At 43.7% G+C, this 72089-nt stretch overlaps 1 protein-coding gene across 1 annotated transcript; it reads left to right on the forward strand.

Annotated features, from left to right (window-relative positions):
- Window positions 1-25216: 25216 nt before the first annotated feature.
- Window positions 25217-52956, forward strand: LOC140198381 (very-long-chain 3-oxoacyl-CoA reductase-B-like). The gene is made up of 11 exons (XM_072259477.1): window positions 25217-25385; window positions 30468-30514; window positions 33459-33561; window positions 36244-36354; window positions 36710-36777; window positions 38223-38267; window positions 42282-42316; window positions 44558-44570; window positions 45081-45146; window positions 48567-48716; window positions 52666-52956. The coding sequence occupies exons 1-11, from the start codon at window positions 25217-25219 to the stop codon at window positions 52795-52797; spliced, it is 939 nt and encodes a 312-aa protein (XP_072115578.1). The 3' UTR covers window positions 52798-52956.
- The last annotated feature ends 19133 nt before the right edge of the window (window positions 52957-72089 follow it).

Here is a 72089-nt window from a genome sequence, read left to right on the forward strand (position 1 = left end):
TTCCATCTCTCTGTTAAATACTGGATTATCAGTGCAAGGATGACCAATGCCCTATCAATAATGACATGTAAAGATCATAAGACTTAGGCCATTCAGACTATCCTGTTTGCTCCACCATTTCATCGTGGCTGATTTATTACTCCTTTTCTGAACTTCATTCTCCTGCCTTCATGCAACTTTTGACACCCTTACTAATGAAGAAACTATCAAGCTCCTCTTTAAATATATGCAATGACTCGGCCTCCACAACCATCAGAAGGAACGACTGCTTCAGATTCAGCACTCTCTGGCTAAAGAAATTCATTCTCGTCTCTGTTGTAAATGGATGTTCATTTATTCCGACTTTGCGCCTACTGGTCCTAGATTCACCCATTATTGGACACACCCTCTCCACGTCCACTCCATGCTGGTTTTTCAATATTTGGTATGTTTCAGTGACACCCCCTCCCTTCATCATTCTAAGCTCCAGTTAGTACAGGCCAAGAGCCATCAACGCTCATACATTAATCCTCTAGTTCCTGGGAGCATTCTCATAAACCCTCCTCCGGACTTTCTCTAGAACCAGTACATCTTTACTAGATATGACTTTAAAACTGCTCACAATACTCCATATGTGGTCTAACCAACACTTTACAAAGCCTCAGCATTACATCCTTACTGTTATATTCGAGTCTTTTTGAAATGAATGCTAACAATGCATTTGCCTTCCTTGCTACCAACTCAATCTACAAACTAAGCTTCAGGGCATTCCGTACTAGGAATCTCAAGTCTCTATTGTACCTCTGACTTCTGAATTCTCTCCCCATTTAAAAAAAATGATGCCTTTATTTCTTCGACCAAAGAGACCATACACGTCCCTACGCTGTACTCCATCTGCCATTTTGTCCATTCTCCAACCTGTCTATATTCTTATGTGGAGTTCCTCCTTCCTCAACACTGCCTGCTCCTCCTCCTACCTTTGTATCATCAGCAAACATGGCCACAAAGCCATCAATTTGGATATCAATATCATTAATATATAACATGTCAAGTAGTGACCCAACATTGATCTCTGTAAAATGCCACTAGTCACCTATGTGCAAACTAGAACAGGCTTCCTTCATTCCCACTGTGCTTCTCTCAGTCAGCCACTATTCCATCCATGCTAGTTCCCTTACCTATGGGCTGGCGAGTGGATGGTCCTGAGTTTGAATCTGGCCAGGTCCCAACTTGGGCAGCAGCAGTATCTGTGTGGAAGAGGGGCCTGGCAATCTACTTCTGTATCTTGCCATGAAAATCCTATGGACAATTAGATTATATATATGGTTGCCATGAGTCGACGACCACTCAATGGCACAACAACAACAACAACAACAACCTGTAACACCATAGGCTCCTTTCTTGTTTAACAGCCTCATGTGCAGCAGCTTCTGAAAAATTTTCAAAGTCCTGTTTACAGCTTCTCAAAGAATTTCTACAGATTTATCAGGCAAGATTTCACTCTGAGGAAACCATGCTGACCTCGGCCTATTTTATTACTAGCTTCCAAGGATCCCGAAACCCCATTCTTAATAATGGACTAAAAAAATCTTCCCCACCACTGAAGTCAGGTTAATCAGCCTATAATTTCCTATCTTTTATCTTCCTCCCTTTCTAAAGAGTGGAGTGACATTTGAAATTTTCCAGTCCTTTGGGACCGTTCCTAACTAGTGATACTTAAAAGATCACTACTAATACAATCACTCACAATCTCTTCAGCCACCTCTTTCAGAACTCTGAGGTGTAGCCTACCTGGTCCATGTGACTCATCCACCTTCAGACCTTTCAGTTTCCCAAGCACCTTCTCCTTAGGTATAGTGGCTACACTCACTTTTGAATTTCTGGCATACTGCAGGTGTCTTCAACAGTGAAGACTAATGTAGAATACGTATTCGGTTCATCCATCATTTCCTTGTTCCCCATTACTACCTCTCCAGTGTTATTTCAAAGCTTCCCAATGCCCACTCTTGCCTCTCTTTTAATCTTTAAATATCTGAAAAACCTTGTGGTATTCTCTTCAATATCATTAATTAACTTGCCTTTCTATTTCATATTTTCTTTCCTTATTGCTTTTTTTTTAACTTATTTTCTGTTGGTTTTTAAAAGCTTTCTCATTCTCTACCTTCCCAATAGTTTTTGCAATATTTTATATCCTCTCTCTTGCTTTTATGTGGTCTCTGACTTCTCTTGTTAGCTACAGTTGTTCAACCCCCTTTAGAATGATTCTTCTTCTTTGGGATTAAATGAAATTCCATCTTCCAAAACACCTGTTATTGCTACTCTACCATTATTTCTGCTAGTATCCCCTTCCAATCAACTTTGGCCAGTTCCTCTCTCATGCCTCTGGAGTTACTTTTACTCAAATTTAATCTGATGCATCCAATTTTAGCTTCTTCCTCTCAAACTGCAGGGTGAATTCTATCATATTATGATCACTCTCTTCAGCTCCCAATCAAATCTTGATCATTGCACAATACCAATTCGAGAATTGCCTTTTCCCAAGTGGGTTTGATCACAAGCTGCTCTAAATAGCCATCTTGTTGGCATTCCACAAATTTCTTCTCTTGGAATCCAATACCAACCTGATCTTCCCAGTCTACCTGATACAGTAATGACCACTAGAACAATGCCTCTCTTGCATGCCTTTTCTATCTCCTGCTATAATTTGTACCCCACATCCTGACTGCTACCTAGACACCTGTATATAACTTCCATTGGGATCTTTTTAACCCTTGCAGTTTCTTAACTCTACCCTCGAGAGCTCGTCACCTTCCAATCCTATATCACATCTTACCAACTGAACCACTCTATCCCTTCCGCCTGTCTGCCTGACTTTTCAATATGCATCCTTGGATGTTTTGGGCTCAGCTGTGATCTTCTTTCAGGTACTTTTCATAAAAGACCAACTTTTATTGCAAAAGTTGAAATAATACACAGATGAAGTTTTCTCCAAGGTTAGTTGTGCCATATGAAAAAGTTAATACTGTAAACAGCTAAAAACTGTTGTTCTTTTAATGTTCATGTTCATGTAATTCTTGTCACAATAAACAACTGTAACATTTCTCCCAGATGATGGTCTTTCGCTCAGATCTTCAGTGAGGTTTTCTTTTTTAAGTCTTGTCCAAAGCAACTCTGATCTTGCCTACAGCACATGCCCCAGAGCACAGCGGCTTGGGACCAGATGCTGAATGTGGCATACCATGTAATGATAAGTAGAAGGAAGTGGGAAGAAAGGACTCCAGCAGGCCCAGGTCTCTTAATGTGCCTCTCTTGCTTACTCTGTGGATGGAGATTGCACACAGCATTTGTAGCTACTTTTAGCCAGAAGATGAGAGAAAGAAAAAAGCACCAGCGAGAAAAGAAAGTAGAACAAGACAAATTCTTGACTTTGGTGATTTGTCAATGGAATTCCAAAGAAACAAGAGATCGTCAGCCTCTGACAACCATGTCTGGCAATAATGGCTCTTGAGCTTTGAGGATCTTTAGTCCTGTGGCTATTGTTATCCCATCCAAGACTGAAGATTTGCACTCATTATTTGATACTTGGCAAGAGCTATTTTAAATGTTTGCATATGTGATGCTGGCAAAGGTAGGTGGGGGTTCAAAGGAGATATATGAAAATGATTGCAAGATTGAAAAGCTTATTTTCAAGGGCAGACTATTATTTAGATGGAGAGAGAATTCAAAATGCAGAGATGCAAAGGCTCTTGTGGAGGGTATATGTGCAGGATACCCTAAAGGTCAACCTCCAGGTTGAGTTGGTGATGAAGAAAGGAAATGGAATGCTGGCATTCATTTCTAGAGGTATAGAATATATTTCTAGTTTACACGGAGAAACATACCCTTGGGGACCTCCGAGAGAGAGGGAGAATGATGGACCCAATCAGACGAATACAGTTAATTACAGGGAATGACTACAACCAAGAAGCTCTGAGTGTCCAGTGTGTTGGTGTGGGAGAGCATTTTCCAGCATTAAAGGTTTACGAGTCCACCAAGCAAAGTTGAAGTGCTATTCCATCCCAGTGGATAAAGATGAAATTACTTCCCCAAGCACAGATGATGTGGTCTTTTCAACCACTGATTCACAAGCCACAGCGATTCGCTCTGAAGAGAGTCATTATACTCCAGGTCGGACGAGAGATAACCCAGGTCAGGTTTCAGACCACAGTACCCAGGTAGATCCTTCGCATGTTGGCGGTGGTGAGGAGGTAGAGAAGAAGAGGAAGGTCAAGTGGCCAGCAATGGCAGATGAGAAGGCTTGGCGTGTGTTTGATGAGGATATCAGTATGATGTTGGAGAACACTCTCATGAGAATATCAAAGAGAAAGTTGGAAGTGATGGGTGATATGATTTATGATGTTGGAAAGTACAGGTTTGGTTTGGTTGAGCTGAAGAAAGAAAAGTCTACACAGACACCAAGCAGGCACCAGAAGGAGATTAGTAGGTTGAGGAGGGAGCTTAGATCGTTGAGACAGAAGTGGAAGGTAGCAAGTGAGGGTGACAAACCAGGGCTTGCTGACCTCTGAGAGCATTTTCAATTAAAGTTAGCATCACTCCGACATGCAGAGTCACAACGTAAAAAGAGAAATAAGAGAGATGTCATGTATGACGCCAAGCAGAGCTACCGGACGGATGATGCTAATGAGAGAGATAACAGAAGACAATGGAGAAACAGTCAAAATGCTAATAAGAGAGAAGAGAGAGATTAATGAGAAAGAAACACAATTCAGATATTGACAGACCACTTGCTTTGAACCTGAACTGTTTGAAGTTTGATGGACAGGTGAGACCCCAGCAGGGGGATAAAAAGAGCAGGTTTGCTAAGGCATGACACGCCACGAGACCCTGGAAAGAGCAGTGTGCCCCCACAAGTTTTTGCGAGTTTGGAGGACCGGTTCACGGGAATTGGTCAGAGACTCACAGGGTGTAAAGGTACAATCAGTGGGAACCTGGGGTGTGTGCCCACCATTGCCTGGGTGCTGCGTTCACCACGGAAGAATGATCGTATCCGGAAAGGAGGGGTCACAGTCAGTGACCACAGCGGGATCAGAAGACATCAAAAGGTCTGCCTGAAACCAACTGCATCCATCTCTCTCTCTCTCCCTCTCCCTCTCCCTCTCCCTCTCCCTCTCCCTCTCCCTCCCTCCTTCCCTCCCTCTCTCCCTCTCTCCCTCAATCTCCCCCCTCCAAGAGTATAACAGCAGCGACTACTTCGAACTGCACTAAACTGAACTGAACTCTGCTTCACTTAAGACTGATCATTTTACCTCTAGACTGCGATAGAGCTTGGTTGATTCCTATTACCCTATTTCTGTGTATATGTGTGTATTATCATTGCTAACCTGTTACATTTATATCCTTGCGATTAGTGTACTGTATTACTTATTTCTTTAATAAAACTTTATTAGTTCCTAGCGATCACAGACTCCAACGAGCGTTCCATTTCCGCTGGTTTGGCAACCCAGTTATGGGGTACGTAACAGAGAGAAGACAAGGAAGTCATTCTTTGAGAACCCTCACCAGTTCACAAAGAAATTGTTTGAACAAAGTAAGAGCAGGCAGCTCAACATCTCTCAACAAGAACTTGCGGATCACCTGGCAAGCACTTACTCTAACGAACAGCAGGAGGCTCCCTTGGTTGACATTTCAGGGCTTGTGAGGCCTACCGAGCCAGGAGTGAAGTTCAATCTGTCAGAACCCAAATTGGCAGAAGTCGAATGGTTCATCAGAAAGGCAAGGTCAGGTTCACTGCCAGGACTTAATGGAGTGCCGTATAAGGTGTTCAAGAAATGCGAAGAGTTGAAGAAATACTTGTGGAGATTGTTAAAGGTGGTGTGGAGATAAGGTGTTGTTCCTTTGTCATGGAGTGAGGCTGAAGGATTATACATCCTAATAGACGAGAATTCTACTACATTGAATCAGTTCCGACCAATTTCACTCCTGAATGTAGAGGGGAAGATTATGTTTGGCATTCTAGCAAAAAGAATATCTTCATTTGTGATAGAGAATGGATTAGTAAGTACATCTGTGCAGAAGGCTTCCCGGGATGCCTTGAACATACTAGTAGGATATGGCATACTGTCCAGGAGTCGAAAAAGTTGAGAAGAAATCTGGCTGTAGTTTGGCTTGATCTGGCAAATGCGTATGGTTCTGACTGAGATTGCAATGGAATTCCTATGGATTTCTGCTAAGGTGAGGGACTTTGTTATGCAGTACTACAATGATTTCCAGATGAGGTTTTCCACTCAGCAGTTTACAACCAGGTGACAGAGCTTGGATGCTGGAATCCCAATGGGATGTGTGATATCCCCCATCCTTGTTGTGTTAGCCATGGAAATCATTGTGAGGGCTGCAGAATCAGTGGGACCAGGTATCACACTTGATGGCAGAGGGGAATTACCACCAATACAAGCGTTCATGGACGATCTCACCCTTTTGGGTCCTAGCACGGAGGCAGTGGAAAGTGTACTATCTAGACTCGATCAGCTAATGGATTGGGGAAGAATGAAGTTCAAGACCGAGAAGTCAAGGAGCCTTGTTCTTAGGAGAGGAAAGCTGGTTGACTTTCATTGGCCTGCTGCGTTCCTCAGCAACTTTGATGTGTGTTGCTTGAATTTCCAGCATCTGCAGAATTCCTGTTGTTTGACTTTCATTTCACCCTTTGTGGAGAGGAGATTCCATCCATTGAGGACCAACCAGTTAAGAGCCTCGGGCGATGGCACACAGAGGAGCTGAGAGACACCAAGAGGGTTCAAGAGACAGGAGAACAGATCAGCAGAGGCCTGATGTCTGTCGACAAGTGTGGCTTGCCTGGCAAGTTGAAGTTGTGGTGCTTGAAGTACGGACTGATGCCGTGGATAATGTGGCCACTAACTGTCCATGAAGTGGCAATGTCCCATGTTGAGGCACTGGAACGAAAGATCAACAAGTATGTGAAGAAGTGGCTTGGAGTACCGAGCAGCCTGACCAATGTTGCAATCCACAGTAGCCAGACAAAGCTTACCATCCCAGTGCAATCCCTTGTTGAAGACGTCAAGGTAGCCAAAGTAAGATCATTCTTGATGCTTCGAGACTCAAAAGACCCTGTCATCAAGAACAACCAGCCGGATGTCAGATCAGGCAGGAAGTGGTCAGCCAATGTAACAGTTGATGAGGCAGAGTCTAGATTGAAGGAGGTTGGGCAAGAAGGTTGGGGCTACCCAGCTCTGCTGCCAGTGACTTGGATGGACAACCCACAAGTGGTGGTCATCTTGTACGGGTAAGGAGCGCCGTGAGCTTGTAGTGCAAAAAATACGAGAGGTAGAAGAGGAGAAGAGGTTAGCTAAAACAGGTGGCCTAGCCAAACAATGGGCTTGGACCTGATGAGAAAGTGTTGAACAAGGACATCTATCTTGGAATGTTCTGCGGCAGATGGAACTGCTCCGCATTTCTTTTCTATGAAGAGCAGCGTACGACCTGCTCCCAACACTTGCCAACCTCAGCACCTGGTCGGAAGATAAGACAGACAGGTGTGCTGCTTGTGGCGAGAAGGGAACACTTCAAAATATTTTGAGTGCATGCAGAGTCAATCTTTCCAGCGGCATGTACACTTGGAGACATAACAACGTTCTCAAAGTTGTAACAGAAGCGGTTGAGCAGAGAGTACTGCAGCACAACTTATCTCATGCCCCATGCTGCACAGAACATCGCATATCATTTGTGAAAGAAGGCTCCAAGTCAAGGGTGTACAGCGCAAGCCCACGATCAATCATACTTTCTTCAGCCAATGATTGGTGTGTCAAGGCCGACCTGGATGGGAAAGGCAGCTTCCCGGAGCAAATAGCTTTGACCACATTGTGTCCAGATATAATAGTATGGTCTGACACCAGTAGAGAAGTGGTTATTGGTGAACTCATAGTCCCCTGGGAAGACAATATCGATGAAGCCCATGAACACAAGTTAACCAAGTATGCAGAATTAAGATCAGAGTGCAGAGACAGAGCGTGGAAGATCTCATCCTGTCCTTTCGAAGTAGGCTGCCATGGGTTTATTGCGTTCACTTTTCAGAAGTGGCTGCATGACCTTGGCTTCACTAGAAGAGAGATCAAGTCAAGGGCTGCAGCTGAGGCAGCAGAGACAGGTTCGTCACGGGTGAGGACCAAGTACGTCCAGAGGGGCAGATAGTTGGACAGTGTATCCATCATTTGCAAACCCTTCCGTAGTTGCATAGACACCTGAAGAGTAGACTATCTGTTGGATGGAAGTGACCAACAACTCTGATAGAGGCAGATGCCAAGTTTTTAAGCTCACCAGTGGGAGGTGGTGCTTTAGCACTGCTGGCCCACCACCTCGAGGGAGTCTTGATCATAAGCGGGCCCAAACTCCTGAAGACAGGTGGCAGATCAACTGATGATCCTCTGGTGATAGCGCAGGATAGTTAACATCTTAGTCCACGTGTAGTTTCAATTCTTAAGAGCAGGAATGTGATGTTGAAGCTTATAAGGCACTCATGAGACGACACTTGGAGTATTGTGTGCAGTTTTGGGCTCCATATTTTAGAAAGGATATACTGACGTTGGAGAGGGTTCAGAGAAGCTTCATGAGAATGATTCCAGGAATGAAAGGGTTACTGTATGAGGAACATCTGGCAGCTCTTGGGCTGTATTCCCTGGAGTTCAGGAGAATGAAGGGGTATCTCATAGAAACATTCCAAATGTTAAAAGGCCTGAACAGATTATATATGGCAAACTTACTTCTCATGGTACGGGAGTATAGAACAAGAGGGCATGACTTCAGGATCGAAGGATGTCCATTTACACAGAGATGCGGAGAAATTACTTTAGTCAGAGGGTGGTAAATTTGTGGAATTTGTTGCTACAAGCAGCTGTGGAGACCAAATCATTGGGTGCATTTAAGGCAGAGATGGATAGGTTATTGATTAACCAGGGCATCAAAGGGTATGGGGAGAAGGCAGGGGAATTGGGATGACTGGAAGAATTGGATCAGCCATGATTGAATGATGGAGCAGACTTGATGGGCCAAATGGCCTATTTCCGCTCCTATATCTTAAGGTCTTATGGTCTTATATAAGGAGAGTTTGATAGCTCTGGGCCTGTACTCACTGGAACTCAGAAGAATGAAGTCCATCGAATGTTGAAAGGCCTCAGTAGAGTGGATGTTTCCTATGGTAGGGGAGTCTAAGACCAGAGGGCACAGCCTCAGAATAGAGGGTCGTCGATTTAGAATGGAGATGTGGAGAAATTTCTCCATCAAGATAGTGGTGAATCTGTGGAATTTGTAGCTGCAAGTGGCTGTGGAGGCTAAGTCATTGGGTATATTTACAGGGATTGATAGATTGTTAATTAGTCAAGACATGAAGGGTTACGGGAAGAAGCCAGGAGATTGGGGCTGAGAGGGAAATGGATCAGCCGTGACGAAATCGCAAAACAGACTCGATGGGCCAAATGGCCTAATTCTGCTCCTACATCTTATGGTCTAAATCAAAAACCAAACTCTTGCTTGACTGGATTCTGTTACATTTGCAATGGGAGTGGGGCAGATCCATCAAAGTAAACTTGGAAAGTTACCTCCCTGGAACTTGGGTGAGAACATGTCACAGCAGCCAGAGGTTGGGAAAGTGTATATTCAGTTTGGCCAGGATGTTGTTGTTGTTGCAAACTGCAATGCCCCACGTGGTATCTATATTGTAATCAGATACTTCAAGGGAAGTGGTTTATGAACCATATCTGATATAAGGGTCAGGAGATTAATTGTAGCTGGAAAGAGCTGATTATCAAGCAAAGGAGGAAGAAGCTGGAGGTCCATGAGCCAGGCCTCATTAGATGAATGGATTTGGAGGAGATCAGTACTTTTAAACTTTTTGTGTGAACATGTCAGAGTATTTGCATGTTGGTGTCATAAAGAAGGCATAACAGTGCCTGTACTTAGAAGTTTGATAATAAATTTACTTTGAACTTTGAAATAACATCTTGGTATGGCAACTGGCCATGACCAGAGGAAACTGTAGGGAAATGTGGCACAACTCAGCACATCACAGAAACCAGCCTGTACTCCACGAACGTAATCAGAGATCTCAGACCCCTTACAACAAACACCTGATAGCATGTACCACCAGGATCAAGGACAGCTTCGCTTGCTGGTATAAGACTTTCGAACAGTCCTCTAGTATAATAAGCTGCACTCTTGACCTCACAGTTTACCTTGTATGGCCTTGCACATTACCTACCTGAACTGCACTGACTCTAACTGTAACTCTTTATTCTACATTCTGTTAATGATTTTACTTTGTACTACTCAATGCAATGTTGTATTGAATTGATCTGTATGGACAGTATGGAAGACAAGTTCTTCACTGTACCTTGGTACATGATACAATAATAGTAATAACCCCAGTACAGGGCCCCTGTGGCTGGTAAGCAAGACAAGTTTTTTACTGCACATTGGAAGGATTTCAAGGTGCAGTAGTCCTATTGCTGGTGAGGTTCACTTCATAGGAGGGAGAGCAAGACTGAGAAGGTCTTTAAGGACCAAGTCTCGATGATTAGCTAATTGGCTAATTTGGCAGCAGCTACCAATGAGAAGAAAGTAAGCTCAAGTGGAACGGCCAGTGTAGGAATGGCTCAGTTAAGAGTGGGTTCTTGAGGCTTTGGAGAGAAGGCGGCAGAGGAAATGAGAGGAAGGTGAAGCTCTGGTAATTATAGCTCTAATTGCACAGTTAGTACAGTGGATTTGCAGTTATTCCTCCAGCAGGATGTGGGAAGTTAGAGAGTCCACCAATGGCCCTGACGACTAGACCTATGAGAAGTACACCTGACTGTAGTTGCTCAGAGACCGCATTAGGGAACTGGAGCGGGAACTGAATGACCTAGGAGACTGAGGGGTCGATAGATAGGTGAGAACACCTAAGTTGCAGGATGGAAGTAGACCATAAGACATGGGAACAGAATATAGTCCATTCAGTCCATTGAGACGGCTCCATCATTGCATCATGGTTGATTTATTACACTACAGTCCATTACCCTGCCTTCTTCTCTGCTTATGAACTTCTGATGGAAGTTGTATGTGTGAAGATCTGAAGAGAGATGCTAGATAGTGAATTGATCTGTGGATGCTCGCACATTCGTCCTGAGAGAAATCTGAAGAACTGTGACTCCTTACACTGCTTAAACTATTTTTCAATGTTATGAACTAATTGATTTGTACGGATATAGGGTAAAGAGTCTTGATACGCGATTTAGTTGAATGTATTGACTTATATATTTTTTCCTGTACTCTGTATTCTTATATATTATGCTTTATGACATTATGCTTTACTTTGTATGATAAGCTATGTCGTATGTTAGAATTCATCTGCTGCTCTACATATTTATTTGTCAAGGTTATAGTGCATAATTCTGATCTTAATATGGTGATGACAATTCAGTTTTGCATATGTTCATACCTCTGTCCTGCTCCTCCTATGTTGCACACTGTTCAGCTACTGAATAAAAGTACCACTAACATGCCATTCACTGTTTTTTCAGAAAAGCCCCATGCCTTAAAGAATCATGATTTGATTTAGCTGTGTTCTTGCTGTGGATGTTGGGTCACGTATGTCAACAGGGTTGACTGATAAAGGCTTGAAGTATTCCTGGCTAAGTTTCAACAATTGTGGCAAAGGTGTTTGATTATTGGTGATAATGTTAAAAGTCAGGCGAAAGGGTACTTCAAATGAAACATTTTTTGTTGTTCATCCAGATAGTGTTTATAATGTGCATTTAATATATGGAGCATATTATTCACTTTTAATATTTGTGAATGTGCTTGAAAATATCCTTGGTTAAAGTGTCACATTCTAGTTAAAAGAGTCTGTTAAAAAGCTTATTTTCCTTCTACAATAGTTTTTAAAAAGTGGTACAGAATAATTGGCTATTATGTTTTATACTTGAAATAACCTTGAGGCTTAATCACTTACAGTTAGTAAAAAAAAGTAAATTGTCAACAGCCTGGTGTGTTTTCTTTTGTCTTGCTCCTGTTAGGGTATGTGGCTCTGAATATTGTCAAATTTTCAGATTTCCTTTCATTCAAGAATATCTCCATTGCAGTTAATAATGTGCAGGGTGGGATACAGAATTCTTTCAATGACGAAATGAAGAGAGTTTATTGTTTCAGAGTACTGTTTTCTGTATTCTCAAAAATATTGGACAATGTGTTGTTGTAATCTGTCAAGTACTAACATTGAGTTTAAAAAATATGTATCCCGATGCAAATAAAGCTGGCATGGTCTTGAGAGGAAATGCTTAAGGAATGTTAACAATCCTTTGTTTTGAATTCAAACAGATGAAAGATTATCTTTCTGTGGTTGTGTCTTCACAGCCTAAATGCGCTCTAGCCTCTGTAGAGAGAATGGCAATATTCTCAGATACATTGCTCCATTATAATCATGCAGAGTACTTGTGAATGTGAATATATGCCAATGTTGCTGTAATGCCATATTAATAGAAAATGAGTTGTTAAAACTTCAGTATTATGTTCCCTATGGTGGGAGAGTCTAAGATCAGAGGACACAGCCTCAGAATAGAGGGGCGTCCTTTTAGTATGGAGATGAGGAGGAATTTCTTTAGCCAGTGAGCAGTGCATCTGTGGAATTCTTTGCCACGGGTGGCTGTGGAGGCCAAGTCTTCATGCATGTTTAAGGCAGAGGTTGATATATTCTTGATTGGTCAGGGCATGAAGGGATATGGGGAGAAGGCAGGAGACTGGGGCTGTGAGGAAAATTGGATCAGCCATGATGAAATGGCAGAGCAGACTCGATGGGCCATATGGCCTAATTCTGCTCCGATATCTAATGGTCTTATATAAATTAATAAAAATATTGGGAAAAAAATTCAATAAGGCTCTATTTAGGCACATGGATGAAAGAAAAAATGGGCATCTATGTGGGAGGGAAGGGTTAGATTGATCTTGGTGTAGGTTAAAAGGTCTGAACAACATCATGGACTGAAGGGCCTGTACTGTGCTGCAATGCTCGAAGTTCTATTTTCTAAATTAATTTTTTAGCATTTCAGACAGTTACTGATATCATGCTCTGCAATGCCCTTTCTGTGCCAATGGTGAGTATTCACATACTGAAGAACACTGTATTTGATTAGAGAGGTTGTTAACATGTTCTTAAATCACAAGACACAGGAGAAGATTTAGGCCATTCAGCCAATCAAGTCTGCTGTGTCTTTCCAACATAGCTGATATACTTTTCCCTCTCAACCCATGTATTGTAGGTAAGGCAGATGAACTTAGAGCATTGATCAGCAGGTGGGTTATGATGTTGTAGTCACCAATGAGATTTGGTTGCAGGAGGGACAGGGTTCCAGGTTTCCGCAGTTTTAGATGTGATAGTGTGGGGAGTTTTAAAGAGGGAGGGTAGTACTTCTAGTCAAAGAAAATGTTATGACAGTGCTCAGGATACAATGGAGGGCTCAACTACTGAGGCAATAAAGGTGGAATTGAGGAATAAAAAAGTGATGACCATAATAATCAGACTATTTTATAGAACTCCTAATAGTCAGTGGGATTTGGAGGAAGACATTTTTAGAATAAGCATACTGTTGCAAGAAATATAAGGTTGTGATAGCAGGTGATTTTAATTTTCCACGTAATGACAGTGTTCCATAATTTAAAGGGATTGGAAAATGTGTTCAGGAAGGTTTTCTTAATCACTACGTAGAGGTCCCAACTAGAGAAAGTATTATACTGGATTTCCTCTTAAAGAATGAAACATGGCAAGTGACAAAGTTTATGTGTAGGAGAACGCTTCGGATCTGTTGATCATCATTGCATTAGTTTCAAGATAACTACAGAGAAAGCTGGAAATGGTCCTTGGATCAAGATTCAAATTTGGAGTAAGGCCAGTTTTGATGGAATCAGAAGGGATGGGGGACTTCTGCCTGCGGCTCGATGGAGTAATGCTTAAATTTTGCGGCTGCCTTTAATTCCTTCTTTTCCCCCAGTTTAAACCTTGAATTTTTAACTTTTATTTTTCGGATATTAGAAGGAAATAGTTGTCACTATGTCATATCCTTTAAGAAGTGGAAAGCACCCTTCTGAATCCAGCAATGGAAAGGGAAAAACTTTGAAAGAAAAATCGGAAGATATGCCTGGCTGGGCTGAGCGTTTGGAACGTGCGTTGATGGTTCTCGACAGCAAAATAGATAATAACACTTCTGAGTTGAAGTTGTTCTGACAGAGTTTTCAGACTATTGAGGAAAATATTATTTCCTTGAATACTGAGATTAAAGAATCGAAACGTCAGATGGTGGATATTTCAACTCGCTTGGAACAGGCTCAACGTAAAATTGTCGACTTTGACGTGAAGTTTCGTCGGAATAATATCCGAGTCATCGCTCTGAAGGAAGGCACTGAGAGTGGAAATTTATTGGACTATTTTGCCAACTTGTTCCAATCTTTGTTTCCGGATATTCTACCTCAGCCTCCCGATATTGAAAGAGCTCACAGAATCTCCATTTTGAATTCTCAGATTTCAGGTAAATCTCGACCAATTTTGGTCAATCTTCTTCATTTTAAAGTTAAAGACCAAATTATAAAATGTGCAAAAAACAGAGAGTTTCTAAATTTAACGGCTCCAAGATCCGTTTTTACGAAGACTATCCACAGGAAATTATGGAACAGCGAATCAAATTTGTCCCAGTGATGAAAATCGCGCATACAAAGACACTTTTTCCATCGGTCCGCTACCCCGCTAAGTTAAGAATTATTTCCTAAAGATTCTACACCTCGCGTGTTTTCGGATCCCCAAGCGGCATTGGACTTTGTTAGTTCTATTGTGGAGTCGGCTGACGCATGAAGGATATTTGGGTTGCTGAATAACTTTCATAGACAATAGACAATAGGTGCAGGAGTAGGCCATTCAGCCCTTTGAGCCAGCACAGCCATTCACTGTGATCATGGTTGATCATCCACAGTCAGTACCCTTTTCCTGCCTTCTCCCCATATCCCTTCACTCCACTATCTTTAAGAGCTCTAACTCTTTTTTGAAAGAATCCAGAGAATTAGCCTCCACTGCCTTCTGAGGCAGAGCATTCCACAGAACTACAACCCTCTGTGTGAAAAAGTGTTTCCTCAACTCCGTTCAAAACTGTCTACCCCTTATTCTTAAACTGTGGCCTCTTGTTCTCGACTCCCCCAACATCGCGAACATGTTTCCTGCCTCTAGCGTGTCCAATCCCTTAATAATCTTACATGTTTCAATCAGATCCCCTCTCATCCTTCTAAATTCCAGTGTATACAACCCCAGTCACTCCAATCTTTCAATATATGACAGTCCCGCCATCTGGGGAATCAACCTCGTGAACCTACGCTGCACTCCCTCAATAGGTAGAATAGCTTTCCTCAAATTTGGAGACCAAAACTGCCATTCTGAAAAGGAACCATTAATCTCTACTCTTTGTTTCTTGTCTGCCAACCAATTTTCCATCCATGTCAGTACCCTACCCCCAATACCATTTGCTCTAATTTTGCACACTAGCCTCCTATGTGGTATCTTATCAAAGGCTTTCTGAAAGTCCAGGTACACTACATCCACTGGCTTTCCCATGTCCATATTCATAGTCACATTCTCAGAAAATTCCAGATTAGTCAAGCATGATTTCCCCTTCGTAAATCCATGCTGACTCGGACATATCCTGCCACTGCTATCCAAATATGCCGCTATTACATCTTTTATAATTGATTCCAGCATCTTCCCAACCACTGATGTCAGACTAACTGGTCTATAATTGCCTGTTTTCTCTCTCCTTCCTTTCTTAAAAAGTGGGATAACATTCGCTACCCTCCAATCCGCAGGAACTGATCCTGAATCTATAGAACATTGGAAAATGATTACCAATGCATCCACGATTTCTAGAGCCACCTCCTTAAGTACCCTGGGATGCAGACCATCAGGTCATGGGAATTTAGCAACTTTCAGTCCCATCAGTTTACCCAACACCAAATGCGAATTTCCTTCAGTTCCTCTGTTACCTTAGGTCCTCTGGCCACTATTACATCTGGGAGATTGTTTGTGTGAAGACAGATCCAAAGTACCTGTTCAGCTCGTCTGCCATTTCCTTGTTCCCCATAATAATTTCACCTGTTTCTGTCTTGAATGGCCCAACTTTGGTCTTAACTAATTTTTTCCTCTTCACATACCTAAAGAATCTTTTACTCTCCTCCTTTATATTCTTGGCTAGCTTACCTTCGTACCTCATCTTTTGTCCCCGTATTGCCTTTTTAGTTATCTTCTGTTGCTCCTTAAAAGTCTTCCAATCCTTTGGCTTCCCCCTCATCCTTGCTATGTTATACTTCCTCTCTTTTATTTTTATACTGTCCTTGACTTCCCTTGTCATCCACGGTCGCCCCTTACTTCCCTTAGAACCTTTTTCCTCTTTGGAATGATCTGATCCTGCACCTTCTGTATTATTCCCAGAAATACCTGCCATTGTTGTTCCACTGTCATCCCTGCTAGGGTATCTTTCCAGTCAACTTTTGCCAGCTCCTCCCTCATGTGTCCATAGTACCCTTTGTTCAACTGTAATACTGACACTTCCGATCTACCCTGAAAGAAAACAAGATTTGAAGATCTTGGATATGCTGAAGATTTCCTTTGATTGATAAACTATTTAAAGAAGAGGTGAACTTCTTGGTTTGACTAATGAATGACTTTTTTGAGGTCTGTTTGGTATATGGAGTAAAGTAACACAGTGGACAGATTATTAACTGGTTTGATTATTTGCTTTTTTATACTTGTATTAATTAAGTGATAGATTTTACAGTTCATATAGACGCATTCTTATACAGTGAAGAGTCCTTTGAACAGATAATTAGCTCTAGTTTCTTCTATTAAAGATGGGTATTAAGCTAAAGGTATAATGGTGTCTTTTCCCTTGTTACAGATTGCACGGTTTAGGTTTAGTAGCATTGTTTTGACGCTTCTGGAGACTGTTTTTGCATTCTCTAGTTTACTTTTAGTGATAGAAACATAGAAAATAGGTGCAGGAATAGGCCATTCAGCCCTTCGAGCCTGCACCGCCATTCAGTATGATCATGGCTGATCATCCAACTCAGAACTCTGTACCTGCCTTCCCTCCATACCCCCTGATCCCTTTAGCCCCAAGGGCCATATCTAACTCGCTCTTAAATATAGCCAATGAACTGGCCTCAACTGTTTCCTGTGGCAGAGAATTCCACAGATTCACCACTCTCTGTGTGACGAAGTTTTTCCTAATCTCAGTCCTAAAAGGATTCCCCTTTATCCTCAAACTGTGACCCCTCGTTCTGGACTTCCCCAACATCAGGAGCAATCTTCCTGCATCTAGCCTGTCCAATCCCTTTAGGATTTTATATGTTTCAATAAGATTCCCCCCTCAATCTTCTAAATTCCAATGAGCATAATCCTAGTCGATCTAGTCTTTCATCATATGAAAGTCCTGCCATCCCAGGAAAGAAAAGAGGGAGGGGGGAAAACCCAGAGGATTGGCAAGGGGTATAGTGAGAGGGACAGAGGGAGAAAAAGGAGAGAGAGTGAAAGAATGTGTGTATATAAATAAATAACGGATGGGGTACGGGGGGGGCGAGGTGGGGCATTAGTGGAAGTGTGAGAAGTCAATGTTTATGCCATGTTCATAGGGATCATTTCGCTATCATAAATCTTTTGTTAATTTACAGTATACGTTATATCCCTAAATGCAAATATAGCAATAAGAAACCGTTTATATTTTTTTACATTAGACTTCAAACTATACAATGACACTCTGAAAACTTCCCATAACCGGAAAGCTGTAAAGACTGTATAAATTTGTCAACGTTTCAGGTTATTTCTATATGTGTTTTTGTTTTGTGACTCCTTTTAGGTATAGTTCCTTCAGTGGAGCAGTATATGGAGTGGATTTTCTTTTTTGTTTGTATATTTAAAGTTAATAGTTATAGGAAATGGGGAACTTCTTTACTCAGAGAGAGGTAGCTGTGTGGAACGAGCTTCCAGCAGAAGTGGTTGAGGCAGGTTCGATGTTGTTTAAAGTTAAGTTGGATAGATATATGGACAGGAAAGGAATGGAGGGTTCTGGGCTGAGTGCAGGTCGGTGGGACTAGGTGAGAGTAAGAGTTCGGCATGGACATGACCTGTTTCCGTGCTGTACTTGTTATATGGTTTATATTAGGGGTCGCCAACCGGTCGATCTTTCAGACTTTCCCAGTAGATCCTGAAGAAAAACAAAAATAAATACACAAATACTGTTGTAATGTGAGCATTATAGAAGTAAGTAATACTTACTAATTAGGATAACGGTAGTATAGCAATATTTTCGCTAAAAAGTTGTTTGTAAAGAGAGATTGTTTCCGGGTTGCGGGGGTTTAGTTCCGTTCTATCTGCCCAGTGCGCATGTGTATAGCTCCCCCGCCATGCACCTCATTTTCAGCGTAGCCTGTGCTGCATCAAAATGACCAATCAGATTAGGGATAAGCGTACTGACTGGCGCAAACATCAATATACGGCAGTGGTCCCCAACCTCCGGGCTGCGAAGCAGGCAGTGGTGCAGCGGTAGTCAGGATGCACACAGCACATCTTTAAGAAAAAAAGCCGAAGTAAACAAGCTGATTCATTAGGTGCTGCCCAGCACGTAAATGTCGGCTGAGATCAGAGGCGACGCAATCGGCAATCGCTCGTGATATTCTGATAGCGTAGTGGAGGCTCCACGAAAGAAGGCGAAAACATACAAATTCCATCCAGAATGGGAAGAGGAATTTCTATTTACCTTGGTGAAAGACAAGTGGGTATGTATGTTGTGCCACCAAACACAAGCACTGACTAAAAGAGGGAATCTGGAGCGGTACCGCAACACCAACCACCAGGAACTTAAAGACACTTACACCTCAAAGAGCGCAGTTCGTGCCTGGAAAGTTGAGCTTAAATCGGGGTTGTAGGCCCAGCAATCGTTTTTCACAAAACATGCTGCTCAAAATAAGGCTGCTATTGAAGCATCATTTCGTGTAAGTCACCTTTTGGCTGAACACAAGAAGCCTTTTACAGATGGCGATTTATTCAAGGAAGCAATGGTCATTACCGCAGAGACTGTTTGTAATGACCTTGAAAACAAAAATGGTATCACAAACGCAATACGTAATATACTGCTTGGCCCTGCAACAGTGACAAGGAGGGTAGAGTCTCCGTCAGAGGACGTGAATATTTTTCACTATAGTTCGATGAATCCCTGGATGTAATGCAAACAGCTCAGCTTGTTGTATTTGTCAGAATGGCTTTCCAGGATTTTACAACAAAGGAGGACTTCCTCACTCTTTTGCAATTAAAGGAAAGAACAAGAGGTGAGGATATCTACAATGAGTTTAAAAAAAATCCGTGAAAATGACATCCCCATTTATAAACTGGTGGCAATTATTACTGATGGGGCTGAGCATTTTCACAGATGAAAATGATTAAATCTAAGTACGGGAGCTGACTTGCTGACAGACACCTCACGAGGGTTGCCAACTTTCTCACTCCCAAATAACGGACAAAAGTAGCAGTCAAATCCCGGGACATTTGTGTTTACCCCGAAAAGACTACAATGAAGCCTTGCGCGGGCACCTGTGTGCGCATGCGCGTATGTGCCGATTTCTTTTCTTTATCCCACCAGTCAGTTTTGGCTTAACTTTCATTATTTCTACTTTATATAGGCTGAGTATTTATCATATCATTCCTGCTTTTTATATATATTAGTGTTATTTTAGGTTTTATGTGTTATTTGGTATGATTTCGTAGGTTTTTTTTTGGGTCTGGGAACGCTCAATTTTTTTTCCATATAAATTAATGGTAATTGCTTCTTCGGCGTAAAGCATTTCGGCACAAAAGGTTTCATAGGAACGTTCTACCTTAGCGGGGGGAATACAGGACAGTTGGCAACCCTACACCCTCACAGACTGTCTCAGACTGGCTGTCTGTAGTTATGAGCCAAATTTCAGGGAACGAGCAGAAAGTATTCAGCCCCAGTCATCACACTGGGTGCAACAGTCTTGTTACATACACCTGTTAGAGTGCATTCTCCAGTTACCTTATAAGGTAACCGTAGCCTTCAGCCAGGAGCAGATGTCATCAGGTGGTTCCCAACCTTCACCGAGTGTTTCGACCCTTAACCATGACACTCTGCAGTTGGTGGGCCGGCAGTGGTGGCCAGATCGCTGCCCGTCTGCTCCTGGCTTCCAGCTCCCCTCCTCTCGCCTACTCCAAATCCAACAAGAAGCCTGTTCTGCCTCTTCCCCCCTCCTACGAGCTGCTTGTTTTTTGCTCCTTTCGTCCAGGCCCAGATCTGACAACAACCACCATGCTGATTTGGCTGGGAAACCTCTGCAGCCGATCTCCACAGGGAACAACCATGCCTGCCATCCCTTGTCTTGACACTCCTACAGTAAGGGCTGGTACTTCAAGGCCTTTCTCTCGTGGGCCTCTTCCAATCCCTCCTCCCACGGCACAGTCAACTCAACCAGAATTATTTTCTTGTCTTCCATTGACCACAGTACAATGTCCAGGCGTAGGGATGTGTGTACCACATCCGGGATCTGCAACCTCCTTCCCACATCGACCCTCATCTCCCAGGACCTGGCCGTGAGCAGCAGATTGGGCTTTGGCTGTTTGGTTACGAAAGGCCTAGCTCCCTCTTTGATGAAAGTGATGGCCTTCCTCAAATCTGTGCCAGCCGTCCTCTTCTTGCATCTCTCCCGCTCTAGTGTGTCAGCAAGAGCCAGAAGCACCTTATCATGGCGCCAGCTATAACGCCCTTGAGTTAGAGCTGTTTTACACCCGGACAGTATATGAGCCGATATCCCCTTTTGAGCACAGAGCTTACAGTTTGGGTCCTCTCTCATCCCCCATGTGTACAGATGTAATGGTGAAGGAAGGGTGTCATAAACGGATCGCAAGAGGAAGGAAACACGGAAGGGCTCCAGTCTCCATAACTCTGCCCATGAGATCTTGCGCTTAGGCAGACCCATTTTGTCCAGGCACCCCGGGACCCTTGTTCCACTGCCTTTGAAATCCGCTTCTCTTCCTCACGGATCCGTACTTCTGCCTGTATCATGTCTCGCCCGTTCCTTATGCTTGCGTTTCCCCACTTCTGGAAGTGAACTGAGCTGAGGACTTGCCGCCCGACGCAGGGGTTGCCGATGATATCTTGCAGCTTCAGAGAACACACTGCCTCCTCCACAGCTGCATTAGCTGCCCACTTGTGCCCAGATCTGGTTGTAACGCCTGTTTGCTTTACCAAGACATCATTAGAATCTCTCAAGCTTAATAAAGCTCTGCATTTTACCACCTTGAATTCCTCCACAACAGATGGCAGGGGAAGCTGCAGTTGCCCAGAACGAATGTAGGGGCCCACTGAAGAGAAGCTTGGGGGAACTCCCAACCATCTCCGCAGGTGCTTGTTGGTTTTCCTCTCGATGTCCTCTACGACAGTCATGGGGAACTCATAAAGTGTGAAGAGCCAGAGAAGCCTGGGCAGAATGCCATACTGGTACAGCCAGGTCTTGAATTTACCTGGAAGTTCGGATTTGTCGATCTTCTTCAGCCATTCCTCTGTCTGCTTCACAGCATTGGTGACATTGGCCCCATCTGTCAGTGACACATTAAACCACTTCCCCAAGCATTTTATCAGGTTATCTTCGATGGAAGGGATGACCTCACCCTGAACCTGGAGGCTAAACTTGCTAGAAACTTTGCCCTTTCTGATCACCATGCACCTGGACTTCTTAGCCTTGAAGGACATCCTCGCCCAAGTGGCTACATTACCCAGGGTTTCCTATACCCATTTTGCTTGGACATGTGACACAGTTGTTATAGTGATGTCGTCCATGAATCCTCGTAGAGCCGGCTGAGCAATGCCTGACTACAGCGTCGGCCCGCGGGTTACATGTTCTGCTGCTGATAATAGGAAGTTCATTCCCATAATAAATAGGATGGGGGAGATGATGCACTCTGTTGGAATCCCCTTCTGGAGGTCCTGCCAACTAGTTGTAAAATGGGCAATTGTAAATCTGAGTTTGAATCCTCCTAGGTAGCTGGTGATCATGTCTCGAGTAGCCAATAGGATGTAGCAGTGGTCGCGTCCTTCTAGGATGAGGTCATGTGGAATAGACCCGTAGGCGTTCGCGAGGTCTAACCAGACAACTGTTAGGTCACCTTTTTCTCTGCATGGCCTGACGGATCAAATGGCTATTCATTGAGGTGTGCTCCAGACACCCCGAAAAGCCTGGAATACTGCCTTTCTGGATGGATGTGTTGATATGGCGGTTCTGCGTCATGTAAGAAGTCAGTCTTCATGCGAGCACAGAAAAGAAAATCTTGCATTCCACATCCAGGAGAGAAACTGTCCTAAACTGGGCCATTGTGGAAGAAACCTCTTTCTTTGGAATTAAGCATCCCTCTGCCAATTTCCAACTTGTTGGGATAGTACCTCTGGTCCAGATCTTTCTCATGACCTTCTACAGCCTCCGAAGAAGCTTTGGGCATTTCTTATACACCTTATAAGGTATGCCACTTGGGCCTGGGGCAGCTGATGCTTTAGGTTTCTGGATGATGTCCTGGATTTCCTGCTGTGTAGGCTCCTTCACATTCAGCTCAATTGATGTATTTTCCGGTCTACGCACAGCCCGATTGGTTCCTAGTCCCTGACCCCTCCGTGGGTGGCTGTGTGCCTCCCGCAGGAACTCCTCCACCTCTGGCTTCGAGCTGGATAGTATACCAGATCTTTGTTGGCCGAGAAGAGTCCTGGTGAAGCTGAATGGATCTCTCACAAACTGCGCTCGCCTTTTCTCTTTCTTCCTTCTTTGCTGTCGCAGATGTTCCGCCCTCCGGAGTTTGCACAGCTTTTCCCGCAGCTTACTGGTTAAGTCCTTGATACCTTCTTTTTCGGCCGGTGCGCTGGTTTTAAACCTCTTGTTGAGTGCCTTTAACTCGCCTCTCAAGTGACAAATCTCCGTTTCCCTCCTATTTGGCTGCCCCGCGGTAACTCCAGCTGGCTTTTCCGCTCCATTTCCTTAGCTAGATTGTACGCTATGGCCGTGAGTGAGTCGATCTTTCTGTGTACTGGGCCTGCTAAGGCAACTTCCAGGATGCCGTCTAGATCATCATTGAACTGCATCCAGGCGACGTTGTCTGACTATCCAGGCCATTTGAACCTGTCTTTCCTTGACGAATGGATTGGGGTAGACAAAGAGGAACTCACTAGGTCTGTTGTTCGGTGCTGAGGCGACTCAAGTGCGGAGAGATCTTCAGCTCTGTGGAGTGCTTCCTGGCTGGAATTCTCCTTCATCTCACCGGAGACTAAGTCTGTGCACTGCACTTGGGTTACCATTGATCCACATCTAGACTTGCTCTGGTGTAGTTTGAGCCCTCTGATGTTTTTGCAGACTTTCCCGCAATGACATCTTACAGTGAATTCCTCTCCGGTCAGTGTTGTTTGCTTTAGCTTCCTCGTAGTCGAGTTTCCTGTCCTGGCTGTTGCCAGTATGACTATTCTGTTGAGTCTCTCATCCTCCCCGCCACTCCGGAGACTCTGGGGCTATTGCTGTCCATGTTCAGTCGTAGCTTGAGTGGTGCCCTCTTGTGAGTACTGCCCAGAAGGTTGCTAGCCTTGTGAGCCCATGTCAGTCTTTCCTGGAGGTCAGCTGTCTCTCCAGCATCACTGACCTTCCTCGGTTGCCATCCAGTCTTTCCTGGAAGCTACTGGTGCAAGCCAGAAATTACTTGTTACATACACCTGTTAGGGTACATTCTCTAGTTACCTTATAAGGTAAATGTAGCCTTCAGCCAGGAGCAGATGTCATCAGGTGGTTCCCAACCTTCACCGAGTGTTTCGACCCTTAACCACGACACTCTCCAGTTGGTGGGCCGGCAGTGGTGGCCAAATCACTGCCGTCTGCTCCTGGCTTGCAGCTCCCCTCCTCTCACCTACTGCAAATCCAGCAAGAGGCTCGTTCTGCCTCTTCCCCCATCCTACGAGCTGCTGGTTTTTTGCTCCTTTCGTCCAGGCCTAGATCTGAAAACAACCGCCATGCTGATTTCGTTGGGAAACCTCTGCAGCCGATCTCCACAGGGAACAACTATGCCTGCCATGCCTTGTCTTTACACTCCTGCAGTAAGGGCTGGTACTTCAAGGCCTTTCTCTCGTGGGCCTCTTCCCATCCCTCCTCCCACGGCACAGTCAACTCAACCAGATTTATTTTCTTGTCTTCATTTGACCACAGTACAATGTCCGGGCGTGTGGTTGTGTGCACCATATCTGGGAACTGCAACCTCCTTCCCACATTGACCCTCATCTCCCAGGACCTGGCCGTTAGCAGTAGATTGGGCTTTGGTTGTTTGGTTACGAAAGGCCCAGCTCCCTCTTTGATGAAAGTGATGGCCTTCCTGAAATCTTTGCCCGTCATCCTCTTCTTGCATCTCTCCCACTCTAGTGTGAAATAAAATTAAATAATGAAACTTAGAATTAAAGGTATGGAGCATTGTAATATTCTTAAAGAAAGACAGCTATGGCCTGTTTGATATACTAGTTACAGAGTTTTCTTGTTTGAATTAATTTGAAAGTTTGACAAAAGTACTTTGTGTAATTCAAATACAATTCACCCAAATAAACGGCCTCAAATTGGAAGTACAATCTGAGTTGTTTTTTCTCTAAACGATTTAGTAGGTAGATCTTGCCCTTCACTGAGGTCGAGATAGGGGACCTTGGGCTTAAAAAGGTTAGTGACCATTAGTTTATATGGTTTATATAACACTCACAACACGCTGGCAGGCTCGCAGGAGAAGCCATCTGTAATCTTGTTTGACTCAGTATCTCAGTCATCTGGTTCGACCGGTTTGAACCAGTCGGAGTTGAAAGCACAAGGCTGAGGGCAAAGGCCACAGAACAATGCCAGTTGTAGCCCTGGACCAGAGCCAATAAGAAGGTGTTCCAGGTTGGTCAGGTAATCTCAATGAGACGGAAGTTCACAAATTAATTTATTTTAAAGCAAACAAATGATTACATGACCGAACTGCCAATCATATAGAAATGTCTAATCAGAACTGGTCAAAGCTTAAGCTCACTGTGCATCTGTACTCTGTTCACTTTGTAAGTAAACTACAGCGAGACACCAGGGAAGGCATAGACGTTAAACATCCCAGAGATTATTTTGGAAAATGTTTCTTTTTACAAACATTTTCGGGAATTCAGTCTTGGCGCTGATCGGGGCAATGACATGCCTCCATTATTTGGTGAAGTACACTTGGAAACTGCTGTTTGGCATCAGGATTTATATTCTCTCCAAATTCTGGAAGGTAGACCTGACATATTTTGGAGAATGGGCTGGTAAGATTGTGCTTTGGTTTTGCTGAAGTTCTGTTGCCGTCTCTTGAGAACGCCATTTCTTTCCCGTGTCACAAAGTTGTAGATATAATCATTTGTAATTGTTTTGCGATGTTTGCCTACATATCTAATTTACAGTTATTTGCCCAACGCAAATGTAACCCAGGTTAATTAATCCCCCCAAAAATGTAATGTTAGAAAGGTCCACTTGTGGAGCGATGAAAACGAAGTTTACCGATTTTTTTTAGAAAAAGTGAAGTCAAGGGAAAAGCTGAGCGTGAACGAAGTGTGGCTGGCGCAGGCGCGGGGAAGCGAGATAACCGCAGCAAACTATTAGAAAATAAAGACATAAACTGTTAGAAGTGGAATTAATAGTGAGTATCTCTACCCTTCTTACTTGAAAACATCAGGATGAAATCCCTGGAGGAGAGACGATAGCGATAAAAGATCTGTTGAAGCTGCGGCTATAACAAGCAGCAACTATAAGGAGACAATATCGGCAGAGACGAGTGTCCAAGATCTCTACCGTGTCACCGGGAATTAGTTCTGTTAAATCATACCAAGGGATCCAGTCAGTTTTTGTTGTGTAAATGTTGTGAATCGACTTTCCGTGGATGAACCACTATTTCATCCAACGAACTAAGACATAAGATGGCGAGCCACCCAACATCGAAGAACTAGCCGGGATCGATATGTGTCAGGACATAGAGTGATTTAATACGGTTGGATGTAAAAGTTCATCTTCATTCGAAGGATCTGAATTTGATTTTCTGAAATAACTGATTATTTTGGCAAAGACCTTGACAAGTTACTAAATGGATTTAATTTGTCTAAAAGTTGTAATGTTGGAGAATTGTGAAAGTTAAGCTGTATATATATATAATTTTTGAATTTGTTATTATACTGACTGAAACTGAAAACTGAAGCTGACTATAATACTTAAGAATAGGAATTCATCTGGTTTTCTAACTAACTAACTAAGGAAAGGTTGGTCTGTATATATAATTTTTGAATTTGTGATTATACTGACTGGAACTGAAAACTGAAGCTAACTGTAATACTTAAGAATAGGAATTCATTTGGTTTTCTAACTAACTAAGGAAAGGTTGGTCTGCAAACCTTTAAAGAGGGAATAACACTAGATCTAATTAGTTAGAGATATTGGAGTAATAAAGGTTATTCTAATGAATCTTACTGATTGTATTTAAAGACGAATGTGGTAGATTTGGAACCTAAACTGAAGGTTAGAATTTTGAATTGTACTTACTCAAGTCAATAATTTGTATAGCTTTTCTTTTTGCAAACAAAACTTACCTCCAGGAGTGTGTGTTTTCTATTTACTGCCTCCTTCCTATACCCAGAGTTTCTGATGGCCGACTCGCACCTCGTGTAATTTGATTTTCTCATAAAGAGTATGGCGACCAGTTACACGAGATAAGACCAGCGCTACACAGCTGTTACTCACAGTTATCTAAAGCTTTTAATTGCATCACACTGATATGCTTGTACACGATCCTGTCTGATTTCCAGATAGTGGTCAGATGAGTGTTCATGCAAAGTGCAGGTTAGAAGAGATAGATACGGCCCTCTATTGATTGGGGTCGAGCATGGTTGTAGCGAGGTCCCCCTCTCCATGAATCTGATGAACTCAAAGGAATGGCAGAGGCCGATACAGTTTGGCACCAGCAATATGGCAGGAGTTGCCAGTCAGTGTTGAACTCAATGTAGGACTGCTTAGTGACTCCAACTCTGGATCTTTCCTCAGGGTTTACTCCCAAAGCCTTCCCCATGAGTGGGTATAGGCATAAGGCAGCCGAGATTTGAGACAAGAATTTTCCTTCTCCAAGATGAGCTGCCAACCATGGCTGACGAACCCCATCTGCCTGAAGCAACCGGGTTGAAGGTGCCAGTAACTCAGCTTTTCCCCTTCTCCTGTTAGTAGAAACAGTCCTACTGGGCTTAGTAGCTAAGCTACCTGTGAAGGCCAGGAGCCGGACTTGGTTGTTAGAGGCTATTTGAGATGTACGCCATTGGGGGCACTTAATAAGTAGTGGGAGCTTGTCCCCATTAACACCTTCAGCTATAACAATCTTAAGGAACCAGAACTAAATGACCGACACATATTTCCTATATTAAATACACCGTGTGTGATATTTGCTTGTGTAATATTTCTTCTTCAAAAATTGGTTGTGCAAAGAACATTCTGCTTCCAAAGCACTGTGGGCATGCTATGTTGGCACCAGAATATGTGGTGACACTTGCAGGTATGGTGGTTTGTTAATGCAAATGACACATTTCACTGTATGTTTCAAAAAATAAACCTAATGTTTGAATCTTAAAGTCAACTTTATTGGTAGTATGGCCGGTTGGTCAAGACACTGGATAAAGGTTCCAGTCTGCACCGAGGTGTGCATTTAAATACTCCAGTGTGCGTCCCACCAGGGTAATGCTATTACAGTGCCAGCAACCCAGGTTTAATTCCGCCACCATCTGTAAGCATTTGTATTTACTTCCCGTGACTGTGTGGGTACTCCAGTTTTCCCTCTCGCTCCAAAATAGGTTAATTGGTCACACGAGTGTGATTGGGTGGCACGGGCCTGTTGGGTTGGAAGGGCCCGTCACCATGTTGTATCTCTCAAAATAAAACCAGACCTCCTTACACCAGTGCACTTTGCTTGTGGTTACATTTGTGTTTGATCCGGGGTATATGATATATAATAACAGTGACGAATCTGACTTGTTACATCAAAGCTTTGTTTACTCATTACTAAGTGGTAGCAGTACACTGCAGTAAGTAATAATAAAAAGCTGAATTACAGTAAGTATATGTATTTATTGAGATACAGCATGGAACAGGCCTTTCCAGCCCTTCGAGCCCCAATACCCAACAACCCCTCATTTGTCTCTGGGCTAATCACAGGACAATTAACTTACAGACTGGTAAGTCTGTGGACTGCAGGAGGAAACCAGAGCACCTGGAGGAAGCCCACATGTTCACAGAGAGAACGTACCACAGAGGAACTGAACCTGAGTCACTGGCACTGTACAGCATTGTGCCACCTGTGGTGATATCACGTGTCACGTATAAGAACGTGATTGGACAGAGTAGGGAGCATGCGCAGAAATGACAATGATCTAGAAACTGTATGTTAAAGACATGCTTGCTGTTTGCTGTTGTAAATGAACGTTCTAGTTTTAATTCTTCCAGAATATGGTTTGTTCTTAGTACCCCACGGTGTGTGTAAAGAACACAACATGGCGGCAGAAGTCGGTCTGGAAGAATAATTCATTTTGTTAACACGGGAGAAGGGAAGATAATGGAGAAAAAGAGCACTAGTGGTGGTTATCATTGAGGTGGAGATGTTAATTCCCATCCGCAGAGACTATGGACTTCTGATGAGGAAGCCAAGGATCCATTTGCAGAGGGAGGTACAGAGGCTTTGGTCATGGAGGTTTTTGATTAGAACTGCAGGAATGATTGTGTTAAACGCTGAGCTGAAGTCAGTAAACAGCACCCTGACGTGAGCATTAGTAATTATCCAGGTGATCCAAGGGTGTGTGAAGAGCCAATGAGATCACAAGCTCTGTAGACCTATCGTGGCGACATGTAAATTTCAGTGGATCCAGGCAGGAACTGATTCCAGTCATAATCATCCTCTCAAACTTCATCACCGTAGATGTGAGTGTTACTGGATGATAGTCGTTCAGGCAGTTCACTCTGCTTTTCTTGGGCTCTGGTATGATTGTTTCCCTTTTGAAGCAGGTGGGAACTTCCAACTTTAGCAATAAGAGAGTGAAAAAAATCTTTGAACATGTCCACCATTTGGTCAGCACAGGTTTTCAGAGCCTTAGCAGGTACTCCATTGGAGCCTGTCGCCTTGTGAGGGTTCACCCTCTTGAAATTGGCCTGACATTGGCCTCTGAGACAGAGATCACAGGGTCACTGGGTGCTGCAGAAATCCTCATAGCTGCAGCTTTATTCCCCCTTTCAAGGCGGACAAAGAAGGCATTGAGCTGATGTGGTAGTGAAGCATCGCTGCTCTTCATGATGTTGGGTTTTGCTTTGTAGGAAGGAATGGCCAGCAAACCCTGCCAGGATTGACGTGCATCTGATTCCATCTCCAACCTCAATCAGAATTGTTCTTTTGCTCTTGAGATACCCCTGCATAAGTCGTACCTGGCCTTCTTGAAAAATCCGGCATCATCAGACTGAATGCCACTGATCTAGGTTTCAGCAGATCATGGATCTCTTGGTTCATTTATGGATTTTGATTCGGGTATGTGCAGTATATTCTTGTGGGCATAGTCATCCACACAGGTTCTAATGAAGTCAGTGACAACTGTGGCATATTCATTCATGGCAAGATGAATCTCTGAATACTGCCTCAAAGCAGTCCTGTAACGGTTCCTCCACCTCCTTTGTCCATACCTTCTTGGTCCTCTCTACCAGTGCTGCAGTCTTCAGTCTCTGCCTACACTCAGGAAGTGGAGGTAAAGTAAGTATCCTTGATGGTCGTTTGTCTGTAGTCCAGTGTGTTGGCTCCTCTGGTCCTACAGGTGATATGTTGGTGATAGTTATTTATGGATTTTTTCAAGCTGGCTTGGTTGAAATCTTTCAAAATGATGGGGAAGGCATCCACCGATTACTCACCCGTCCCTCTCAGCTCTTCATACTGCCCACATTCTCTCCGGACACTCAGTTCTGATGCACGGTGTCGAGAATGTTCACTATCCTTTTGCTTCTACAGAAGCTGCTTGACCTGCTAAGTTCATCCAGCGGCTGGTTTTGATTTCCATTAGTTTTTTATTGCTTTTCTAGTCATTCAACTTTGTTGCTCGTCTTTGCTGGTTTTGTAATAAAGTCTGTGACTTAGAACTCAGTTATTTAGAAGTGCATCAAGCAGTGTAAATTCCCTCACTCAGTCTCTTCACGGTATTGATTTGCTTTTCAAGTAACCGCTACAAGCCTAATGATTATCTCCAATGTTCTATTTTTATGTCTTGTTTTTATCAGAGTGCTTTGAGAAAGCATTTTTAAAAATGTGCTGTTTTCAGTAAAATACATCCTAAATCCTTTTTTTCTAGTTGTTACAGGTGCGACCAACGGGATTGGAAAAGCCTATGCTCACGAGGTAATGTCAATCTCCGATTCTGTCTGTCTTCATAAACTGATTCTGTAAAGAAGGTAGCTTCAACTTTCTTGGTACCATGTTAGATCTCCGGCAGAAGAAGGAAACGAATCCCAATAGCACTGCTCTTATAATTGAACCACTACAGAAATGCATTTTTATCTATATTTACATGTGTGCTTTTGTTCACTGCAGACTCGTGCTTTCCAGTAGTCTCCCTCTTCCTTCTGATTAAACTTTATCGAACTCCAAATGCCATAGTTACCTCATCAGGTAACTGTAGAGAACAGCCCAGTGTGTGATGGAAGCATCCTATCCATTTCAACTACTGCTCCTGTACTTTCAGACTTGTACCAGCTCACTCAGGCAACACCACTATTTTAAGATTCTCATCCTTGTTTTCAGTCCTTCCAAGACCTCATCTATTCTATTTATGTAACCTACACTGTTGTTTGTCTCCCTGAATTCCACCACCACTCTAGTTTTCGCAAGCCTTCAGTCTGGAACCCAATTGTAAACATATCTATCTTTGTTCCTTTCAGCTTGTCCTTAAAACTTATTTGTTTTACCTAGATTTTGGTAACCCATCTTAAATTATTTTTCCTATATTTTCATTACCAATTTTCATTCCTCCTTCGTTGTCATACCATGGTCACAATATACATCATCTACAAAGTCCACTGTGACAATTCATCAGTTCATTCATTATGTGCCGTGTCATTTGATGGTCTGTGGCCATGACTGTTCTTGGCAAATTTTTCTACAGAAGTGGTTTCTCATTGCCTTTTTCTAATGATCACAGCCATTATCAATACTCCAGAGACTGTCTGCCTGGCGTCAGTGGTTGCATAACCAGGAGTTGTGATATGCACCAGCTGCTCATATGACCTTCCATCGCCTGTTCCCTTGGCTTCACATGACCCTAATGGGAGGGGGTTAAGGAGGTACTACACTTTGACCTGCAGGGTAGTGAAGGAAGGAGCACCTTACACCTCTTTTGGTACAGACGTATCTCCACACCATATTCACCAGTAACACCCTCTAAATCTGAGTCTTATCAGCTAGGACACGGGATTAATACCTGCTGTTTCCCCTTCAAATCACATATCACTTTGACTTAGAAATCTGTTGTACCTTTAAATACTAGTCTCGTGGCTGGAAGGGGAAAGCCAAGTTCAGTTCCCTTTCTTTCCCACAAGTAGACAGTGATGGTGGCCCAAGTAATGTCCTGAGATCAGTTAAGCAACAGAAGAGGGAGATGGTTACTGCTGGTCCACCTCAGGGGAATATGATCAGAAACTGAAGTATCTTTCTTGCTAATTAAGATTTGTTAACAACACAGCTGCAAGCATCTTGAAAGAAAAAATCGAGGGCTATGTGGGAGGGAAGGGCTAGGATGAGAGGTGACTTAGCAGAGGTGTACAAGATGATAAGTGGTATATATTGAGTAGACAGCCAGAGACTTTTCCCCTGGGCAGAAATGGCTAATACAAGGGAGCAGAGTTTTAAGTGATTTTTGAGGAAAGCATATGGGAGATGTCAGCTTAAGTTCTCTACACAGATAGTGATGGAACACCCTGCCAGGGTGGTGGCAGAGACAGATACATAGAGGCATTTAAGAAACTCGTAGGTAGGTACATGGATGGCAGAAAATCAGAGGGTTATATAGGTGGAAGGGTTAGATTGATCTTTGAGTAGTTTAAGGGGTCAGCACAACATTGTGAGCTGAAGGGCCTGTACTATGCTGTACTGTGAGTTGTGATGTTCTATGTTCTATAACCATTCTCACTTTGCTGTGTTTTTTCCCAGAGACATTGTCCCGTCTTTAATGGGGAAAGTTGCTGTAGTCTCTGCTTCCTCTGCTCTGTTCTTTGCTTTTTGATTAAATGTCTGCTGTACCACGTACTGTTTACCGTGGCCTCTCTTTGATTCATTGGCAGATGCAGTGATGTTCATACATCAAAGTATTGTGTTGTCTTTTCACTTTACTCCAGTATCTTTGAGTTCTTTTCTCTGCTTAGAGTTTGAAGGGACATGGATGGCATTAGCAATCATTTACGGTCTATCCCTAGGATTAGTGGGTCTGAAATCATGTATGTATCCCAGGGTTTAGTCCCCTTTATGGGCATTAGATGGATTTTCATGATGTTGAGGTTAGTTAGCTTCATGGTTTTCTGTTAAGGATGCTGAGGCTTTGGAGTATCATGAGCAGTTTTGGGCCCTTTGTCTAAGAAAGGATGTGCGAGCATTGGAGAGGGTCCAGAGGAGATTCACAAGAATGCTCCTGGGAATGTAAGAGTTAAAACATGAGCATTTGCTGGAGTTTAGAAGAATGAAGAGGATTCTTTTTTTAAAGTGGACTGAATATTGAAAGGCCCGGTGGACGTAGAGCAGATGTTTCCAATAGCGGGAGAGTCTAGGACCAGAGGACACAAACTCAAAATAGAAAGATGTCCCATTAGAACAGTGATAAGGAGGAATTTATTTAGCCAGATGGTGGTGAATCTGTGGAATTCAGTGCCACTGATGACTCATTGGGTATATTTAAAGCAGAGGTTGATTGGTTCTTGATTAGTAAGGACGTCAAAGGTTACGTGGAGAAGGAAGGAGAATGAGGTTGAGTGGGATAATAAATCAGCCATGATGGTGGAGCAGACTCAAAGGACCAAATGGCTTAATTCTGCTCTTATGTCTTGTGGTGTTATAGTGTTGGTGAAATCTTGTGTTTATATAGTTAGACAGTTCAATTCCTGCTTGCCACCATTGTTGTAATTCTAATTCATGTCTCTTGGTCAATCAGCTAGATTCCTGGATTCTAATCCAACAATTTGAACACATTGCTCCTCGTACCTTTTGGCATGTTTTCAGAGCAGTGATTAATGACTTGGGCATTTGGTCTTTACCACAATATTGGATTAGTACAGTTCTTTCTTTTCCTGATTCCCAGCTGGCAAGAAGAGGCCTTAATATTGTGCTGATCAGCCGGTCACTGGAGAAGCTGAAAATCACAGCAGAAGAGATAGGTAAGAAACAAAATGATTTCCAAAGAGGTAGGTCATTCAGCCCTTCATGCCTGTCATAGATATTTGCTATTAAAATTTGGCATGACATCTAAAACGTTGAAAAGCCTCTACAGATGTGAGTGGAGAGTATATTGACTGGCTGCATCACAGCCTCTGTGGAAACATCCATGCCGTTGAAGGGAGAATCCCATTAAAAATGTAGCGGATATGTCCCAGTCCTCCCCTCCCCCCAACCACTGAGCATAATATGGTCTTTAGAAATTATTCCTCCTGTTTCACAAGAGACAGTCGTACAATCAACAGTTACGTGTTGATGAGCACAGGACACTTTACTGATACAGGGAAAACAAAAATTTTCTGTTCTTTTCTGGACCTTGTGCACTGTTCAAAATTGTACCTGGGTTTTCTGTGATTGGTGCCAGAATGTGTTTTTATGAATGACAGGTTTGGACAGAGTGTTTGGGAGGGGTGTAAGAAGTTGGGATAATGCTTGTCCGCCGTGTCCGATGATAACAGGAAATCTGTGCGGGAGAGTTTTTAAAGTAGAAAAGCTGTTGCACTGGGTTCCGCTCTCTGGACCTCAGAAGGCTGGGTCTAGTGGTTCGAACAAGTGTCACAAGCTGGGGTCTCCCGTACCTGCCGTAGATGACCATGAAGTTTTCTGTGCCTTGTCATGCCCTATGCTCTCCATGGTATGTTGAAGAACTGCCTTCCTGGCTGCTGGATCTCAATGTGGACCTCATCTGCTCAGTCTGCAGGAGATGAGTTCACATGCTACGACAGGCATGTCCCTTCCTCACTGAGGTATGGGGCCTGTGGGCTGCCCTCACCTGGTTTAGCTTTCCTGTTGAAGTGGTGGATCAGGGTGTGACTGCTGTTGTACACAGACAGTTTCTTGGAGCCACAGGTTAGAGCTTGAGAGTCCAGTGGGGACCAAATGCGAGTGAGCTGTCCCAGAATGGGCACGACAGGCTCCTTATACCCCTCCCTGGATGCCCCATATACCCCAAATAGGCCTCATAAATTGGGCTGAATGACATAGACGCATAAACCTTTGTTGGGGGATTGTGACTAATTATGAGCGCAGTGCTTTAGGACATTTACTGAGGATGAGAGGATTTTTACAAACATATGAATGGGGGTGGGAGTGAGGAGGCAACTAGGTCACTTAAGCCTACTGCAACATTAATATCATGATTGAACTGATTATATCCTCAACTCAAAGTCAAAGCAAAATCTATTATCAATGTACGTATATGTTAACATACACTACCTTGAGATTCATTTCCTTGAAGGCTTTCAGAGAAAAAAATCAAGAAATACAATTGTATTTACAGAAAATATACATGAACAAAGACTGAGAAACCACTACTGTACAGAAGAAATCAAATTCCTCGAATAAAAATATACTGAGAATATGAGTTTGTTCAAACAACGTATTCCCCTCTCCAGTAATAATATTTTAATCTCGTTTTATCTAGCATGTATCTAGCTCTACCTTAAAAATATTAAAGCATCCTGTTTCCACCACCCTTGATTGAGTTCCAAAGGCTCATGATACTCTTTGAGAGAGAAAAAAATTCCTCTCTCATCTTGTGACCACCCCCACCTTTTTTTGGAAATGACACTGGTTCCAGGTTCTCCTACAGGAGGAATCCTCTGCTCTTCGACTCTGCCAAGATCCCCCAGAATATTATAAAGTCCCTCCTCACCCTCCTAATCTCCAGTGGATAATCCTGCTTTAGAAGACAATGTATCCACTCCAGGTATTTAGTTTCGCAAATAATAACTTCCAGGAATGTTCTTTGAATGTCCTGGATAGAGTAGGTGTGGAGAGAGAATGTTTCCAGTTGTGGAAAAGTCTCAGGTCTGAAGGCACAACTTCAGAATAAAAGGATGTCTCTTTAGAACAGAGATGAAGAGGAATTTCTTTAGCCCAGGGGTTCCCAACCTGCCATGGACCCCTACCTTAACTAATGGACCCCAGGTTAGGAACCCTTGCTTTAGCCAGAGGGTGGTACATCTATGGAATTCAATGTCACAGATGGCTGTGGAAGCTAAGCCATTTGGTACAGTATATCTAAACTGGGGGTCAATAGGCTCTTGATTAGTAAGACTACGTAGAAGACAGAAGAATGGGGTTGAGAGGGATAATAAATCAGGTATGATTGAGTGATCAAATTCAGTTCCTATGTCTTATGATTCTAAAGTGGACTTTGCTACAAGGTGAGATAGGCCAGGGAAGTTCACCATGGAATAGGGGAAAATCAGGGCAGATTTAATGAATTGTAAAGGGTTCTGAACAGACAATGTCAGTCAATATTAGTATAATGAGTGGCTATTACAAAGGAACTAGGTAAGTAGAGGAGCAGAATATATTTTACATAGTGAGTTATAATCTATCCCAGGGTTTTTTATGCCACTGAGTAATGCCATTAAGCAAGGTGTCTGTGGACCCACGTTTAGGAACTTATGGGGTAGATTCTACCCCAAGAGAGGCAATAAACTAGAAATGAGTTGGATAAGTGATTGAAGAGATATCTTTCCAGGGGAAGCTGAGAAGAGTGAGACTAAATGGGTGGAACTACACTTTCAAAGATGCTGTGCAGACACAATGGCCTTCTACGTTGTATGATTGTACAAGAAGATGGAAGTGCATGGAGTGGAACTCTGTGGATTGATGCTTGCTTTTTTTGTGGGTAATTACAGAACAAAAACACGGCAAAAAGACCAAGATTATTCAGGCTGACTTCACCGCTGGAACTGACATCTACGGGCCTATTCAGGATGTACTGAATGACATGAACATTGGAATCCTTGGTAATTCTCTGGACTTTAAGCCCGCTTTTTCATTTCTACAGATGGCAGATAAAATGCATCCTCACAGCTATAAAACGAGGAACAGCTCTTTTCCTGAGTTGTCAGTATTGTGTGATAAAGCAAGATAAAGAAATATGAAAAAAAATCATAGGAAATATTTAAAAAATTAAAATATTGGTTTATCTGTTTTTAATTTATCTGTTTATTGTTTGTGTGCTATTTATGTATCTGATTTATTTATTTAAATTCATCATGATATTTGTTTAATATTTTGCACTGTACTACTTCTAGAAAGCAATAAGCGTTACATTTGTCAGTGAAAAAGAAGTTCTAATTCTAATCTTCCTTGTTTCAGTGAACAACGTTGGGAAAACATATGATATACTTTCATGTTGTTTTCTGGATGTGCCAGATGTCAAAAAGGTATAGCACATTCAAGATTGTTTAATGTCATTCCCAGCACACAATTATAAGGGAGAACAAAGTAATTGTTACTGCAGGTCTAATACAGGGCAATAAAAAACCACAATAAGATAAAAAACACAATAAATATAGATACATAAGATAGCTTATACTGTACGCATAGGGAATGGATGGCTAGGTAGCATAGCAGTAGCACAATGCTTTACATTACCAGTGACCCAGGTTGAATTCCCACTGCTGCCTGCAAGCAGTTTGTACGTTTTCTCATGGTCGTGCGGGTTTGCTCCCACGGTCCAAAGATGTAGTGGTTGGGAGGTTAATTGGCATATAAATGTGAGGAAGATGGAGGGACATGGACATTGTGTAGTTAGGAGGGATTAGTGTTATTATAATTTGGTTTTTAGCTGGTCTGCCACAACATTGTGGGCCAAATGGCAGTTCGTGTGCTGTACTGTTCTATGAACTATGTGTTCCATTGCAAACTGTGCCATGATTAGGCGAGGGTTAAATCGAGGGTTGTTGAGTGGCTCAGTTTGAAGGTCTGGAAGGGCCTATTTTGCACTGTTATCTCAATAAAGAAATAAATTCCACATGTCTGTGGAATATGGGAAGAAACTGGAGCTCCTGGAGGAAACTACACAGTCAAATGGAAAGCTTGTATTAAAGGCATGGCTTACAGAAGAGAAAAGTGGGTCACATTGTTGAAGGATAGTAAGGCCTATTAAACAGCTGTTCCTGCCATGCATGAGACGTTCAAGTTCAATCCCCTGCAACACACACTAAATGCTGGAGGAACTCAGAAGGTCAGGTAGCATCTATGGAGGACAATAAACAGTCGACATTTCAGGTTGAGACCCTTCATCAGGACTGGAAAGGAAGGGGCAGAAGCCAGAGTAAGAAGATTGGTGGGGGGGGGGGTGGGGGGAGGACCTCATTGTGGCAGTAGTGGAGGACCATGAACAGACATGAGAATGGGAATGGGGTGGAATTGAAATGCCATTCTCAAATGGGTGGCCACTGGTAAATCCCCTGTCTGCATTCACTTGGCTGGGCTAGTCTTTGGATATTGACCAGGTTTCCCACCCCAGATCAGTGTCTTATGAAGTACTGATGGACGTAATACATGTGAAGATCATGAACTGAACTGCCGATGCTCACACCGTAGTCTCAAGAGAAATCTGAAGAACAGGTACTCTGGGAGGAGTTCCCTGATTTAACAACAATCCAATAGGAGTCGGAGACTTTAAGGTGGAGTGGAGGGAGGAAAAATTCAAAAATGAAACTTGATTAAAACTCTATTGAGGCACATGCTTGAAAGAAAAATGGAGATCCATGTGGGTGGGAAGGGTTTGATTGATCTTGGTGTCGGCACAACATCATGGACTGAAGGGCCTGTACTGTGCTGTAATGTTCTATTTTCTAAATTAAATTTTTTAATATTTCAGGCAGTTACTGATATCATCTTCTGCAATGCCTTTTCTGTGCCAATGGTGAGTATCCCCATACTGAAGAACACAGTATTGATTAAAGAGGGTATTACCAAGTTCTTGGACCATAAGTCATAGGAGCAGGTATAGTCCACCTGGTCAATCGGATCTGCTGTGTCATTCCATCATGGCTGATTTATTATTCCTCTCAACCCCATTCTCCTGCCTTCTCTCTGTAACTGCTGGCACCCTTACCCCCCACTTTAGAAATACCTGATATATAGCTAAATGTGGCAATGAATTCCACAGATTCACCACCCTCTGGCTCAAGAAATTGCTCCTCGCCTCTGTTCTAAAGAGATGTCCTTCTATTCTGAGGCAGTGCCCAATGGTGCTAAACTCTGTCACTGTAGGAAACATTTTCTACACATCCATTCTACAGTGCCTGTGAAAAGTATTCACCACTTCCCCCCGGTAAGTTTTCATGTTTTATTGTTTTACAGCATTGAATCTCAGTGGATTTACTTTGACTTTTTTTGGCACTGATCAACAGAAAAGGACTCTGTTGTGTCAAAGTGAAAAGAGATCTCTACGAAGTGATCTAAATTAATTCCAAACATAAAATACAAAATGATTGACTGCAGAAATATTCACCCCCTTTAATACAACATATCAAATCATCACTGGTGCAGCCAATTGGTTTTAGAAATTGCATAATTATTTAAGTGGAGATCTGATTTTGGAGAACTATGTGTAGTCAAGCTGTTTCAATTGATCGAAGTAAAATACACCTGTATCTGGAAGGTCCAACTACTGATGAGTCAGTATACAGCAAAAGCTACACCATGAAGACAAAAGAACACTCCAAGCAGTTCTGTAAAAATGTTATTGGAAAACACAAGTCAGGAATTGGATACAAGAAAGTTTCCAAGTCACTGAATATCACAGTTAAGTCAATCATCAAGAAATGGAAAGAATATAGCATAGCTGTAAACATGCCTCGAGCAGGCTGTCCTCAAAAACTGAGCGACTGTGCAAGAAGGGGACTAGTGAGGGAGGCCACCAAGAAACCTATGAGAACTCTGGAGGAGTTACAAGCTTCAGTGGCGGAGCTGGGAGAGGCTGTGCATACAACAACTGTTGCCCGGGTGCTTCACCCGTGGCAGCTTTATGGGAGAGTGGCAAAGAGAAAGCCACTGTTGGAAAAAAAACTCACAAAACATCTCAGCTCAAGTTTGTCTGAAGTCAGCTGAAAGGAGATGCTACAGTCTGATGAAACCAAAATTGAGCTTTTTGCCCATCAGACTAAATGCTATGTTTGCTGTAAACTAAACACTGGACATTATCAAAAACACAGCATCCCTACCATGAAACATGCTGGTGGTTGCATCATGCTGTGGGGATGCTTCACTGCAGCAGGCCCTGTAAGGCTTATAAAGATAGAGGGTAAATTGAATGCAGCAAAATACAGGGACATCCTGATGCAAAAGAACTGTGACTTGGAGAAGATTTGTTTTCCAGCAAGACAATGACCCCAAGCATAAAGCCAAAGCTACACAGGAATGGCTTAAAAACAACAAAGTTAATGCCTTGGAGTGGCCAAGTCAGAGTCCAGACCTCAATCCAATTGAGAATCTGTGGCTGGACTTGCTGGACTTGAAAGGAGCTGTTTACTCATGATCCTCATGCAATCTGACAGAGTTTGAGCAGTTTTGTAAAGAAGAATGGGGAAAATTTCAGTGTCCAGATGTGCAAAGCTGATAGACACCTATCCACACAGAATCAAAGCTGTAATTGCTGCCAAAGGTGCATCTACCAAATACTGACTTGAAGAGGGTGAGTCATTCTGTGATCAATTAATTAATTGGTATTTAATAATTGTAATAAATTTAGAGCTCAGCGATTCAGTGTTGTAAAACAATGAAACATGAAGACTTCCAAGGGAGGTGAATATTTTTTATAGGCACTGTATATATACTGTTCAATATTCAAAAATTTTCAGTGAGAATTCCACGCATTCTTCTAAACTCTAGTGAGTACAGGCCCAAAGACACCTCATACATTAACCCTTTCATTCCTGGGATAATTCTCGTGAACCACCTCTGAACCCTGTCCAATGTCAGCACATCTTTTTCTTTGATATGGGGCCAAAGCTGTGCACGTTAGTCAGTGGTCTGGCCAATGCTTTATAAAGCATCAGCATCACATTTCTAGAAATGACAACTAACGCTGAATTTACATTAGTTCGTATGAATTCACCTTGCTGTGTTGCCAGATGAGATTGGAAAGCCTTTCAACTGTTTCAGAGCGGAAAGTTTATCAAATGAATCTGTGAAGCAGGTGATATGAGTTATGTTTCTGTGTGGCAAGAATGACAACGAAGTAGATGATTAAACATCTTACTGCGTCATGTTAGCATTTTTATACACTGGGCAATCTACAGTGTGGGAGCTATGAAACAGGCAATGAGACATTTCAACACTCTGCGCAGCCTGAGTAATCGTACACAGTGGGCAGCCTGAGTAATCGTACACTCTGGGCAGCCTGAGTAATCGTACACATTGGGCAGCCTGAGTAATTGTACACACTGGACAGCCTGAGTAATCGTACACTCTGGGCAGCCTGACTAATCGTACACTCTGGGCAGCCTGAGTAATCGTACGCTCTGGGCAGCCTGAGTAATCGTACACTCTGGGCAGCCTGAGTAATTGTACACTCTGGGCAGCCTGAGTAATCGTACACAGTGGGCAGCCTGAGTAATTGTACACTCTGTGCAGCCTGAGTAATCGTACACTCTGGGCAGCCTGAGTAATCGTACACTCTGGGCAGCCTGAGTAATCATACACTCTGTGCAGCCTGAGTAATCGTACACTCTGGGCAGCCTGAGTAATCGTACACATTGGGCAGCCTGAGTAATTGTACACAGTGGCCAGCCTGAGTAATTGTACACAGTGGCCAGCCTGAGTAATTGTACACACTGGGCAGCCCGAGTAATCGTACACTCTGGGCAGCCTGACTAATCGTACACTCTGGGCAGCCTGAGTAATTGTACACAGTGGGCAGCCCGAGTAATCGTACACTCTGGGCAGCCTGACTAATCGTACACTCTGGGCAGCCTGAGTAATTGTACACAGTGGGCAGCCTGACAAATCGTACACTCTGTGCAGCCTGAGTAATCGTACACTCTGGGCAGCCTGAGTAATCGTACACTCTGTGCAGCCTGAGTAATCGTACACATTGGGCAGCCTGAGTAATTGTACACAGTGGCCAGCCTGAGTAATTGTACACACTGGGCAGCCTGAGTAATTGTACACACTGGGCAGCCTGAGTAATCGTACACTCTGGGCAGCCTGAGTAATCGTACACTCTGGGCAGCCTGAGTAATTGTACACTCTGGGCAACCTGAGTAATCGTACACACTGGGCAGCCTGAGCAATCGTACACTCTGGGCAGCCTGACTAATCGTACACTCTGGGCAGCCTGAGTAATTGTACACACTGGACAGCCTGAGTAATCGTACACTCTGGGCAGCCTGAGTAATCGTACACTCTGGGCAGCCTGAGTAATCGTACACAGTGGGCAGCCTGAGTAATTGTACACTCTGTGCAGCCTGAGTAATCGTACACTCTGGGCAGCCTGAGTAATCGTACACTCTGGGCAGCCTGAGTAATCGTACACTCTGGGCAGCCTGAGTTATTGTACACTCTGGGCAGCCTGAGTAATTGTACACAGTGGCCAGCCTGAGTAATCGTACACACTGGGCAGCCTGAGCAATCGTACACTCTGGGCAGCCTGAGTTATTGTACACTCTGGGCAGCCTGAGTAATTGTACACTCTGGGAAACCTGCAGTTTGGGAGCTATGAACCAGACCTGTTGAGAAGTAAAAACGTTTGCACTCAAAAGCCTGTGTCAAAAGAGAGAACTCTCCAAACTTAGGAGGCCCAATGGATTAACCGCATGTTCACACAGCCACATGCGCTCCCATCACATTTTTCAATCGACCCCATACGGTTCAGAAATATTTTCCCTTCAGTAAATGTATTGTGCCTAACACGTCCCTCTTTCCTCTTTGATAGATGACTGCTGTTGTCCTGCCGCAAATGGTTGAAAGGTACAGTAGCAGCTTGTAATTTGGGAGGTTAGTGTTAATTATAATCAAGTGTAACTTTGGAGAGAGTAGGAGAGGCAGAGGTTGAGCGGACAGCTGAAATGGTAAAAGAGATTTTATTTGACATCTGATTATTAAAAGCTAGCATAGTGCTTAGCGACACACATCAAAGTTGCTGGTGAACGCAGCAGGCCAGGCAGCATCTCTAGGAAGAGGTACAGTCGACGTTTCGGGCCGAGACCCCTTGTCAGGACTAACTGAAGGAAGAGCTAGTAAGAGTTTTGAAAGTGGGAGGGGGAGGGGAAGATCCAAAATGATAGGAGGAGACAGGAGGGGGAGGGATAGAGCCAAGAGCTGGATAGGTGATTTGCAAAAGGGATATGAGAGGATCATGGGACAGGAGGCCCAGGGAGAAGGAAAAGGGGGAGGAGGGGAGAAAACCCAGAGGATGGGGAAGGGGTATAGTCAGAGGGACTGAGGGAGAAAAAGGAGAGTGAGAGAAAGAGTGTGTGTATATAAATAACGGATGGGATACGAGGGGGAGGTGGGGCATTAGCGGAAGTTAGAGAAGTCAATGTTCAAGCCATCAGGTTGGAGGCTCCCCAGACGGAATATAAGGTGTTGTTCCTCCAACCTGAGTGTGGCTTCACCTTTACAGTAGAGGAGGCCGTGGATGGACATGTCAGAATGGGAATGGGATGTGAAATTAAAATGTGTGGCCACTAGGAGATCCTGCTTTCTTTGGCGGACAGAGTGTTGGTGTTCAGCAAAACGATCTCCCAGTCTGCGTCGGGTCTCGCCAATATATAGAAGGCCACATCAGGAGCACCGGATGCAGTATATCACCCCAGCCGACTCACAGGTGAAGTGTCGCCTCACCTGGAAGGACTGTCTGGGGCCCTGAATGGTGGTAAGGGAGGAAGTGTAATGGCATGTGTAGCACTTGTTCCGCTTACAAGGGTAAGTGCCAGGAGGGAGATCAGTGGGGAGGGATGGGGCGGACGAATGGACAAGGGAGTCACATAGGGAGCGATCCTTGCGGAAAGCGGGGGGGGGGGGGAGGGAAAGATGTGCTTAGTGGTGGGATCCTGTTGGAGGTGGCGGAAGTTACGGAGAATAATATGTTGGACCCGGAGGCTGGTGGGGTGGTAGGTGAGGACCAGGGGGAACCCTATTCCTAGTGGGGTGGCGCGAGGATGGAGTGAGAGCAGATGTGTGTGAAATGGGGGAGATGCATTTGAGAGCAGAGTGGTTGGTGAAGGAAGGGAAGCCCCCTTCTTTAAAAATGGAGGGCATCTCCCTCGTCCTGCAATGAAAAGCCTCATCCTGAGAGCAGATGCAGCGGAGATGGAGGAATTACGAGAAGGGGATGGCATTTTTGCAAGAGATAGGGTGAGAAGAGGATTAGTCCAGATAGCTGTGAGAGTCAGTAGGCTCCTGCCCCACTGAACTCGTTTCTGCATACCTCGACACGGTTTTAACTTTCCGCAGGGATCGCTCCCTACGCGACTCCCTTGTCCATTCGTACCCCCCATCCCTCCCCACCAATCTCCCTCCTGGCACCTATCCTTGTAAGCAGAACAAGTGCAAGTCCTTACACTTCCTCCCTCACTACCATTTAGGGCCCCAGACAGTCCTTCCAGGTCAGACGACACTTCACCTGTGAGTCGGCTGGGGTGATATACTGTGTCCGGTGCTCCTGATGTGGCCTCCTATATATTGGCGAGACCCGGTGCAGACGGGAGATCGTTTCGCTGAACACCTATGTTCTGTCTGCCAGAGAAAGCGGGATCTCCCAGTGGCCACATATTTTAATTCCATGTCCCATTCCCATTCTGATATGTCTATCCATGGCCTCCTCTACTGTAAAGATGAGTGGTGGTCTGTTCTCATTCCATCCTCCCGCTGCCCCACTAGGAATTTCATTCCCCTTGTCCTCACCTACCACCTGACCAGCCTCCGGGTCCAACATATAATTCTCCGTAACTTCTGTCTTCTCTTATCAGTTCGGATCTCCTCCTCCCCCTCTCAAATCTCTTACTAGCTTTTCTTTCAGTTAGTCCTGATGAAGTGTCTCGGCCCGAGAGGTCGACTTTACCTCTTCCTAGAGATGTTGCCTGAGCTGCTGTGTTCACCAGCAACTTTTATGTGTGTTGCTTGAAATTCCAGCATCTGCAGATTTCCTCGTGTTCAGGTTTTATGCGTACTTTTCACTTAACTGCTGATTAGTGTTTATCCCTGCAGTCCATCGTCACTGGTATCATTCTGATGGATTTCTCTGTTACCTGCTCAATACTAAGATTTACAAAGTAGACCTAAGGTCTGCAGATGGTAGACATAGGCAGGGATTGAACCCGTCACTGGCAGTGTAAAGCGTAATATTATTTTATGTGCTGCATTTGATACATGTACTGCTTATTGCACCTGTGTCCCAGTGGGATATTGCTTCATTTATCTGTGTACATGTGGATAGTTGAATACTGATAAACTCCAACTCTTTACACATGTACTGCAACAAACCCTGCCCAGGCTCAAAAACCCGACATTCTCTTCTGCACCCCACTTCACATATTCTGACCTCTCAGCACACTCATCTTTCATCCCTGCCCTCACCAGCTGTAACCTGTCTGACTATCACGTACCTGCAATGACTCATTCCTTTTATTTGATGACCCCAAACTGGGGATTGGTAATCAACCAGTGAATGAGTTTGAACTTTTTGAATCTTGTTCGGTGGTCTTCAATTAAGGATCTTCACCTTTCACAGGTCTTCATTGACTTCTTCTCTCGAGCACTGAATGTGGAATACAAATCACAGGGAATTATCACACAGGTATGGAAAAACAAATGAATAGCATTGTTCCTTCTTACTGAAGTACATATATTATTTTTATTTAAACTTGGCAACCACTTTGTGAGGTACACCTGTTTGTTATGCAGATATCTAAGCAGCCAATCATGTGGCAGCAACTCAGTGCATAAAAGCATGCAGACATGGTCAAGAGGTTCACTTGTTCGGACCAAACACCAGAATGGGGAAGAAATGTGATCTAAGTGACAATCTTTAATGATTGTTGGTGCCAGATAGGGTAGTTTGAGTATCTCAGAAATTGCTGATGTCCTGGGATTTTCATGCACATGTCCCTAGAGTTTACAGAGAATGGTGCAAAGAATAAAAATCATCTAATGGGTGGGAGATCTGTGGGCAGAAACAGCTTGTTAATGAAAGAGGTCAGAGTTAAATGGCCTGACTGGTTCATGTGACAGGAAGAGTAATTCTGGTGTGCAGAAGAATATCTCCGAATGCACATGTTGAACCTTGAAGTGGACGGGCTACAGCAGCAGAAGACCCCCTTTATTAGGTACAGGATTTACATTCCAGAACTTTGGAAGAAACTCAGCAATACATTCATGATGAGGTGTTAGGGAAGGATGAGCATATAAACATTACCCCCCGCTTCATCAGCCAGTGGAGCTGCGAAACTGGGGCAGGAATGTTTACTGTCAGGATTCCCAGAGGTTAAGAAGGAATGTTGCTAAACTTCCTATCAGTGGTCTGGACAAAGGAGGATCATTCCTGGGACTGGAATTGTTCACACTATACACTTCCAACTATTATTAATGTTTTTATAAATCACTCTTACTAAGCCATTCTGCTGTTTCCTACTTTTGAACTCAACCCAAATTGACTCTAATTCGATCTCACAATATGTCAAGCAAAATTAAGTTTTCACACTTCCCATGATATTTGCCCTATGTATAATCCTTGTTTTGGATATCTCTACCAAATCTGCCCTCTTACTCCTACTCTCCTATTCAACCCCACCCTATAACTCAGGTCCATAAATTCCGTCAACATCTTTGTAATGTTGAAGTGTTGGGTTAGTTTGTGGCTTTCAAGCCCCATGCTGGACTCTCACTGGTGCCATCTTACCTGTGAAACTTTAAAGCAGGAGGTCCAACCTGGGGTCCATGGAGATCTCTGTTAATGATAGGGGCTCAAGGCATAAAAAAAGTTCAGAACCCCGCTTAAGAGCAATTTTCACAACCGGGCAGACTGTTTCTGGGCAGGGTCTGGTAGCCCAGCTCAGTATTTCCAGTTCTTCTGTTTTTATTTCAGATTTCTTATACCTGTTGCTCTTTGATTTTTGGAAAGACCATGAGGTCATAAGACATAAGAGCAGAATTAGGCCATTTATCCCATTGATTCTGTTCTGCTATTTCATCATGCTGATTTGTTATCCCTCCCAAACCCATTTTCCTGCCTTTTCTCTATTACTTTTGACTTCCTTACAATATCAAGAACCTATCAACCTCCACTTTAAATATACCCAATGACTTGGCCCTCACAGCCGTATGTGGCCATGGATTCCACGAATTTACCACCCTCTGGCTAAAGAAAACCCTCATCATCTCTGCTCTAAAGGGATGTTCTTCAATTCTGAGCCATGCCCGCTGGTTATGGATTCCCCCGCTGTTAGAAATATACCCTCCATGTCCACTCATTTCATTGGCTCTTCACTCAACCTGGAACACCTGGATGATAAAGATGCATACATCAGGATGCTCGTCATTGATTAGAGCTCAGCATTCAATACTATCATCCCCTCAGAACTAATCAAAAAGCTTCAAGAGCTTGGTCTCAATAACTCTCTGTGCAAATGAATACTTGATTTCCGCACTTGCAAACCCCAGTTAGTTTGGATTGGCAAAAGCATCTACTCCATCATTTCCATGAGCACAGGTGCACCACATGTCTGTGTGCTTAGCCCCTGCTCTGTTTGCTTTCTATTTATGACTGAGTGGCTAAGCACAGCTCCAATGCCATATTTAACTTTGCTGATGACACCACTGTCACTGGCTGAATCAAAGGTGATGATGAATCACCTGGCTGAAAATCTGACTGGGTAGTATCACGATAATAACCCATCACTCAATGTCAGCCAGACCAAGGAGTTGATTATTGACTTCAGAAAGAGGAAACTGGAGGGCCATGAACCATTCCTCACTGGGGGATTAGAGGTGGAGAGGGTCAGCAACTTCAAATTCCTCAATGTTATCACTTCAGAGGTTCTCTCCTGGCTCCAGACTTTAAGTGACAGTACGAGTAAGCATGGCAGTACCTCCACTTTATTGGAAGTTTGTGAAGGTTCGGCATGTCATCTAAAACTTTGTAAACCTCTGCAGATGTGCAGTGGACAGTATATTGTCCGGCTGCGTCATGGCCTGGTGTGGGAACACCAATGGCCTTGCACAGAAAATAATGGATAGGACCCAGTACATCACGGTTAAAACCCTCCCCACTATTGAGTACATCTACATGGAGCACTGTCACAAGAAAACATCATCCATCATCAGGGGCCCCCACCACCCAGGCCATGTTCTCGTCTCACTGCTACCAGTAGGAGGAAGGTACAGGAGACTCAGGCCTCACCACCAGGTTCAGGAACAGTTATTACCCCTCAATCATCAGGCTCTTCAACAGAAGGGATAATTTCACTTGCCCATCACTGAACTGTTCCCACAACCTATGGGCTCACTTTCAAGGATTCTTCATCTCATGTTCTCAATATCGATTGCTTATTTATTTATTACTATTATCATCAGATTTTTCTTTTGTCTTTGCACAGTTTGTTGCATTTTGTACACTGGTTGTTCGTCCATTCTGTTGGGTGCAGTCTTTCATTGATTCTATTGGGTTTCTCTGATTTCCTGTGTATGCCTGCAAGAAAATCATACTCAGTTTTGTATATGGTGAGATTTGAGTACTTTGATAATAAATTTGCTTTGAACTTTGAACTCTATCTAGGTCTTCCAGTATTCGACATCTCAATTTGGGAAGCAGATTAATGGGCTGTATTGTGGGACTTGGCTCACCTATTCTTGTCATTCAACAAGGACTAATCTCCAGAAGTTATTTGTTCTTACTTGCCCGTGACCAAGAACATTAGACCATATGCTCTCTGATATATTTAATATTCAGGTGCTCCACTTTCCTCCCATACTCTAAAAAGATTTCCAGGTTAAGGTTAGTAACTTGTGGGCACATTGTGAAGCACGGTGACAACTGCAGGCTGTGCAGCATAACGCTCAGCGATCTGATTTGACACAAGTGATGCATTTCAGTATATGCTTCGATGTACATGTGACAAATAAGATAATGTTTATCTATTGTTATTTTCAACTGTATAAGAAACATACATTGGCAATTTAAAAATCATGCAACACCACTGAAATAAATTTTGTTTTCCAGTGTGTAATGCCTCTGTTGGTTTCCACCCATTTAACACATGACATGGATACTAATCTATTGGTGAGGCAGGCAGATGACTACGTCCAAGAAGCATTGAACACTGTTGGAATAACAGATCAGACAAGAGGATGCATCTCCCATGCACTTCAGGTAAGTGTCAAAGAATGTGGTGGAATGCTGGACCATTACTATGGCTTGGAGTCAAATTGAACATGGCAAATGAACTCCTATATTCTGTATTAACTGGAATAAATCTTAAGGTGCTCAGTGACCACCCTCACACCCCCTGCCCCCAGTTGAGTGTAGAAACTCTATGTGGGGAATGAACACAACACACATCTTTTCAGCTGACTGTCTGGACACTTCATGTGAAAGGTGAACACCTAGTGAATAAAGGATTAGACTTGGTCACGTCAACTGTAGTCACATATACTTCACCATAACACACACAAAAACAAGCTGGAGGAACTCAGCAGGCCAGGCAGGGTCCCTTCTTGGCCTGAAACATCGACTGTTTACTCTTTTCCATAGATGCCACCTGGCGTGCTGAGTTCCTCCAGTATTTTGTTGCTTGGATTTCCTGCATTTGCAGATTTTCTCTTGTTTGTGGTTATACTTCACTGTGCCGAGATTCATATTTAAATTCTTTTATTTATCACGTACAACAGAACATTCAGTGGAATGTGTTGTTTGTGTTAGCACTGAACATGACCGAGGGAAGTGCTGGGGGCAGCCCACAAGTGTGACCAGACATTCTGGCGCCAACGTAGCATACCCACAATGTTCTGCAGAACAACACAAGCAACAACAATAACAGCAACAATAAACCCCCTTCCTCCCTCCCAGCCACCCATGCACAGACACAATCCTCCATGATACTGTGCACTATGAGTATACGATGTTGAGGAAGAGGCAGTAGAGCAGGACCCTCAAGGTAGTAATCCCTGGATTACTCCCAGTACCACATGCTAGTCAGGGCAGGAATAGGATGATAGTGCAGATGAATGAGTGGCTGACAGAATGGTGCAGGGGGCAGGGTTTCAGAATTCTGGTTCATTGGGATCCCTTCTGGGAAAGGTATGTCCTGTACAAAAAGGACAGGTTACATCTGACCCTGAGGGGGACCAATGTTCTATGACAATGAATTCCACAGATTCACCACCATCTGGCTAAATAAATTCCTCCTCATCTCCGTTCTAAAAGAGTGTCCTTTTCGTTCTGAGCTGTGTTCCCTGCTCCTAGACAGTCCCACTAGCGGAAACATCTTCTCCACATCCATTCCATCTTGGCCTTTCAACAGAACAGTACAATACAGGAACAGGCTCTTTGGCCCACAATGTTTACTGATCCAGCTAAAAAGGAAATTGAAAAAGAACAAATTCATCCCTCCCACCTACACAACATCCATATCCCTCCATCTTCCTTACAGCGGACTGAAAAGCTTGAGCATATAGACATTAAGAAAGAGGATGTGCTGGAGGTTTTGGAAAGCATCAAGTTGGATAAGTCACCGGGACCAGACAAGATGTACCCCAGGCAACTGTGGGAAGCGAGGGAGGAGATTGCTGAGCCTCTGGCAATGATCTTTGTATCATCAGTGGGGATGGGAGAGGTTCTGGGAGACTGGAGGGTTTCAGATTGGAGGTTATTCAAGAAAGGGAGCGGAGATAGTCCTGGAAATTATAGACCAGTGAGTCTTACTTCAGTGGTTGGTAAGTTGATGGAGAAGATCCTGAGATGCAGGATTTAAGAACATTTGGAGAGGCATAATATGAATAAGAATAGTCAGCATAGTTTTGTCAAAGGCGGGTCATGCCTTACAAGCCTGACTGAATTTTTTGAGGATCTGACTAAACACATTGATGAAGGTAGAGCAGTAGATGTAGTTTATATTGATTTCAGCAAGGCATTTGATAATGTTACCCCATGCAAGGCTTATTGAGAAAGTTAGGAGGCATGGAATCTAAGGGGACCTTGCTTTGTGTATTCAGAATTGGCTTGCCCACAGAGGGCAAAGAGTGGTTGTAGTCCGGTCATATTCTGCATGGAGGTCGGTGACCAGTGGTGTGCTTCAGGGATCTGTTCTGGGACCCCTTCTCTTCATGATTTTTATAAATGACCAAGATGAGGAAGTGGTGGGATGGTTAGTAAATTTGTCGATGACACAAGGGTTGGGGGTGTTGTGGATAGTGCGGAGGGCTGTCACAGGTTACAGTGGGACATCAATAAGATGCAAAACTGATAGCAGAATATAGTATTAATGGCAAGATTCTTGGCAGTGTGGAGGATCAGAAGGATCTTGGGATCTGAGTCCAAAGGACACTCAAATCTGCTACGCAGGTTGACTGTGTGTTTAAGAAAGTATACAGTGTATTGGCCTTCATCAACTATGGGATTGAGTTTAAGAGCTGAGAGGAAATGTTACAGCTATATAGGACCCTGGTCAGACCCCACTTGGAGTACTGTTCTCTGTTCTGGTCGCCTCACTACAGGAAGAATTTGGAAACTATAGAAAGGGTGCAGAGGAGATTTACAAGGATGTTGCCTGGATTGGGGAGCATGCCTTATGAGAATAGGTTGAGTGAACTCAGCCTTTTCTCTTTGGAGTGATGGAGGATGAGAGGTGACCAGATAGAGGTGTATAAAATGATGAGAGGCATTGATTGTATGGATCGTCAGAAGCTTTTCCCCAGGGCTGAAATGGCCAACATGAGAGGGCACAGTTTTAAGGTGCTTAGATGTAGGTACAGAAGAGATATCAGGGTTAAGTTCTTTATGCAGAGAGTGGTGAGTGCATGGAAAGGGCTCCCAGCAACAGTGGTGGAGGTGGATAGAATAGGGTCTTTTAAGAGACTCTTGGATAGGTACATGGAGCTTAGAAAAACAGAGCGTTATGGGTAACCCTAGGTAATTTCTAAAGGAAATACATGTTTGGCACAGCACTGTGAGCTGAAGGGCCTGTATTGTGCTGTAGGTTTTTTATGTTTCTATTCATGTGCCTATCGAAATGTCTTTTAAAAGCTGCTAATGCATTTGCCTCTACTACCATACCAGGCAGCACATTCTGGGCATCAACCACCCTCTGAGTAAAAAGAAAACTTATCCCTTACATCCTCTTTGAACCTATTCTCCTCACCTTTAATATTCGATAGGTTTCAATGAGATCCCTCTCATTCTTCTAAACTCCATCGAGTACAGTCCCAGAGCCATCAAACGCTCCTCATGTTAACCCTCTCATTCCTGGGATTATTCTCATGAACTTCTGTGACCTTCTCCAATGCCTGCACTTCCTTTCTTAGATAAAGAGCCCAAGAGGGCACTGCGAGTGCACTCTGACCAATGCCTTATAAAGCCTCAGCATTACATTCTAGTCCCCCAAAATTAGTGCTACCATTGCATTTGCCTTCCTTACAAGTGACTAGACCTTTCAAAATTTTATCTTGGCCTGAAACTATTTTGTGGGTTTCCATGGAATTCCCCCCTCATCCTTCTGAATTCTGAATCACACTTCAACTTTGCAAAGAAACTGCAGAACTGTAAAAGCAAATGTTAATAAAACTTCACAAAACAGGTAAGTATACAAACATAAGCAAGTTTAAAGAAAGCTGAAGCCACAGGAAAGAGCACACTAAAAACAACAGTCTGTGTTGTTTGGCTGAGAAGATTTGCTGCTGGTCAGAGTAATCCACTCAGTGACCATTTTATTAGGTGCAGGAGAGGAGCCCAGTACGGTCTTCTGCTGTAGCCCATCCACTCCGTTCTATATTGCACCATTCTATATAAACTCTAGAGAATGAAAATCCCAGGAGATCAGCAGTTTCCGAGATACCCAATCACTCTGTCCAATCATTCCACAGTCAAGGTGACATAGACCAATATTTTGATGTTTGGTCTGAACAACAGCCGAACCTCTTGACCATGCCTACATGCTTTTAAGCACTGAATTGCTGCCACATGATAGGCTGGTTAGATATTTGCATTAACAAGCAGGTGTACAGGTGTACTTAATGAAGTAGCCACTGAGTGTACCTGCAATAGTTAAAATAAATTAGGTGCTGAATTATTCTGACAAAACTTTTTCTCCTATCTGTTTCTCCAGCATTGGTTTATTGATAGTTTGTTTCCGGGTCGTTACCGACTCTCCCAGTTTGGATTAAATGTTATGAAGAAATTGACTGAGAAAAGAAAGACATGGTTGGAGAAACAGAAGAAGAAGAGCAAAATAAATTAGTTGCATCACAGTGGTTAGAGGAAATACCTCTATTATTTGTCTGATGTTATATTATTGGCTGGTTCTTTTGACATCTGTTGTTAATTCAAGAAGATACATTATCCATGTAGTTGAAACAGCGACACCGAGATTAAAAAAATAAACTGTGACCTGATTGAAAGAGCACTCGGCTGTTGTCTCCCACACAATCACTGACCTTATTAGCTCTGGGGATCTCCTATGCACTGCCACCAACCTCACAGTTCCCATACCCCACACCTCCTCTTTATACCTCCTACCCAAGATACACAACCCGCTTGTCCAGTAGACCCATTTTTTCCAGCTTGTTCCTGCCACATTGATCTCATATCTGCACACCTCAACTCTGTCTTATCAACCATAGTTGAATCCCTTCCTACCTACATCCATGACACTTCACACACTTTGGATCTTTTCAATGATTTCAAGTTCTCTAGCCTCCATCATCTTATTTTCACTGTGGATGTTCAGTCCCTGTACAACTCCATCCCGTACCAAAAAGGCCTCAAAGCTCTTCGTTTCTTTCTAGATACCAGACCCACTCTCCTCCGTCCAGTGAATCTTGTCCTCACTCTTAATAATTTCTCCTTTGGCTCCTCCCACTTTCTTCAAATACAAGGGGTAGCCATGGGCACTCACATGGGTCCCAGCTACGCCTGCCTTTTTGTCGGCTGTCTATATTCCAAGCATACATTGGTGTCCGTCTCCCATTTTTCCTACGCTATATTGATGCTGCTAATCGACTTCGTCAACTTTGCCTCCAACTTCCACCGAGCCCTCAAATTTACCTGGTCCATTTAGATTAGATTAGATTATGAGGACTCTCAGTCCTGGTTTATTATCATTTAGAAATGCATGCATTAAGAAATGATACAATGTTCCTCCAGTATGATATCACAGAAACACAGGACAGACCAAGACTAAAACTGACAAAAACCACATAATTATAACATAGAGTTACAACAGTGCAAAGCAATACCGTAATTTGATAAAGAGCAGATCATGGGCACGGAAAAAAAAGTCTTAAAGTCCCGATAGCCCATCATCTGATGCAGGCGGTAGAAGGGAGAAACATTCCCTGTCATGAACCTCCAGTGCCGCAAACTTGCCGATGCAGCACCCTGGAAGCACCCGACCAGAGCTGACTCTGAGTCCGTCCGAAAACTTAGAGCCTTCGACCAGCCCTCTGACACCGAACATCATCTCTGCCGAGCGCTTCGACCCTGCCCCAGCCGCCGAGCAACAAGCAAAGCCGAGGACTCGGGACCTTCCCCTCCGGAGATTCTGGATCACACAGTACCAGCTGCAGCGAAACAGGCATTTCAGAAGTTTCACCAGATGCTCCTTCGTGCTCTCACGTCTGCCTCCATCAAATCAGGATTGTGCACGGCACCCTACTTGACAAATGATAGATATTCATCACCGGAGTGGCCGCTGCGAGCTGCGTCGCACCGCGCTGCCATCTTCTCCTCTCTCAAAACCATTTCCAACATCTTCCTCCCCTTTCTCGAACTCTCTGACTCTGGAGACAGCTTATCTACTGATGTCTGTTATAAACCCAGAGACTCTCACAGCTTCCTGGATATTACCTCTTCCCATCATTGCCTGTATAAACTCCATTCCCTTCTCTCAATTCCAACATCTCCACTGCATCTGCTCTCAGGATGAGGCTTTTCATTCCAGAACGAAGGAGATATCATCCTTCAAAGAAAGGGGCTTTCCTTCCTCCACCATTAACGCTTCTCTCAACTGGATCTCTTCTTTTTCACGCACGTCTGCTCTTACCCCATTCTCCTGCCACCCTACTAGGGAAAGGGTTTCTCTTGTCCTCACCTACCATCCCACCAGCCTCCAGGTCCAGCACATAATTTTCCGTAACTTCTGCCATCTCCAACAGGATTCCACCACCAAGCACGTCTTTCCCACCCCACCACTTTCTGCTTTCCATAGGGATTGCTCCCTAAATGACTCCCTTATCCACTCGTCCTTCCCCACTGATCTCCCTCACACTTATCCTTACAAGTGGAACAAGTGCTACACTTGCCCCTACAGCTCCTCCCTCACTACCATTCAGGGTCCCAAATAGTCCTTCCAGTTGAGGCGATACTTCCCCTGTGAGTCTGCTGGGGTCATATACTGTGTCCGGTGCTCCTGTTGTGGCCTCCTGTATATTGGCGAGACCCGATGTAGATTGGGAGACTGTTTCGCTGAGCACCTACGCTCTATCTGCCAGAAGAAGTGGCATCTGCCAGTGGCCACCCATTTTATTTCCACTTCCCATTCCGATATGTCAATCCATGGCCCCCATTACTGTCGCGACGAGACCACGACAGTTGGAGAAACAACATCTTATGTTCCGTCTGGGTAGTTTCCAAATTGATAGCATGAACATCGATTTCTCGTACTTACAGAAATTGCCCCCTACCCCGCCTTCACCATTCCCCATCCCCTTTTCCCTCTCTCACCTTATCTCACTGCCTGCACAGCGCTTCCCTCTGATGTTCCTCCCCCTTTTTCTTTCTCCCATGGCCTTCTGTCTTCTCCTATCATATTCCCCCTTCTGCAGCCCTGTATCTCTTTCACCAATCAACTTCCCAGCTCCTTACTTCATCTCTCCCCCTCCCGGTTTCATCTATCACTTTGAGTTTCTCTCTCCTCTCCCACTCCTTTTAAATCTATTCCTCATCTTCTTTTCTCCAGCCCTGCCAAAGGGTCTCAGCCTGAAACATCAACTGTATTTTTTCCATAGATGCTACCTGGCCCACTGAGTTCCACCGGCATTTTGTGTGTGTTGCTTGCACACTGTTCATACAGATCAGATCATTACACAGTGCATTGAGATAGATCAAGGTAAGACAATAGCTAACAGAATGCAGAATAAAAAGTGTAACAGCTACCAAAGTAGTGCAGCACTGGTAAACAATAAAGGGCAAGATGATAACGAGGTTATTATGAGGCCAAGAGTCTATCTTATCATACATCAGGTCCATTCAACGCTGGTTTAGAAGCTGTCCTTGAGCCTGTTGGTAGGTGCTTTCAGGCTTTTGTATCTTCTGTCCGATTGGAGGGAGAGTAGAGAGGACGTCCAGGGTGGGTGGGGTCTTTGATTATGCTGGCTGCTTCACTGAGGCAGCATGAACTGCAGGCAGACTGCATTGAGGGGAGGCTGGTTTTGTGATGTGCTGACCTGTGTCCACAACTGTCTACAGTTTCTTGAAGCCATGTGCAGAGCAGTTGCCATTTCAACAGCTTACATCTTTACAATTAGATTTCTGTCTCAGATTAATATGTGTTGTATTCTATTTGTCATTTAAAAACTAGCTCTTTGATTGTAATTGCCGATCATCGCCAAATCTAACATTCAGATGTTAGGAAAACTTAAGACTGTGCTGCTCAAAGCCCCAGGTTTTGGAAGATTCTCACTGAAGTTTGTAATGCAATACCCCCATTGCCCATCTTAGATTTAATAGCAGCACACAAAAAGTTTGCTGAGTAAACTTGGTCTAAACATATTCAGGAGGGAATATATACCAGAGGGAGAAGCAGCACCTTGAGAGAGAGGGAGGCGAAGTACCTAACATGTTAAAAGTTCTAGACAAACAGAGAGGCAAAATTTGACAGTGCACTTTGAAGCATAGTCATTGATTTCATTTTTGAAACATGACAGCCAAACATGACAGAAAACACCCACAACAGGATATTGTCCTGATATAATTTGATAGTTTTGATTGAGGTATAATTATTGTCCTGTTACGTCCCTGTTGGATAAGTTGAGTTAAAATTGCAACACAGTTTTCCCCGTTTTCTTCCCCACCCATTTGCAGGCTTTCTATCAGGTTGATTATCACTGACATATGTCATTAACTTGTCAGTACAGTGCAAGGCTTAAAGATTACTATAATTTACAAACATAAATAATTAGTGCAAAATATAAATAATGAGGTAGCATTCATGGGTTCATGGACTGTTCAGAAATCTGTTGACAGAGAGGAAAAAGCTGTTGCTAAAATATTTGTGTGTGGGTCTTCAGGCTTCTGAATCTCCTCCTAGATTCGTCTCCGAAATGAGGAAGATTTTTCAGCAGCCCATTTGTGGTAAGGACGCCGCTAGGCGCCTACTGACTCTGTCAGGGCTCGCGAAGCGCAGCTGAATACTTTACCGAGTTCCGAACATGGACATGTCCAAGTCTTGAAAGATATTGGAAGAAGGTATTCCAAATTTCTCGGTACTTTTTAATGTAAATTTTAAGCCTGACCCTTTGACTGCCCTATTCCGTATTTTTGGAGGAAAAGATATTATTATGGAGACATCTGATTTGCACATTTTGGCATTTACTTCTCTTACAGCTAGGAGGGCAAACTTGTTTAAATGGAAGGATGTCGTTCTGCCTACTCACGCTCAATGGTTACGTGATGTTATGTCATACTTCAATTTAGAGAAGATCCATTGTTCAATTTCTGAATCTAGCCATGACTTTCACACATTGTAGGGACCATTTTTGAACTATTTTCAAAATCTTTGATTTGTTGTTAAAGTACAGATGTTGGCTAATAACATATTTCACCATATGGTAAGGATTTTTTTTTCCTTCTTTCTTTCTTTACCAAGCAGCTTTGATCTTGGTAGTGGGTTTAGATTTTTTTCTGTATAATAATAAAATTATCATATTTAATAGCAAGTAAACATTCAAAAATAGCGAGCAACTTAATTTAAATAGTGATATTCACTGAAAAAAAACCATATTGTGACGCTCGGTGGGGGGGGGGGGGCGGGGTGTGGAGGGGACCTGGTCTACAGCCCGCCCTTGCATGTCCAATGACCAGTACTGTTTGTTGTTCTTGTGTTAAAATGCTTTTGTGGGATTATGTTGGAAAATTCCAGTTCATTTATTGTTACATTTTAGCTTGGGTTTTACAGTTATTTGCTTCTGTATTTGTGGGTCACCCTAACTGTAACCGGGGTGTCTGATGATCACCTTTCCCTGTTTGTATGAGACTGGTTGGGTTCAGTCTCCAGGTCATGGTGCCCAGTCTGTTTTGTGGTTATCACAAAACAACGGTTGGTGAATTAAAGAGTATCCTCGTCTGTCATTATGGACCAAATGCTCACCACGTTGGTGTCAGGAGTGGGATGTGAGATTAAAGAGCTACGATGTCGGATAGAGTGCCTGAAGGCCTGGGGAGTAAGACGAGGGACCGAGCAGTATGCCTCCTCCGCACCCATGAGCAGGAGTCACGAAGACGAGACCCGGAGGGAGAACCTGGGAAGTGAGCATTGTGCCTTCCCAGGGAGCCGCGATGGAACGAGCGTACCCAGGCACCCCAACCCGAGGGAAGCGAGCGGAGTGCATCACTCCCCTCCATAGCAAACCACACCAGAGAACCCAAGACGCCGTAGACATGGGAGGATGGGCACCATGGCAGACGCCAGTGCAGCAGGAGGAAGATCAAAGGGCCTTGATGATTTGTACCTCAAGGTCTACTCTGAAACTCCCCAGATACAATGGCAGCAACCGCCTGGAGCCTCATCTGGCGCAAGTCAAACTTGCCACATGGCACAATGGGTTGAGCCCCACCGAGATGTCAATATACCTTGCTTTGTCACTGCAGGGAGATGCTCTGTGGGCCCTCCTCAACCTAACGCCGGTGGAGCAGCATGACTACAGTGCTCTCATCGTGGCGCTGGAGCAGCATTTCGAGCAGAGGCCATTGGCGGGAGCAATGAGGGAAGAGCTGTGCAGCAGAGAGCGCTGTATGGTAGAAAACCTGGGGGCAATTGCAGCAAATCTCCACTACTGTGCTCGGCGTGGCTACCCGAGCTCCCTCCTATGGCCCAGGAAGAGCTTGCCCTCCACACCTTTGTAAAGGCGATGATGTTGGAGCACCTTTGGCAGGATGTTCGGCTAATGTCGCCGTCATTGCTGGACGAGGTGGAGAGGGCAGAAGCAATTTTAGCCCCCAAGGTATTCCAATGTTGCCCCTCATGCAACGAGGGTGAGGAAGAAACTGACGAGGAGAAGCCCGTGAGGCAGGTCCAACCAGCGCTGTGCCAACCCTGCCGCAGGCAATGAAACGATATTTGCTGCCGGTGCAGTGAGGCAGGTCATTTGGCCTGGGACTGCCCCATACCAGTACCATGCCATAGCTCAGAGCAGCCATTGGGAAATGCCTTGTGGAGAGCGCCGCCCGAATCCTCCAGTAGAATCCCTCTATTGTTGCTCCTCTGGGTGGGCCGATTAGGTGAAGAGCATAGAGGAATGCGTAGCAGAGGGCGTCAGCTGCCGTGAGTTGGTGGACACAGGGTCAATCATCAATATTATCTGTTCTGGTGTTCTCCCCAACATGGACTAGCTGCCCCCACCTGGGTGGACAATGACAGTGGTCCAGCTGGCTACGGTCACCGGTGACTGTGCAGCAATGCGCAGCCTCCTCTTCCCTCACACTGCAGTGAGAAAAAACAGTGGACCATGAGGTGTGGCTCGCCGACATCCGAGAGTCCTGCATCCTTGGCCTGGACCTGCTGTCCAGCTGGAGGGCCTGTGTGGATGTGTCAGGGGCAACACTCTACCTCGGTGCTGAAGCTGTGGCTCTCCAGCAGGTCAGCTCCAGGAAGCAGACACAGCAGGGGCAACATCCACCACTGGTTTCACAGCGGCCCGCGGCAGTGGAGCATAGCAGGCAGCGGCCCAACGCAACACAGCTGAACCAGGGACAAGATGCAGTGACAGCGCTTCAGGTGACAGCCAGCGACCACCTCCCCACCAGGGAGCAGCAGCTGTGCAGCCGACAGCTGAGCGATCCCGTGCTGGCCAGGGTGAGGGAATGGCTGAGTGTGGGACGATGGCCGGAGTGGGCAGAAGTCTGCCCTCTGATCCCAGAGACCAAAGCCCTATACCCTCAGTAGGGAATGCTGAGGTGCGTGACGGGTTGGTGTTCCGGCAGTGACAGTTGTCCGATGATGGCAGACATCTCTTACAGCTAGTGGTCCCTCGGGGGCTCCAAGCCGTGGTGCTGAAGTCGGTGCACAGGCTGGTGGGGATCGGCCATTTCGCAGTTGCAAAGACGTTGGGCAGGCTGCGTGAACACTTCTACTGGCCTGGGTGCAGGCAGGACCTGGAGATGTTCGTGCACTGTTGCGACACTTGCACGTCCCAGAAGGAGCCAAGCCGCCGGCCGAGGGTGCCAGTGCAGCAGTACATGGTCGGGGCCCCAGTATGCGTCTACTGCTCTTCACGGAAGAAAGGACCACCTCCCAGGCACTGGAAGGGGCTGGGAGAGGTGCTCAGCCTCAGCTCTGATGTGCTTTATCGGGTACGGTTGCCTGAGCGGCAGAAGACAGTGGTGCTACACCAGGACCTGCTGGCAACGTGTCAGCCCTTGGCTACCACTAACCTATTGAGGCTAAGGGAAGGAATTGACACTGGGTGCCCTGCCTCTTGCCTCACACAAACAGGTGTCAGTGTCCACACCCACCAGAGCTTTTGGACTTTGTTATGGATTCCGGGGTTGCCAGGGATGGCTGACCCCTCGGGTACGGGCAGTGTGATGCTCGGGGTTGGGGGGGGGGGGGGAGTGAGGGTGTGGTTGACAGCCCTCCCTGCATTTCTGATGACCAGTACTGTTTATTGTTCTTATTTATTTATTTATTTATTTATTTTCTGGTGTGTGCCTGTGCGTGAGTCTGTGCATGTGCGTGGGTGGTGTCTGTGTCTGTGCGTCTGTTTGTCCATGCGTGCGTCTGTGATGAAGTGTTTTTCATGGCTTTTACAAGGCGCAGAGCGGGAGAGACTGTGTGGTGTGCCACTCTTCACACAGACATTTTCGCAGGGGTGGGCAGAACCATGAAACAAGGTTGAAGCCGACTAGAACCAGGAAGAAGGTGACCCAAACACGAGGAAATCTGCAGATGCTGGAAATTCAAGCAACACACACAAAATGCTGGTGGAATGCAGCAGGCCAGGCAGCATCTATAAGAAGAAGTGCATTTTGGGCCCAGACCCTTCGTCAGGACTAACTGAAAGAAGAAATAGTAAGAGATTTGAAAGTGGGAGGGGGAGGGGGAGGGGGAGATCCAAAATGATAGGAGAAGACACGAGGGGGAGTGATGAAGCTAAGAGCTGGAAAGTTGACTGGCAAGGGGGATACAGAGCTGGAGAAGGGAGAGGATCATGGGACGGGAGGCCTGGGGAGAAAGAAAGGGGGAAGGGAAAATAGTAAATAAATAAATAAATAAATAAGGGATGGGGTAAGAAGGGGAGGAGAGGCATTAACGGAAGTTAGAGAAGTCAATGTTCAAAAGAAGGTGACCCAGGTAGGTCAGGTGAACTTGAGCCAATGGGATGGAGATTTATCACTTCAACTGATGAGGAACATCAAAAGACAGGAGCTCCAAATACATGGGGATGAAAACTCTCCAGCAACCAGAGACATCGCAGATGAGGACTTCACAGACACAAGAAGATCGGGATCACGAGGTATGCCTGGCCAGCGTAGACTCCTTTCCTGGGAAATACTTTTTCTCATCATTGACTATTCATGGAGGATCAAAGATTGTAAAGGAGTGCACACAGGTAGTTAGCTTGTGAACACATGTGTTTTTAGTTGAGACAATAAAAAGTTACTTGTTGGTAAATACAGATTCTCTCAACCTCTCTGATCATTATGACAAGGGGTGATTTTTGTAATGCAGCTAATAAAAATTGCAGCACACATTTTTTCTTAGCAAGAGTGAATGGTTGAGTTTAAACAAAAAGGCAGTAAAAGAACAAATTCACAGGTTCATAAACATCGAGTACCAGATGATAATGATCATAAATTTAAAAAAAGCAGAAATGACTACCTATATCAGAAAGATACTGTAGACACATTCCATTCCACAACAGATAACAGGAATATGTATACTGAGTGAATTGAGCCGTATTGAAAGCACATGAGACAGCCAATGAGAAAAAAAACTACCAGTTTTGCTAAGAGCATTGGGCAGAAAAGCATACAGTTTGGTTAGAAGTTTAACTGCTCCAAACAAAACAGGCAAAATGAGCTTTATTGATATCATGAAAGTAATGCAGGAATATTTAGAACCAAAGCCATTGTTGATTTCAGAATGCTTTAGGTTTCATGAGCGGGAGTCCCATCTCAGCTTAAGTGGCTGAATTGAAAAGATTGTCTGAGCATTGCCAGTTCAGGGATGAGCTTAATGATGCATGGAGAGATCATTTCGTTTGCGGAATCTTACAAGAAAGCATTCCAAAACTGCTCCTAACTGAAACATAACCTACATTTAAAAGAGCAGTTAAAATTGCTGTATCAATGGATGAAATTGAGTTGCAGTCAGGAATGAAAGCAAACTTGAACAAAATTGCAACATCTAAACAGAAACCAGCCTGCCAAACAAATTGTGTTTAAGGTGGAACTTGAACAAAGTGCAACAAAGTAGGACACATACAAAAAGCATGTCAGGCAGAGAAAAATAAATGGGCTGCACAGGGAAGAATAAAAGGTAAAAAGTCAAGTTGCAGTTTCAAAAAGAGTTCTAAACTGCATGTTATTGATGAAAAATAATGTGCCACAGGACTGATTAGCCTTGAGATTTACTATGTGAAGACTTACAAGAGCCAAGCAAGATGGCTTACACCAGAAGTGAACAGCAAATTAATTAAAATTGAATTGGACACTAGCTCGGTTCTTTCAGTCATTTCACAAAATAAGTTTGAATGACACTTCAAAGACACTAAACAGAAGCCTGCAGATGTCCAATTAAGAACTGGAGAAAAGATAACTCCTATGGGAATGACATTGATAACAGTGAAATACAACAAGCAAAAACAACATCAGGCTTTTATGTGGTAAAAACAGGAGTGCGAGCTTCATGGGGTCGTGAGTGGCTGAGACAACTAGAGAGCCATCCACCATTTGCATGCCACATCCCCTGCAATAAAGTCACCTGAAGGGTGAATTAAGAAAGGTACTGGATGATGTCACAGCAGTGTTCAAGGATGGCATTGGAAAGCTCAAAAAAAAAAATCAAGGGTAAAAATTGTGTTAAATGAAAATGCCACACCCAAGTTTTACCAGCCTGTCCAGTTCCTTATACCAACCATGTTAAAGTAGCCAGTGAGCTAGATCGCATGGAGGCAGAATGAATTCTTGAGTGGAGCCCATGGACAATGCCAGTGGTCCCAGTTTGAGTCTGTTATGATCCATGGTAATTTTAAGGTTACCATCAACCCAGTTCTGAAAATAGAGCAATACACTCTGCCCAGGGTAGAGGATATCTTTGCAGACATTTCTGGAGGAAAACACTTCAGCAAATTGTTCTTAGTTGAGGCCTACCTACCAGATAGAGATGGAAGAAGATTCCAAAAGATTAGGCATGGTTAAAAAGAAACCATTGGGTTGAAGCTTTGCCTGGTGGCCTGGAATAGATGTACAATCATTCCTTGGTATTACACATGGAGCACACGGTTGTAACTGTGACACCATTCAACCAGCTGATCCACCTCGCTCAGGTGCATCTCCTTGTTATCATCTGAAATTCTGCAGGCAGAGCTTCTGTCATTGGCAAATTTATAGATGGCTTTTGAGCTGTAGAGAGAGTAGAGCAGTGGGCTCAACACACATCCTTGAGGTGCACCACTAACAATGAGAGCCATAAGCAATGTGAGTTCTTGGCTATATTAAGTGAAAGGTATAAAGTGGGTGAAGAATTTCAAAATGAGACAGCAGGTTACAAAGCTGATTCTTAATTTTAAGATGCGCAGTCTCAAAATAAACTTTAAAATGAAAACTGCGCATTTCAATGCATATTTATGCTTATTGTGTTTTTTATGCCGTGTTGGAATGTAACCATTTCCAGCGCTAAAGAAAACCGAAATAAAACTCTCACTACCAGCATGTTAGAGAGGGTGCAGGTTCAGAATTCTCTCTACCAGCATGTTAGAGAAGGTGCAGCTTTGAAACTCTCTCTACCAGCATGTTAGAGAGGGTGCAGCTTCGAAACTATCTCTACCAGCACGTTAGAGAGGGTGCAGCTTCGGAACTCTCTCTACCAGCATGTTGGAGAGGGTGCAGCTTCGAAACTATCTCTACCAGCATGTTAGAGAGGGTGCAGCTTCGAAACTCTCTCTACCAGCATATTAGAGAGGGTGCAGCTTCAGAACTCTCTCTACCAGCATGTTAGAGAGGGTGCAGCTTCGGAACTCTCTCTACCAGCATGTTAGAGCGGGTGCAGCTTTTTCTCTCTGGACAGGCAGTAGAGCATAATTGGTATTATAACTTAGACTTGTCAGTTGCTTCCCCACAATACACAAACTAGTATGTGAGACCAGTGTGTGTTAATCTATAATAATTCACTTGTAACATGAAAACTTCACTATTTTCTAAATCAGGAGTTCCCAACCTGGGGTCCATGGACCCTTTGATTAATGGTAAGGATCCATGGCATAAAAGATGGTTTGTGCATGTCAATAGAATCATGTAAAATTTAGATTCATATTTAACAGCTTTACCATCAAGGATATCGATGTCTCTGTTATCCAAGGAAATGTATTATTTCCAAACAACTTTTCCCTACTTTTCCAATACAATTTCTTTTGCTCACATTCTCTGTAACAGATGAAGTTCCAGAGAATTACACTGAAAAGATGGTATGTAAAAACAGTTTGCAAACAAAGATTTATCATTCAGCAGTATTCTTTACTGTAAGAAGGAACAATAATTTTTTGAAGTTTAGTTGCAGTTTTAATGGAGGAATTATACAGGCAGATCCCACAGAAACCAAAGTGATCATCACCAAATAACCGTTTCATTTATCTTTTTAGAGATACAGCGCTGAATAGGTTTTTCTGGCTCTTTGAGCCACACCACCCGGCAACCCCGATTTAACCCTAACCTCATCGCAGGACAATTTATAATGACTAATTAACCCACCAACTGGTACACCTTTGGATAGTGGGAGGAAACTGGAGCACCCTGAGGAAACCCACTACAGTCTATGGGGAGGACATACAGACTCCTTACAGATGATGTCGGAATTGAACACTGAACTCTGACACCCCAAGCTATAATAGGATTACGCTCAACGCTACACTACCATGATACCCAGTTCTACCTTAATAGGCTGCGGTTTTTATAATTCAGAACCGGAATGCTGGCAATCTCCTGTTAGTGGAGGAGTTTCTCATTTGTGTGACATTCTTGATGTCACATTGGGCCTCAGCACGGTATTGTGGCCAAAAGAAGTCACTGCACTTTAGATAGGAAGGTAAAACCTTCGGAAGAAAGCAGAAGCGGTTTTCAAGAGTGGAACTTGGAATGAAGAGCTCCAGATATGTTGAAAGTACTTGGCATGTTCTCCTTAAGAGAAAATGTTAGCAAGAGATTTTATCATGTTGATGGCTTGTAGTAAATACTGTAAGCTAATACTGGTAGATGATTTTAAAAACGTAGACATGAGGAATTCTGCAGATGCTGGAAATTCAATCAACCACATCAAAGTTGCTGGTGAACGCAGCAGGCCAGGCAGCATCTCTAGGAAGAGGTACAGTCAACGTTTTGGGCCGAGACCCTTTGTCAGGACTAACTAAAGGAAGAGCTGGTAAGAGATTTGGAAGTCCAAAGATCGCAAGATCTTACATCTGCAGACGCCAGAGCCTACTGGCCCCGACGCGAGCAGACATGAACTTCAAATCGCGGCCCCTGTCATTGATCTCGCCTGCTCCAAAACCTCAGGGCATATTCAAAACCTGAACTCCAGCAACGACCATGGACACCTTCGAAGCGATTGCGCAACCACCAACAGCGACTCCAGCCTTGAACTCCAGGCCGGGTCTTTATGTGCTGCTATTGTGACTCCCGTCTCCCCTTCCCCCATCACCAAACTACAACCCTGTCTCCCTCAGATCTCACCGTCAGCTCCTGGGCCCTCAGATGCTCCATCTTCCTCTCACCCCAACCCTCCCCTCTCCACTGACACCCCCAGCCTCCCCCATCTCCCCTCTGATCCCAGCTCTCATCCATGCCAGGTCTTTACCATCCCCTCTGACCTTCAAATGTCTGAGGCAGAACACCCTGTCCTCAGTGAAGGCCTCACCTTTGTCCCCCTTCGCCCACACCTCAGCGAGTTCCGTGTTCCGTGATGTCAAGTAAACGAGTTCCGTGTTCGCCATGATGCGGAACTCTTCTTCCACCGTCTCCAACTCCGAGTTCACTTCTTCGGCAAGGACTCTTCCACCCCCACCGATAATCCCTTCTCCCGTCTTCAAACCTCCTCCTCTTCATAGACACCCCGCACTGGTCTTCTGCCTGCTCTGGATCCCTTTATCTTTATCAAACTTTCAAATCTCTTATTAGCTCTTCCTTCAGTTAGTCCTGACGAAGGGTCTCGGCCCGAAATGTCGACTGTACCTCTTCCTAGAGATGCTGCCTGGCCTGCTGCGTTCACCAGCAATTTTGATGTGTGTTACTGGTAGATGAGTCAATTAGCAGATAGATATTGGTCAGAGCACCAAGAAGAAAGTAACTGTTGTGTTTTTAATAAGTGCACATTAGACCATTTGCATCAATCTGAGAAAAGACATAGCAAGGTTCAACAATTCATCTTACAAATAGCAGTTCCAAATATGCAGCAGTCCATTAATTCTGTATTGGGGCAAGAGCCTAGACTTTTATGTTACATTTGCTGAAGTAAAAGTCGAAGCTACATTCTTCTGACCAAGAGGCAACAGTGCTATCTATTAATTGACTCTCAGTTAGTACCAGTAGTCTTGTTAAAAAGTTACGTAGTACACTGACTTTCCTCTGCAGGCACTTTTTAAACAAAAGCATTCAACAATATAATATATTTAGTCATACTTAAAGTGTCAAGAGAAGCAATGGCATGCAAACCATCTTTACTTCTTGGAGTAATATAGGACCATAAAATGCCATCTTTACTTGACACACAGTAATATACTGGAGTGTTATATAATATCAATAAAACAGAAGTAGAAAGCTTTTATGATAAGAAATATGATCAAGTGAAAGTCATTTGATCTTTGTCCCTCTGTCATTCAATGTGGCGTAACAGTCACATCAACAGGAATGAAGTTCAGACATATTTCCTGCACTAACCCAATAGCTCTTAATTCACTTAATATCCAAAAACCTGTTAATCTTTTGAAAATTAGGACCAAGTTCTGATTCACCTATTATCATTTTGCACATAGACAATTCAGTATTTGTCTGTTTAATCATGTAAGTTGAAACTTACCGTTTTTCAAAAGGAAAAATAACAATAAGAGATTTATTAAACTGTAATTTTTGGTGTAGTTTAGGACACATGATTTGATATGAAAGGCAAAATGTGTCACCCATTTGGTACCAAAAAGAGTAAACATACTAACTTGGCATGTCTCTTTCATCTCACATTCTGTCCTGAATTAGACCATAAGACATAGGAGCAGAATTAGGTTATTTGGCCCATTGCCTCAACTCTGCCATTGCATCCTATCAATCTCCACCTTAAATGCACCTGGTGACTGCCCTCCATAGCTGCCTGTGGCAATCAATTCTACAGATTCACCACCTTCTGGCTAAAGAAATTTCTCCTCATCTCCATATTAAATGCCATCCCTCTATTCTGAGGCTGTGCCCTCTGGTACCAGACTTCCTCACCATAGGAAATGTCCTCTTCATGATCATTCTATAGAGGCCTTTCAACAGTCAGTAGGTTTCAATGCGATCCTTTGTCATTCTTCTAAATTCCAGTGAGTACAGGCCCAGAGCCATCAATCACTTCTCATACTTTCATTCCCAGATAGATTCTCATGAAACTTCTCTGAACCCTCTCCAATGTCAATACATCCTTTCTTAAATAAGGGACTTAAAACTGTTCAGTATAGTCCAGATGAGGCCTCACCAATGTCTTATAAAGCATCAACATTATGTCTTTGCTTTCATATTATAGCCCTCTCAAAATGAATACCAGCATTGCATCTGCCTTCCTCCCATTGACTCAACCGGCAAATTATCCTTTAGGGATCCTGCATGAGTACTCCCAAGTTCATTTGCGCCTTGGATTTCTGAATTTTCTCCCTGTTTAGAAAATAGTCTATGTTTTTATTCCTTTGATCAAATTGCATGACCATACATTTCCCGACACTGTATTCTATCTGCCACTTATTTTCCCCATTCTCCCAATCTATCTAAGTCCTTCTGCAGCCTTCCTGATTCCTCAAAATTACCTGCTCCTCCACCTATCTTCATATCATTTGCATACTTGGCCACAAAGCCTTCAACTCCATTATCCAAATCACTGACATATAATGTAAAAAGAAGAGATCCCAACACCAACTCCTGCAGAACATCACTAGTCAATCAGAAAAGGCTCCCTTTATTCCTACTTCTTGCCAATCAGCCAATGTTTTATCTATGCTAGAATCTTTCCTGTAATATCACGAGTTCTTATCTTGTTAAGTATTGTTACGTGTGGCAATTTGTCAAAGAGCTTCTGAAAATCCAAGAACACAATGTCTACTGGTTCTTCTTTGTCCATTCTGTTTGTTATTTCCTCAAAGAATCCTAACAGATTTGTCAGGCAAGATCTTTCCTTCAGGAAACCAAGCTGTCTTTGGCCTATTTTATCATGTATCTCCAAGTACCCCGAAACCTCATCCTTATCAAGTATTTCAAACATCTTTCCAAACACTAAGGTCAGGCTAACTGTCCTATAATTTCCTTTCTTTTGCCTCCCTTCCTTCTTGGAGTGACATTTGCAATTTTCAAGTCGTTTAGAACTCTGCTAAATCTATTGATTCTTGAAAGATAATTATAAATGGCTCCACAATCTCTTCAGCTACCTTTCTGAGAACCCCGTGTATAGTCCACCTGGTCCAGGTGACTTATTGACCTTCGAGCCTTTCAGTTTCCCTAGCACCTTGTCCATGATAATAAGAGCTGCATACTCTTTTGTCCCCCAAAGTCCCGAACTTCAAGCACACTACTGATGTCCTCCACAGTGAAGAGTGATGCAAAATGCTTATTCAGTTGATCCGCCATTTCCTTGTCCCTCATTACTACCTCTCCAGCGTCATCTTTCAGCAGTCTCGCCTCCGTTTTATTCTTTATATAGCTGAAAAAACTTTTGGTATCCTCTTTGGTATTATTGGCTACCTTACCTTCATATTTCATCTTTCTCCTCTTATGGGTTCTTTAGCTGACTTCCGTTGGTTTTAAAAGTTTCCCAATCTTCTAACTTCCCACTAATTTTTGCTCTAATGTATGCCTTCTCTTTGCTTTTATGTTGGCTTTGACTTCCCTTGTCAGCCGCAACTGAGTCATCTTGCCTTTAGAATACTTCATCTTCTTTGGGATGTATCTCTCTTGCACCTTGTGAATTTCTCCATGAAACTCCAGCCATTGCTGCTCTGCCATCATTCTTGCTATTCTATCATATTATGATCATTGCCTCCTCAGGTTTCCTTTACCTTAAGCTCCCTAATCAAATCCGATTCATGACACAACACTCAATCGAGAATAATGGATCCTCTAGTGGAGGATTTTTAAAATGCCATCTTTTTACTGGAATCTGGAGCAAACAACAAACCATCAGTGGAACCGGAGATACAAGCAGAATCTGTGATGAGGAAGGAACTGTCAATGTTTCCATAAGACCATAGGACAGTAAGATATAGGAGTAGAATTAAGCCATTTGGCCCATTAAGTCTACTCCGTCATTCATCACGGTTGATCCAATTTTCCTCTCAGCCCAATATCCTATCTCTTCCCAGTATCCCTTCATGCCCTGACCATTCAAGAATCTGTCAACCTCTGCCTTAAATATGCAGAAAGACGTTGCCTCCACAGCTGCCTGTGGCAGTGCATTCCACAGATTTACCACTCTCTGACTAAAGAGTCTTTTGTGTCAAAACTTTGCATGAAGAGAACAAAGAGGCAATAAAGCCTGTATAAAGAGAGGAGGATGGAGACAGGGCCCAGTAGGTGATAGGTGGACCAAGGAAGGGTGAAGGATGATGGGCAGTTAGAGGCAAGAAGGGAGGTAGAGGGGTAGAGTTGGGTGATAAGAGGCAGATGTAAGCAGATGAGGAGATGAAGTCAGAGGAGGCAGGTGGGAAAGGGTGGGTGTTAAGGTAGAGACAGTTGTAGGAGGCTATGGAGAGCATGGAAAGAAAGTGGGAGTATAGAGTTGATTGAAAGGAATAAGAGAGGGAAAAATAGGAGATAAGGATTACCTGAAATTGGAAAATACGAAATTCTGGAGCAAGGGTTTCCAATCTTTATTATGCAATGGACCATTAAGCAAGGGGTCCGTGGACCCCAGTTTGGGAACCCCTGTTCTACAGGCTTGGTATTTTGTGATGTGTGACTAACCCCTTGTCGCCTAAAGTTTCTGCATGATATTTATGGCACAAGTCAAGACGAGACGGAATGATCTCCAACTGCATAGGCCCAACATGTCTCAAATGGTTTGATGACATCCAGGATGAAGCAAACAACAAGGCATCTTAGGTACCATCCAAAACATTCCTTTCCTTCCCCAGTGGCACACCATGCCTGTGGGGCTTGTAGGAAGAGTGAGCAACCAAAGCACAGCACCTTGGTTAATGCTATGGCTGCCATTCAAGAAAGGGGAGAGAGGAGAGAAATGTAGTTGTAACTGGAGATAGGATTATCAGGAGAACAGACACTGGTTTCTGTCACTGTGATCAAGAGTACAAATGGCTGTTTGCCTGCGTAGTTTCCAGGTTCAGGACATCTCATCTGACCTGCAGAGGAATTTGGAGTGGAAGGGGAACGATCCTGTTGTCATAGTCCACAAGGGTACTGATGATATAGGTAGAACAAGGAAAGAGTTTCTGCTGAGGGATTAAGAGCAGCTAGGGACTAAATTAAAAACCACAATCAAAAAAAGTAATAAATGTAAATTTATTATCAAAAGATAAATAACCACAATAAAAGATAAAAAACCACAATAAAAGATAATAAATGTAAATTTATTATAAAAATACATATGTCACCATATACAAAGTCTGAGATTTGTTTTCTGGTGGGCATCCACAGTAAATACAAGAAACTCAACAGAATCAGTGAAAGCCACACCCACCAGGACAGACAAATAACCAATATACAAAAGACAATAAACTGCACAAATACAAAAAGAAACAATAAAGAAATAATAATTATCACTATTGAAGAGAAAGTTAACCAATGGAAGGGGCATGACCCTCCATGCAAGACATCCCCACAATTTGAGCAGAATAGATGTCAGCAAGGAAGTGTTGAATGCCTGGCTCACAGTTGGAGATCTCTTTCCAGAAACAGTAGGGATCCTTGTGGCCATACAGGACCAGGTGATTAACATAAAAATATCAAAAAGAGGATAAATGTAGAGAAAATGTCAAGAGAAAACAGAAACAATCCAACACATTACGGATCCTGCAGCAGTTTAATTCAATCTAATTACTAACACAGGCACACCAAGTGGCAAACATCATTCAATGCAATCAAATGAAGTTTAATTGTCATTCAAACCGTACATGGATACAGCCGAACAAGACAGCGTTCCTCTGGGGCTAAGGTGCTAAAATTTACATGTGCATTCAAAATAGTGAGAAGGACAAAAAAAAGAAAATAGTCACATAAGATAAAATTTCAGTCCATTTCCCTGAGCAACAAGTCCTGCAAATTGATGGTTCCCGGCATTTCAGCCTGTAATTTCATCGATCTAACACTGAACGGCAGCACTGATGGGAGAGGCCATCCCCCTCAACCAAGCCTGGATGCCACACTACGACGCAAGCTCACAGTTTGAGGCCCAGTCCTCACTACAACCGAGGTGACATTGCTGCCTCGCCACCTGTCTGCCCACCAGACAAGGGAAGCAGGCCTGTGGCAATCAATGTCCAACAGGGTTTTGTGATCGCTAAAGAAACATCCAAGACAGTCACTCACAGTTTACCTACATGCCGCCTTCACGCCAACCTAAAGGCACCACCTCTGGTGCCTCCGAGTAGCAGGCAGCAGCACGGTCTGCCTCCAAGTCTACTCTTCTCTGAACCCAATCCCCCAGCCCGACTCAACTCTCTTAGCCCGATGGGCTAACTTGCCTTCTCTGAACTGCCAGCCTACTCTTACAACAACCCGGCTGGCTATTCCGAACAATGAGAGCTCACTGATGCAGTAGACCTGCTGTACACATAGCTATTGGAGTCAAGAATAGCCTTACTATATACAAAAACACATTTACCAAAGAAAAAAAGCACCCTTTGGTTTTCTCCC

This window comes from Mobula birostris, chromosome 5 (assembly GCF_030028105.1).
Source record: "Mobula birostris isolate sMobBir1 chromosome 5, sMobBir1.hap1, whole genome shotgun sequence".
In the NCBI taxonomy this organism is placed as follows: domain Eukaryota; kingdom Metazoa; phylum Chordata; class Chondrichthyes; order Myliobatiformes; family Myliobatidae; genus Mobula; species Mobula birostris.

Coding starts and splice junctions, on each gene's coding strand:
- LOC140198381 (XM_072259477.1), top strand. CDS start 25,217: ATGTTTCTTTTTACAAACATTTTCGGGAATTCAGTCTTGGCGCTGATC. Junction 25,386..30,467: donor ATATTTTGGAGAATGGGCTG/GTAAGATTGTGC, acceptor CTTTTTTTCTAG/TTGTTACAGGTGCGACCAAC. Junction 36,778..38,222: donor ATGTGCCAGATGTCAAAAAG/GTATAGCACATT, acceptor TTAATATTTCAG/GCAGTTACTGATATCATCTT.